Source organism: Coloeus monedula (genome assembly GCF_965178545.1).
Source record: "Coloeus monedula genome assembly, chromosome: 7".
In the NCBI taxonomy this organism is placed as follows: domain Eukaryota; kingdom Metazoa; phylum Chordata; class Aves; order Passeriformes; family Corvidae; genus Coloeus; species Coloeus monedula.
The window spans coordinates 12,698,440-12,770,186 of record NC_138787.1 but is presented as its reverse complement, the minus strand read 5'-3'; the positions used below and the strand labels follow the sequence as shown (position 1 = coordinate 12,770,186).

The 71,747-nt window shown below is 42.5% G+C and overlaps 2 protein-coding genes across 2 annotated transcripts; one reads left to right on the top strand and one right to left on the bottom strand.

Annotated features, from left to right (window-relative positions):
- Window positions 1–13,790: 13,790 nt before the first annotated feature.
- On the bottom strand, window positions 13,791–39,388 carry NOP58 (NOP58 ribonucleoprotein). The gene is made up of 15 exons (XM_082284936.1): window positions 38,717–39,388; window positions 35,389–35,465; window positions 33,634–33,686; window positions 31,696–31,820; window positions 30,555–30,691; window positions 29,309–29,373; window positions 27,871–28,005; window positions 26,842–26,987; window positions 25,755–25,881; window positions 24,955–25,118; window positions 24,102–24,236; window positions 22,822–22,883; window positions 20,154–20,287; window positions 14,826–14,935; window positions 13,791–14,117 (listed from the first exon to the last, which is right to left on the bottom strand). The coding sequence occupies exons 1-15, from the start codon at window positions 38,759–38,761 to the stop codon at window positions 14,061–14,063; spliced, it is 1,572 nt and encodes a 523-aa protein (XP_082141062.1). The 5' UTR covers window positions 38,762–39,388; the 3' UTR covers window positions 13,791–14,060.
- A 3,160-nt stretch (window positions 39,389–42,548) lies between these two features.
- SUMO1 (small ubiquitin like modifier 1) lies at window positions 42,549–53,128 on the top strand. The gene is made up of 5 exons (XM_082284908.1): window positions 42,549–42,742; window positions 47,807–47,881; window positions 49,103–49,180; window positions 51,025–51,096; window positions 51,921–53,128. Exons 1-5 carry the CDS (start codon window positions 42,731–42,733, stop codon window positions 51,987–51,989), a joined length of 306 nt encoding a protein of 101 aa, XP_082141034.1. The 5' UTR covers window positions 42,549–42,730; the 3' UTR covers window positions 51,990–53,128.
- Window positions 53,129–71,747: the final 18,619 nt, after the last annotated feature.

Genomic DNA, 71,747 nt, shown 5'->3' with positions numbered 1-71,747 from the left:
AGCCCAGTGGAGATGAGAAGCAAGTAGAGACACTGGCACACAGCTCTGCCTCTGGCTCTCAGCAACTGAAGGATGCAGAGGTGATCTCCTACAGAGCCTAGCTTGAGCAGAGGTCAGGGGGACATTTCTACAGAAAAGCAAAGAGGACTGGAAAACTAGAGAAGCAGCAGAGCGGCATTTCTGCTAGGCTAAAATGCACAGAGCTAACGGACCTTCCAGTAACCACGGGGGAGGGCTGGAAGGGGATGGGAGCATTGCCATGGCTGGCCCTGATAAGGCTCTATCTAGGAACAGGCGAGGGCTGTGCTCACTGCCCGGCCGAGAAATGGGTCTGGAGGAGTGCGAGAACAACAGGATAACATCAGGCACTTCTCACACAGCTGAAGGACCGCCACTGGTCATCAGGAGACAAATGCAGATGAGAGACTTTAAAGTGGTGCCAGAAAAAACAAGCTACAGCCAGGGTCGAGGAACATGGGATCCAACTCCTAGTTGTCAGCAGTTGTGGTGTATACATTGCTGAAAACAGATACAGTGCCAGGAAAATCCAACTCCCAGCATGAAAAGAATAACTTAGGAATGATAATGAGAGAAGCCAAAGCAACTGCAACTGTGAATTAGTGATTACATAGAAGTTTTTATCTTAAAGTTATGTTAGGCCAAATTCTGAAGTAATTTTTTTCAGCCAGAATGCTCCCTTGAGACCCTGTGATTTGGCCACAAATTGCTACATCTTAAAAAAAAAAAAAAGAAAAAAAAAAGCACAACAAAACAAAGATTTCCTTTTTATGCTGGCTGGAAATACATAGCAGCAATAGCCTTGACTGGCATCAAACACTTCACCAGCAGGTAGCTGAAGTTCTCTGCTTTATGCCACCATCCAGCATCATCATGAGGGACAGTCCAGTCTTCAGGATTTGCTCCGTTATGTGGCTGCTACCCAGGGAAGTGGGAACTGTGGCTGTTCGGTGTGAAGACAAGTACATGTCATTCAAGCTCCCTGAAACGAGCGAGGTACAATCCCCATCACAGTTCCTCCCACTTGGACCTATCAAAGCTAGTCCTGAAAAACTGAACGTACAGTAGCTTGGGTACTGCCATAAGGAAACATAGCAATCATCACTGCCCACCATGTGCTGAAGAGCAATAAAAATGTCTTTTCAAAATAGCTGATCTGGGTAAAAAACTACCAATATCTCAGCGGCAGGCTCACAAGAACAGCAAAAGGATCCTCTCTATCCCATTCCCTGGGCAGTACTGAGCTCAGCAGCAGCTCTGGGCTTCACACCTGGAGGTCTCTGTGTAGTTTCAAATGGAGCATCTGCAAATCCCAGACCCCAAGGAGATGCAGCCACAATGAGACACCTCTCTCTTCCCAGAGCCTCTCCCCATTCCAATTGGAGACTCATCACACACACCAAACTTCCTTGCTCATTCTTTGGACTTGGCTTACCAGGAGTAATATGGTGCCAATCTGCAATTGCTAAAGAGGTATCAAAAATAACATGAGAAAGTGAATATTTTGAGCAGAAGACACACCCTTCCCATGACAGATGACCTGCTGTAAAAGCCCTTACAAAAGTAAGGGAATGTGCTCAAATACCTGTCATAAAATCTGAAGCTCAAATGCTGTGCAACCAAAAATCCTGGAAATAGTTCTTTCAAGTCATGCAAACACTTTGGAGATTCTGAGAGAAAAAATAGCTGGAAATAGTTTTAGATAGAAGAACCTTTCATGCCAGCTGGCAAAAGGCAAACAGATGGATCAGATAGATGGATAGACGGGGCTTAAAGCCACTTTTGTCTCAGCAGTGGGCTGGGCTTGTGTATGCAACATCTGAAGGCAGCATATCTCATTATCTGACCCTTAAATGTTAGCTTTATGAAATCATATCAGATGAAGCTGCAGCCTTCAAAAGCGTCTCTCAGCCTGGCAGGACTCACCTTCCGCCCAGCAGCACCTTCAGCAGGCCTTGGGCTGGCTTGGTGCTCATGCAGACCCCTCAGGGTCTCCCCTGCTCAGGGCATCAGTCCAGTCTCTGTCAGAGCTCAAGTAGGTTTCTTTTCGTGCAGGGAGTTTCACAAATACTTGGTCATACCTCTTATGTTTCCATAGTGCAACAGCAGCAGGATGACCACAGAGGGCAAGAAATGAAGGATGCTGTGAAGGCTGCAGGGAAATCCCCCAAACTGAGTTTGATATGTTTAACAGAAACTCACTGAAATCAGGTTATGATGCACACAAAACAAACCAGGGTAAGCATTCCGTATTTTTGGTAGCCTGTGCACCTTGAGAAAGGTGATGTTTAGTTTTAGCTGTGCTTTTGATGCATGAATCTAAAGAGGCCAAACCGACCCACCTCAGAAGGGGAATTACACCTTGTTTGATGGGGATGGGCCTGAGCCACAGGTTTGCACGAACCCTTGCAGTTTGCTTAGAGCCAGACACCTGCTCCTCACCCCTTACGTGCTTTTCTCATAGGGTGACTACGATGGGGGGTTGGGCTGTCCCCAGTACTGGCAGCTCATTGGCTGTGATGCTTGTCACAAATTACAAGGACCACGGTCTGGTCCCCACGGGCTCCCTCTGGCATCTCGTCCCCTGGGACTTCAGTGGGTCACTGCCAGTGTGACATCCCAGTTCTGCTGGATCACCAGCCAAAGCAAACCAGGGTCTCTGCAGCATCTCAACTGGTGGGAAGAGATTACAGAAATCTGGAAAGACTAAAACAAGTACATGGACCAGCAACACTTTCACTTTCTTTTAGAAATGTGGTTTTTTGCTGTATTTGAACTACGTGTCCCTGAAGATTTCATGTCAAAATGGAATTGTGTAATGAATATGAAATATTTATCAAGAAATTCACAGTTGAAAGTGGTCTGCAATGACAGATCAAAAAAGAAAATCACCTCTGCACCATTTCTATTCTCATATTTTAATGGCAGCTGAATTCATCCAGAAGGACTTTAATACTCACCTTTATAGATATTTTTGCTTTTCACATCAGACATTAAACTGTGCCATCTTGTTCAAGAAGACTCTGAGTTAGCAAAGACAGGGCAGGATTACACCATCAAAGTTGCAACATCGAAGCCCTGGCATGACTAATCCCCAAGTACGTGAAAAAAGACCAAAGATGGGCAGTCTGTGCAGTGGGTAGGTGCAGAGCCAGTCTCCTCCAGCCCACAGGTGCATGGGAAGCATGTCCCATCCACACAGGAACAGCCTTGAGTCTCTGTCACCCTCTTCCTTGGGTGCCTTCATAGGGACAGTGGCACACATGGCCCCATGGGCACAGGGGGACTTGCCTCGTGGTGGTCCCCCTGACATCAGGACAGTGTGGCTTAGGGTAAGGGGGTTGCTCCCAGGAGGAATTCTGGACTCTTTGTTTGCTTTCATAAACATGTTCAAAGGAAAAATCCACCTTTGCATAAAGCATAGAACCACTTCTTAACTGCGCTCTTTGAAAGACAAGCAAAACCCTACATAAACGGCAGCTAAGAGAACACACAGACTTTGTGGTCCATCTTAGAGAAGTAGCTGCCAAAAGAAGACATCACCAAGCTGGCTTCTCTTTCCTGTAGGCATCATCTTGTGATGATTCACACAGCCCAGCTGAAGGGCATCAATGGGGTGTCTGTATGATGCAATGGCAGAGCTGTGTCAGATCCAACACCACAGCACTATTTGTCAGAGTAAGGACACTCATTTTTGCTTTGCAGAACCAGTCTAGCCAAAAACTTGTATGAAATTGGCCTGAACCCTTTCCTAGCACAGAGCACGGGTGGCTGATACGGGCTCCCACAAGGGTCAGTGTGGGCCCCTGTCTCTCTCCATCTGAATTCATTAATTAAGGAGAAGATGAGGGCAGGATTTGCTGTTTCAAGGGACTTGCCATCACAGGGCAGCACTTCCTGTGGATTCTGCTACTGAGCTGACAGCACAGGGACAGAAACAAGAGATGTGAATTAAAAATAGGAAAGAAGCAAGACCTGCATCTTTTGCAGGCATGAAACTCGACTGTGGGTAGGCAAAACAGTTCATTGCAGCAATTTCTGAAGGTCAGGGCATCATGGGGGGATGGCAATCAACAGCTGACAGCCAAAGGAAACCCAGATGTTTTAGTTGCACGTTGAGCAAATTTGATTGAGAAATCAGAGAAAGCACAGATTTTGTTATTCTACATTCAGAATTTTTTTTAGGTTAGAAATGCACTTGAAGCTCTTTTTTGCAGCTTTGACCTCAGCAAATGGCAGTTGCTCAACTGTCAGTGTCAGAGTTGTGAGCTCCAGTGATTTTTTCAAGTCTCATGCTAGCTGATATTTCCGACAGGTCGGAGACTCACGTAAATAAATCAGCATTTCAGCTATTATCAGCCTAAGTTTCTATGCATTCTGCTAAAACAAAGGAGAATAAACTGGTCCTACAAATGTGTATAGCAGGAGTCAGCCAAACCCCAGAGGCTGCTACCTGAAAAACCACTGTCCTTTTTTTTTTTAGCTGATGATACGGTGGGGACATAACAAGTTTTCTTTCTTAACACCTGGAGTTACTTTTAGATTACACCCTAGATTGTACCTTCAGATTGCACATGTACATTTGGACTGTGCTGTTACCTTGTCACAGGCTCTGGGCCCACAGTACCTGCACTCGTAACTCACCGCGACACCACGGGGCATTGGAGGATCATCCACCACCCCTGGCATCCAATCAAGCCTTGTGCAAAACCCTCACCAGGATTGGCAAGAGATGTGCCTGCTCTCACTGCCTGTTGCTGGAAATTGTCAGGAGTCTCCAGGAAATGCCAGTCAGGAAGGGCTGGAGGCAGCAAGAAAGTGAAAATAAATCCCAACCTAACATATTGGAAGATATTTAGTATGAAGGAATATTTACAAGTCCTGCTTTGTGCTTTAGGCACAGCATTTGATAAAAGTGGTCTTCTCAGCTTTTTTCATTGGCAAAACAATGCACATCAGTTGGACTCTAGAAACAAAATGTGAACAGTCTGATAAAACAGATGCCGGGTTCCTGAACAAAGCTCTGACCCTCACTACAGAGCAAGCTGTAAGACTGAGGCCATTTACCAGTGCCTTTCAAAGCCAACAGAAAGGTCACCACCGACCACAATAAGATTTGGATCCAGATGAAATGCTGGTACCAGCAACTCAATTTTCTACTGATTTTTCAAGAGATAATAAGTTTTTACAAACCTTTGGAGAATGGAGACTTTCACTTGCAGCTCCGCTGACTTCACCATCCTCCCCAACAACATAAACAAAGCAACTTACCTGAGACTTGCAGACTGCCCTGGCCAGGACAGCAGAATCTTCCTGTTTCTGCATAAGAGGAAGTATTTCCTGGTTTGCAAAGTGTGGTTGGGCAAAAGGAACAGCTCCTTTTCTTTAATTAATTTTGGTGCTATTTGTATCTGCACTTTCTTTTATAGTTTCAGGTGCATTAGTTATCAGGAATATCTGCTTCAAGGCATAAGCAGTGAAAGTTCTCAATCTGCCTTCCCCTGCCTCCTCTCCCAAAATAAGTGTGAGGCTCATTCCCATAGGTGCTCCAGAGCAGATCTATTTTGATCACCAAAATATTAAACCCACAAACTCAGGGGAAGAAAGAAAAATAAATAAAAAATAAAAGGCCTTTCAAATCAAGTGAATAAGCCAAGGGGGAAAAAATAGACTCAGTCATTTCTCCTACCCGTTTAATTAATAGCATTCCACTTCAGAAACGGCACACGCAGAGCAAACCTCTCTGAGTGCCTGTTTACAGCCGAGCTCCTGCAGCTGCCCCTCTCCTGCCCTCCCTGCTGGGCTCAGGCTCTGCCTGCCCTGCCAGAGGCCAGAGTTGGAGGTGCCCAAGGCAGGGCTGTGTGCGGGGCCTTGCTCCCCATCCTGGCCTTGCTCCAGCCAAGTGTTTGAGCAGGCACATACTCCAGTGAAAGGAGCAGGACTGGTTGTGCTTCAAGATAAGATTGTCTGCCAGGGCTTTGTTGGAGGCAGCCTTGCAGATGCAGGAAGGAAAACAAACTGTAAAGATGGCAAAAGGAGAAGAAAAAAAATGCCCCAAGGGAAGCAGCATTGGCAGGAGACAAAGAGCTCCTCGTCAGTGAAGGGTACCGTAAGACTGAGACAAACTTGCACAGCACAAGTCATGTCCTGCATTAAGAAACCCCGTAGCCCCACTCACTTGTGTGTTCTGCACTTCCCTGGGCATCCAGTGCTGGAGCAGGGTGCCAGGGACCTTGGCAGGAGGTGGGACAGTCCACCCACACCCCACGTTGCCTGCAAACTGTCCTGAGCAAGCAGCTGGAATGCTGGCTGTGAGGCCACCTGCGGCAGGGGCTGCTTTGCTCTTGGCGACACAACCTACCTAGGAAACAAGCTGGGGGGCTACTGACCTGGGAAGAATTTCACAGTGGCAGCAGGAGAAGCATTTGGTGGCACAATTTGGAGGAGGATGATCGAATGCTGCTCCTACAGGAGAGGTGGCAGGTAAAGGGCAGCAAGTACAGCAGAGCCAGCCCAGCAGCCCCTGCTGCTCACAAACCGAGCACAGCACTCACGCCATGTTTGCTTGTCTTGGTTGCTTGGTTGTTTTTCCAGATTTAGTCTCCTGTTGCATCCAAGGGTAAGGCCCTGTGTTCAGTCTGTCCCGTGGATGTAGAACAAGGACCTTCACAGAGGGTCCATGGAGGTCCACCAATTCTTATAGATAAAGGGTTTACTGCTTGAATATCTTGCTTCAAGCAAGGCAAGGATTCAAGGGGAAATCCTAGTTCCAGTTTAGCTCAAGCTAGTCCTGTGCAGCCCAGCCTTTTGCATCTGCCTGGCAAAGTTTCCTGGTTTGCACCTCTCCACTTGCTTATGGCCCTTCCTCCATTGCTCCAATCCACGACAATAGGAGGATGGCCGCTCCAGCTGGACAGTGAGGATAGGGTGAGGGCAGGGAGGCCAGGAGCAGCTGAGTTTTGCATGTTGAGGTAGAAAACAGCACTGTGCAGTGTGTGGTTTTGGTTCTCCATGGTCTGGAGGCTAAAACCAGCACCTGCAGCCCCACAAGAGCACTGCTGGGAACACAGGGAGGAGCTGTGGGGTTGGGATGGGCGCAGCCCTGTTGGAATTTAACTGACTGGTGATAAACTCAGTGAGCCAGACAAGACCCAAGACAAGATAATCCACAGAGATTCCTGCTGTGCTTTTTGGCCTGATGCATCTCCAAGTTAAACCAGCACCTTGTCCTCACAAGTGGCTGAGCTGTGGTTCCTGGCACACACTTGACCTCGAGCACAGGAGCACTAGGACGGGGCCAGGGGGTCCACAGCTGTGCCAGAGCACCCATGGGCAGTTGCACAGCTGCAGGGACCCGGGAATAGCAGGGTACTTACAGGGAAAGCCACGGCTGCTGCTTTGTGCCCTGAGGCTCAAGGTCTTTTCTTTTTCCAGAACAAGGAAAAGAGACTTGTGCTAAGTACCTCCATTTGTTTAATCCAAGTACAGAAACAAAAGCCTGAGAGGTTCAAAGCTCCAGTGTTTATTCTATCAGGCTTATTTCTGGGCTAAATAAACCATCAAAATCTAAGTCTCCGCTGAAAACATCTAAACACACTAGCTGAAGCTAATGAAGAGTTAGTGTTTGGCAAAGACAAAGCATGAATCCATAATTATTGTAAGATGAGTCACCTGAAGAAACCAGAGCAGTAGCCAACAAAAAAACCCCCTTTGAAAAACTCAGTGGGAATGAAGATGCCTAAAAACGTGCACATCAGCAACACCACATCCTCAGCTCTAGTGAGGCCAGAGGGAGGCAGCTCTGTAGAGGATGTTTCAGATCCCCATTGGTCACTGAGCAAGGACCCCATGCCAGTCTCGCCAGAAGCCCACCCCTGCATACAAGGGCAGTCTGACATCCACATTCCCTCCATGACTCATAGGATTGGACAAGTCAGGCGTTTGCAGACAACGAAAAAGATAAAAATCATATTGCTTGGGGGAGTGCCAAGCTATTATTTCACCCAATTAGAGTCTTGAACTGCTGAAAGTTAAAAGGATTTCCTCTGGAAAGAGAACATTCCCCAGCCAGAAAGCCTCCAGAAAGGTACAGGCGCAATAACTCCTGGCATTTGGTGTTAGGAAACAAGCGTCTAGACAAAGCCGCCTTCTTTTGATTTGTTTTTGATGACATTTTTAAAAGATGCTACAGTACAGATCCTAGATCTTGAATTTCTGTTTTTACACTCTGGATACCTGTGACAGCTTCACACATCCAGAACATGCTGGAAATTATTTCCACATCACTACAGTCTAGAAGCACTATACCCCCTGAGGTTCTAATGGATGGATATCACTATTTGCATGGATGCGCTGTCAGGCAGGAACAAGAGCTGGCTGCACCAATCCCTGCAGCTGGAACTGCCTCTTGGGGAGACCAAGTGTGGGTCTGGCCTCATGTCAGTCCTGCTTGAGAAGCCTTGGTTGATTTGAGGAGCACAAGGGGCTCTTGCACAAGGGTCTCACAGGAAAGTGCCCGACACACTGATGCCAAGGTTCAAACACCCCCTCATGCACTGCATGTGGCACACCTGGGTCTGGGAACAAGAGCCCTCTGTTGGCATTCCTCACCCTGCCTGGCATCTCCTTGCTGTGAGCAGAGGAAAGCCATGGAGAATTGTACTAAGGGGAAAGTTTTTACCTTGTTCTGCTGTTCCCAGCTGGGCGTGGGCAAGCTGGCCATGCAGAGGAAGCACCTTCTGCCACAGCACTGCCCATGATTGCTTCAGCATGTTGCAATACACTGATTGAGCAACTGTCAATTATATGGCATTTATGTCTATCTGCAGTGTTATGGTGTTATGCTCACAGCTGTCTGAACAGGAGCCCGTCTCCCATCCATGGTAGCGTCCATTTCACATGGCTTTGCTGATTCTGCAGCAGGGAGCAGCACTAAAGACTGAGCTCAGGTTTTGGTGCTGCCCCCCACCCAATCAACCAGTGCCCCACCACTTTTTAAAAAGTCATTTTAAAATGTGCTTCTACATTGCTACAAAAGCAACCTTCTTGCCATCCTGCAAAAGGAAATGTTTTGTGTTTTGGCACAGCGAGATTTAGTTCCTTTTCAAGAAGAAGGAATTTAGTGTGGGTGCCTTGAAACTGGCTGCAGCTTTATCACGAGAGATTTCATCACAGACTTAGACAACCTCGCTCGCAGCCATTGTGCTGTCAAACAGGTTTCCTTCCTCTTCTTCACAACACTCCTACATCACATCCTATTTAGAGCTCTTATAGTGCTTCATAAATAATGCGATAATGAGAGTCCTGTACACTTGTGGGATTTGGGAGGCATTATCTCAGTTTTTAAGAGGTGGAATATGAAGATCAGAGATTAAAGGTGGCAAGTCCAATGGGCTGTGATCCAAACAAGAGTTTTTCTAATTCATTCCCCTTACATTTGGAGCCCTTTCCTGGCTTACACAGTCAGCCCAACTTTCCCACTTCTTCATCCTAGCACTTCAGTCCTGCCCCATCCTTTCTGTCCAGGGTAGCTCACAAATTTTGCACAAGAACATCACAATCTGCCACTCACTGTATTTTGCTTGAGGTCCGTAGAGACAAAATTGCTGTTTCCATTGGCCAGTAACTGGGATGAGAAATTAAACATCAGAAAATCTGTTGCAGATTAATACTGGTGAAAACTTGGGAGTTATTGAACACAGAGATGCTGAATGCTGTAGGAGGAATTTTTGCTTAAGAAATACAACAGAGTGCAAAGGATATGAAACGAAAACGAATGCTCAGAGCTAGGGCTCACCCTTGGAGGACAGGCGCTCACTGCAGAAGCTCCTGGACTTTCAGCAGGGGCTAATTGAGCATAAGGAAGTGCAAGCATGGATGGAGCATTTGGCAGCACTCCATGCTAGCTAGAGGAGACAGCGTCCAGCTCAGGGCATCACCAGCTCTGTGGGGGCAAGGCTGACTGATGCCGAGGGCTGCACATCACACCCTGTGGCTGGAGAGGCACAGAGGCTGACCCTGACAACTCAGACAGCAAGATTTCTATTCAAAATTTGAAGCTACTCCAAAAGACAACATGCTGCTGTGCTTCTCCTGAGAAAGACAGGAAACTACTGCTGAGCTGTCTGTAGTTTATAATAAAATTATTATTTTTTCCAGCGAAAGTGACGCCTTGCTCAAGGGCCACACAGGCACCAGGATGTGGCACAGACAGCAGAAGTCGACTTGTGGGATTTTCCATGTGAAGAAATAGCTTGAGAGGGATGGGTGAGCTGAAGTTTTACCTGAAAAACAGCAGTGGTTCTGTCCCTCCACAGCAGGCAGGCTTCGTGATCCCTGAGCAGTTACCTCTGTGTCTTTACATCAGTCTCAGCAGGCACCTCTCATTGCAGGGACACACAAAATCCTAGGATAGCTCTGGAGAACTTCTCTGCTCCAGAGCAGAAGGACTAGTGCCTGGAGTGGTACATGGTGCCTGCCCATCTCATTCTGTGGCCAGGGAAAACAGGGTCCCTCTACTTGGCTTCTGATGCCCAACAAGAGCTGCTGCACGTAGGCACGGACACACGGAAGACATGATGAGGATGTGTGTCTGTGGGTGGGAGGAACAATTTCAGGATGGCTGGAGCAAGCAGGATGCCTGCAGGCAGCAGGAGACGCCTGAAAGGAAGTGCACATCCATGGCCTGTAGGCACTGGGGCAAGGGGCTGCTGCAGGGCAGGGTTGCAGCAGTGCCCCACAATGTTCCCATGAAAACAACTCCTCGTGCACAGGGAATGCTACCAGGCAAATTCCCAAGCAACAAACAAACAAACAAACCCCCAAACATCTGTTTTCCACAAGACTACAGTCTTAGCCTGAAGAAAACCCTAATTTTCCTGACAAGGGCTTTCATGGTAGCAACGCAAAAAGCTGGATGATGTCTCTGGTGAGAGGGTGCCCAGGCAGAAGCAGACAGTGAGCAGCCCCTGCACTCACTCATTCTGCAGAGCAGGGATGGGAGCACAATGCACAGCTGCTCAATTCCAAAGGAAAAGAAAAAAAAGCAGAAAGCTCCACTCAAAAAAACCCAACCCAAAAAAACCCCAAAACCAAAAAAGCCCCCACCAAAACCCAAACCACTAATTTTGCCAGGCGCTTTGCAGCTGACAGCCAGCATGGCTTTTTTGGTCAACATAATTTTCAAAAGCTGAGTGAGCATAGGCTGTGTTATATCCCTTTCAACCACCCTCATTTACCCTGTTCTAGGCTTAGCCCTAGTTCATCAACTATCTTCCACTGCCAGCTTTGGCATAGAGTAACCCCTATTGGTAAAATGCTTTAAGGATCATATTATCATTTTAGATCCTTCTGTTCCACAGGTCTTGCTGTTTTGCTTTAAATGCCATCATCAGCCTGGCTAACTCTTCTTTCTGCACTTAAAATACTCAGAGCCTCTATCCTTACTCTAACATTAGTTCTGGGATTTTGGTTTTGCTTTTTAGCAATAGACAAAAGTAAAAGATCCATTTTCGGATGAATCACTTCCCTTACAAAAACTAGTGACCCATGGTCCAAGCTCTACATATATGTCTTTGATGCACAATTACTCCTTACAGGAGAGGCTGTACAAGCCTCAAATCTACTGTAAAAAGATAAAAGGTTTGGGTCTCAATTAAAGGCCTGTCACACTTCTTGGGTAAGAATCACAACTTCTCTGTCCAAAGATGTTGTAGTATGTCCCAGCAGTAACTGTAGGCTTTATTATTTTAAGGTGCAAGACTGTACACAAATGCCCAGACCACTGTTAGTGGAAAACCATGCATGAGCAAACCAATCTTATCTGCTTGAACTGATAAGCAACTTGAAATGCAGTGACCTGGCTTACAGTGACTGCAGTCTATCACCACTGATAATTTTCACTGATCATATTTAGCACTTGAGCTGAATACACTTAGCAGTGTTTCAGCAGCAGCCCTTTGGGATACACGGCTCGTTGTTTTGAAGATGAGGAGTTTAACAGTTCAAACTAGAACCCAGAGTACTTAATTTACCTGCTTAAAAGAGGCGATGGCAGATGAGTGTATGGTCTACCCAACACTGAAAAGCTTCAAATTTGTTTCCTCTTCTCCACCCAGTATTTCTGGGTCACACACATTTTGAAAGAGAATAAAGTAGAAGCTCTAGTTAATTGGATATTAAAAATCAACATTCCCAGCACAGGAGCAGGAGAGGGAAAGACATGCTGCTTCATGACTGAGCTCAATGGACTGCCTTACGAGATGGAAGCTGGCCTGCACTGGACATTGGCTTGCAATGATAAACCACTAAAATATGCTACATAAGAAAAGAGGTGAATCTTGTTCCCTTGTTATCAAAGGAATAAGCAAAAGGAAGGAAAAAGTGGCCATGCAAAAATAACTTCTCTCCATTTTGATCCCACTGATTAGACTTACTAAGCAACTGATGTTCACATAAATTTGCTGATTAGAGTAAATTATACAGGACAGTTTCTGAACAGCACATACATAATTTATCTGATACTTTTGAAGAAGCAACTACATTAATAGTTCAGAGGAAATTGAACTTCATGTCTGGTACGGACTCCTGTTTGAAAATGCATTTACAATAAAAAAACCTAAAGGCACTAACAGTCAACTCTTCTATTTCATTATGAATGTTTTAATACCTTTGCTGCCCATTTAAACATTTCAGCTTAAATTCATCTTACTTGTCTAGCAAAAAGCAGATTAACTGGAATGGTCTCAGTATTCCCAGGCAGTCTCAATTAGAGCAGTTAAACTCACTGCAACCTTCCTGAGGGGAGAAAAAGGCAGTTCATGTTCTTGATACTGATAGAACAGTGCATTAGTAACTTGTTACCAATCTCGTCAGGGATGCACCTGCAGTAACAGGCCACAAGCCATGGGCAGTTCAGTACCAAAGAGCTGCTCAGTAAGCTCTATTCCAGAGAAAAACACCAGCTACACTGGCTGCAGTTACCAAATGTTATCCAGCTGAAGAAACTGATTTTTGTTTAGGTAATACACCACCACTACACTTAGAAAAAAACCAACAACTTCATGTTAATTAATAAACTGAGTGCTAAGCATAGTTTAAAAAAATGGTTTCCTTTTCCACCATAAGAGCTTTAGAGTCTTGATCACATGATGCTACTTCAGTGCATCTGTATTCCCTCAAGAATGGCAGAATTAGCAAATGGCTGATTTCTGCTACTAATAAAACACTTGTCTTTTCTGCTTCATTATCAGCTGAATAAGTAATTTTGCCTTGGGTTTGGTTGGTTGGGGGTTTTTTTTGTTGTGGTTTTGGGTTTTTTGGGGGGGCGGGGGGGGGGCCTGGTTGGTTGGGTTTTTTTGTTTTGTTTTTAAATCAAGTGAGGGAAGTTGCTACAATCGCCATGAACTGATTTGAAAGCTACCTCACGTTTGTTCAAAACACGCATCTGAATTTTGTTGGCCAGTGCAGCAAAACTAAAACACATTTGGAAGATGCTCAGAAAAGGCTTTATCGAGAGAACTACAGTGCAGACTCAGTAACACACCTCAGCTGTTCAAAGCATCTTTGATATTATGCATATATATTTGTATCCATTTTATGGAGAATTTAAGAATATTACAGCCTTTGAAATCTTTAGAGAATAAACTGCAACAGAACGTTTACACATTTAGAACTTTAGAACTGATCAGTCATTTAAAACAATACATCTTAGAAATAGTCCTGATAATGGCTAGAAACCCAGCAAACAAGTTAAAAAACAGAGGCATAAAATCTCCATTAAAATGTTTTTATTCCTTATCAGTGGAGACTGGTTGTAAAAAGAGGATCTATTGTGAGCTTTTAAACAAAAGAAACCAGTAATCCTCCTAATTAGCAGAGACACCAGGGTATCCTATTCCAGGGAGAAGACAGCTATCAAACCCATCTCCTTGCCCTCTTGCAACACAGGGAAGTTAGTTTTCAGCAAGAGGCTAAACAAATTATGTTGAGAAATGCTACTCCGAAGCAGCTGTCCAAGGGCCAGTGTTTTCCCCTGCTCCTCATCAGTCTTCACCCTCATTTTTCATTTTCTTTTTTTTCTTCTTCTTTTTCTCTGCATTCTGCAAACAAACAAATGTTGCCATGAACAAAGCATAATGGAAAAGCAAAGCAACACGTGTAGCTAGGCAACAGGGCTCACACCCAAAGCATCACTCCAGCTGCCATGCTCAGCAAAGCACGACCCAAGAGATGTCCTTCCTCAGTTGCTAAATGCACTGGGCTGTCCACAGGGGCAGGGAGGCTGTGCCACACTGCCACAGCTCAGCACTGCCCCCAGGCCCTGCAGCTAACATACACAAAGGACAGAAAATTAAACCCTGTGTTAAGAACAGGACTTCAAAACTGAGCAAAAAGTTGGCTTTGGTCCCATCTGCTCTACTGTTGCTAGAAGACATTAAATCAGCAGGTACAGCCTCTGCTCCCTAGAAGTCCCAAAGTTGAGAGAGATGCCTGTGGATTAGCACCAAGGGACACTCTCCCCACTAGAAAAGATGCAAAGAGAGAGAAGACTAGAGCTGGGGGTGGGCAGAAGACAGGATGGGAATGGAGGCATTGCAGTCACCAACTTCCCAGATCTTATTTTGTAATGCAAACCCTCTTGGATGTTACAGTGGTGGATAGCACAAAATAAAGTTACTAGAGCAAAACTATTTGCATACCACAGATTATATATATATGAATTTCTCCCCATCCCTCACTCTACATTCTATGTTTTAGAGAGAACACATTCCCAAAAAGGATCAGGTAGCTGTGCAATTCTGCCTCACCTCAATTACAGGGCTGGTGGGGAGTTCCTCCTCTTCTTCAGCTTGCTTTTCCTTATCCTTTTTCTTTTTCTTCTTTTTGACAGGTTCACCATCTTCTACAGCTGTCCCTTCTGTACCACAGAAAGGACAAAAATGAAAGGCAGGCTGTCAGTTATTAAGAGTGCAAAAGGAAAAACTATGAGATGGCAGAGGACACAATGACTCCTATTTACCCTCTGCCTTGCCCTTACCTGCATGACTACTCCCTGCTATAATCAAAATATACAACTACTTAAGACATGAGTGACAGTGTTCAGACAGCACTATTCACATCTCCTGGTGAATGCACATCACACTATTCCTGTATGCTGCTCCCAGAGTTTAAAACAAGCTTGCATGTTTTCATTTGTTTACCAAGTTACCTTCAAGTACTCCATCAGAAAAGAGACTGTCCACAGTTTGGCAAATATTTTTACCAGCAACACAGGAGCAGCAAAAGGACTCTAACTCCCACCTTAGAAATGCATTTAGCCAGCAATAGCTTGTTCACAGCTTGATTCTCTATCTTGATGTTGGAAATTTGTTAAGAAGCAGACCAGTTTTCTTTACTGTTTAGACTGGCAAACACAAAGATCTCAAGGCAACGTAAAGCATTTAATGCAGAAATGCTCTCCTGTCCAGGATGACAGGAATTATTTATAATATTATTTATACAAGCTGAGAGGAATGTCAACCCAGGGAAAGATTTACTAACAACCTTACAGTTACTTGTCAGAACTATTCATCAACAGCTGCCCTATTTAATTACAGTGGTAATGGAACTGTGATTTACCACTCACTTCCTAGAATACATCCCACAGTCTTAGGAATCTCTAGGTAAAGAAACCAAGCAGAAATCATTACCAGGCTGACAGCCTATGTGGCAGCCAGGCTGTTACTGGAGCATACCCAAATTAAATTTATTTGCACAGCTGAGTCAGTGTTGGATACCAAGTTTCACACAGTACTCATGACTAAGTTCATGATGTAGCAACCACTGTCCTTCAGTAGCTCTAAAACTGATGCTGAAACCAGTGGTGTTTGTGGTATGTACAGTTGCTACTGGAGGTATGACTCAAGACGACATTTTCTCACCATATATCCCCCAAGGAAAGAATCAATTTCATTTTCAAGAACACTCACTCACCACTTACAAAAAGAACAAGTTCAATTACAAAAAAAGACCCAAACCACATAACCTCCTAACATCTTGATTGTACTTGGTCACAATTTTAGTTCCTCAAGCCAGAAGAAGGATTACATGAGTCAAAAATACACTTCAAACTTTGCCTCTAACATTAGCTTCAGACAAAAAACGTTGGCTCCAGGGTAAAAAAATTCTAGACATGTCTACAGAAGAATACAGCCAGCTAACACATGCAGTCTTCTGACATTAAAAAACATACCAGAAGCAGAACAGCAAAAGATTCCAGATAAAAAACCCGGTAAATGTAACTTAAGAGTAGATTCTGCCATACACAAAAGTCACAGAGAATAGTGTATGAGCATAAGGCACTCAAAACAGGTATAAAAATAGGTGTCCTCACCTCCCTATGTATGACATGGGGAAAAAGTTGCTGAAAAATAAGCATAAACTACATTAAAGCCGTACAGTATAACAGGAGTGTACACATCATATTTTGCTATGCAGCATGTTTTTACTCAGCTGGATTGGTAAGATATGCATTTCCAAGAAAAATGTTGGGTGATAACCTTGAAAAAATAATTTCTTGTTAATACTCTACGTGTCATCAAGTCTGACGCACCAGGCAGTGGAACCTGTCACAATTTACAGTGCAGCTGATGCACTGGGTACTCACAGGCACTGTCACTTCTCACAGCAAGCAGCAGAGTCGTCCCTGAAGATTTCAGCTGCTGCCTTTCAGCAAAGCTCATCACAAGACTTCACGTATTTGTACCTACCCAGAATGAGGATAAAAGCTCCAGGGGTGCTGGCTTTTTCCCTCTAGGTGCAATACTTCTAAGTCAATCAAGGCCAGTGGGGTTTCTTTGCAATATACAGCAGCTGACAAGGAAACCAATAGCTCTGACTATCCAGGCACAGAGGCACAGAAAGCAGCACCCTGAAGAGCAGTTTGACTGACAGCCCTGGGAGTGCTGGGCATCACCAGCAGTAGATCCACTCATCCATTTTCCACCATTTTTGTCTAAGCTTTTACACACAAGCCCGATGTCCTGATGTATCCTCCCTCCTCCAGATGATGCTCCACATGTACAGAATGAAGTCACACTGCCTATCAATAAAGAATCCTGTCAAGCTGTTGCTATCATTTAAGGCTTTGTATCTTGCAGGGTTCACTCCATTAACTCCATTAATTTAAGATATTTCAGAGATACCTTCCCAAGTCACTAACTGCTACTATATCCTGATGCTAAATGAAAGCTGAAGGCTTCCCTGGGGGCACTGGCTAGCCCTGCTGGTGGTATGCATTCTGTCTGGCCACATCCAACTTCAGAGACGACAGCCACAAAACCACCTGCCCTATTTCCCTTCACCAACACGAAAACAGGTTTTAACAGACAGCTCCTTAAGTGGATTATAACTTGTTTCAGGCACTATCCTTCCACTTGGTTTCTTGACAGGTATAAAAGGTGAATGTGGTTTGAAGTCGTATCTTAACCCCCAACCCCCTGCCAGTTCCCACAAAGTACTGCCATTCATGCACCCCAGACAGGGAGAGAGAAAACACCACACATCTCATCTTGCAGTAACATTTACACTTTGGGCTAGCAAAATGCAAAGTACTGTCCCCTGTCGGGGTCCCTCCCCTGCCGTGTAGCCCTGGCAGAGGGGCCCTGAGGGCACAGACACGGGGTTTCCCTGCCCCTGCTCAGCCTCGTTCCCATGGGTTGGTTTGTGTTCCCTGCGCGGGCAGAAGGACCCTCGGGTCCCGTGATTGCCTCAGCTCCTCGGCAGATCCCGGCCATGCGGCTGGAGAAATAAACATCTCTGAAACAGCTATCAAGAATCTGTCCATATGTATTTCTTTTCCACTGCCTCACTGTCTGATACACGTGTTGCAGTATCCCCGCTGTAACAGTCCCCCTTTACAACAGATATTAAAAGCAATGGTTTGACCAACGCTTTTCAGTGGCAGCTTCCCAGCTCCCTCCTATCCTTTACCTTCGTCTTGTAATACAAACCAAATTAAAAATTTCTGGCTGAAGAATGCCTTTTTTTCTGGGACTACTTTTCCACCAGCCCCATTTATCATGCAGCTGCACAAACAGCATGAGGAAGGAGGGGGCAGAGACTTCTTTCACAACACACTGTCTGGATCTGTTATCTCTGACCAGGCAAAAGCTGAATAGAGCACCACAGCAAAAAACAATAGAGCCAAGAACGGCAGACATTAAAGGCTCACATGCACTTTCCATTCAAGTGACATGCAACATAAATCTTAATACTGGGACCTCCTATGCACTCTTCCGTGAATTATGGGACTCGCTGAACTACTCAACCTTCTAGGAGCACCAAGCCCCCTCTAGGACACTGTACAATCATAGAAATCATGTTGGAAAATAGCAAGGCTATGGTCTGTCTAGCAGGTGTCAGGGAAATCCATGTACCAATGCTGGGTGCTCGAATACAATCTGCAAACATGAGGCAGTGCTATTTTAAAGGGTACAAGAGGACAGGCTGAAGGGATTAGTTCTGCATAGAGGTGACACAAGATAAACTCTGAAAACATTTATTCTATAGTCTGAAGCAGTTGGCATAGTTAGCACTAATGGCCAGTAGTCAAAGAAAATGACCCAGTAGATACAAAGAACAGGGAAAAAGCAGGACCTATTAACCATACATGTGAAGAATGACCTATGTTTGCAGGAAGAAAAGCAACACATCTGAAGCCTGTACTTCAAGTTTGGGGAAATTTGAAAAACAACCAGCCAAACAGTACAGGTTTCAGAAGTCCACAAGTATTCTGGACACCATCTCCAGCTCAAGGATACCTGCTGTGCTCCACCCAAGTCAGTGCTCAATAAAGCAAATGAAGCAAACACAAGCAGGCTTGTGTACAAAAGCACTAACCATTGAATAATGTAACTATAAACAGAAATAACCTCCTCAAACTACAAAAGAGCGGGCTGGAAATCAACATAATATTTCACCTGCAACAAGCTCCTGCCTGTGAGATGTCAACACTTGCTTTGATAATTCAAGGGAAGCCCAAGGGAACAATTCTGGCTATAGCAAAGGAAGTTAGTTCAAAAGATAATCAAAAGCAGTAGCTGTGAGAACACCCACATTCTCCAAAAGCAAATGGGCAAAGTTCAAGCCTCCGAAGTACTCGTGTCCTTTTCTCATTATGGTAAGTATAAGACAACAAGCTGGGGCACAGATCTCAGCTTTACAGCACAAAGGGTTCTCCCTCCAGTGTAACTTTACTTCTCAGCTAAGTTTAGGTTCCTGCAAATTGCTCCCTCCATGTACAGAGACGCCATGAACTAAGTGGTGACTGGAACGAACACACCTCCACATCACCTGAGCACGAAGAGGTATTGAACCAGCAGATCTACACTCTGATCCCCTAGAACAGAGTAGCAGAGCAGGCAGAAAGGGAAGGCTCTGACAGCCCTCACCTGCTGCAGGCACGGGTAGTTGGCAAAACTTGTGAGTAGTTCATGCCCAGATCTGGCTCTGGATGTCACAGGAGTGACTTTAAATCATCTTCTTTCTCCCCCTCCCATGTTACACACTGGTGAGAACAGAATGTTTATTAAAATGAACCATAATGTTAAACTAGATTATTTTGCAGTCGCAGTTCAAAATCTTTCTTCACACAGTAACTTATCAGAGAAGGAAAGAACAACTGTGGCCATAGTTCAGTTTTAGTTCCCCAGAGAATAACAATTGTTCACATATTACGCAAATTCAGACGGAAATTTCCAACTGTCATTTCACATCAAATTCTGACCTTTTTATATGTTGAAACGTGCCAGAAAACGTTTCTAGACAGAATAAAATAGTATTCTTGAAAGAAAATAGGGCAAGTTCTGTTTTTACAGAGAGCAGCTTTTCTATCTTCAGGATACTAAATACAAACCTGCTGAGCAAGAAATTCTGCAAGAACATGAGCAGAGTTTTGTTTTTAAACTTTCTTATATGTTTCCAGCTGTTTGTGAATTGACTGCAGTCTGGTGTCAGTCCATAAGGGATCGTATCCTTTATTAAATACACTGTCATACCCAAGGAGAATACCCAGGCACTGTGACTGCCTGTAAAAGCTAAGCCCCACTGCACAATGCAAACAGTGACATGCCAGCAGCACAGGTACACCAACCAACCTTTCATCTCTGCTTTGAACTTCTTTGCTTTCACTGCAACCTCTGTGTCTGGTTCATCCACCTCCTGAATTTTGCGCTTCTTGGAAACAACAGGAAGTGTAGAGTCACCAGAGGGGTCAAATACTTTTACTTCGCTGTAATGAAGAAAAAAGTCAGTTTACGTATTAAGAGCAGCAAGCCTTCAGGTAAGATCCTGCAGCTGAACATAAACTTTCCAACACAACCTACCAAGAATATCTGAAAATCATCTTGCTCAGCTAACAAAGCATCTACAGGTAGTGAGGCCCTCCCTCCAAGACACAGTGGGTTTATCAGTAATAATGACTATAGAAGAGATACCCCACAAAGTGCAACTGTCTGATCTGAAAAGAAAATACCAGTTAACTAAGGGTTTGATCCTGGTTTATACCTGTTGAAGGCTCTACAGAGCACTTGAATTATGCATTGATTTCTCTGATGCTGAAAGCCTATCCAGCACAGCTATGTGGTCACAAGCACACAGCTCCCCACCATTTGGTGTATTACTGTATTCTATTTGGTATATCACCCTATAATTGTACCCTAGGGGTAATAATACATACACACAGAGCACTAGAAGTAGCTTTACCTCTGCTTTTTCTATACTGCCTCTCCACCATTACACTGAGAGGGCAAACTCACAAAGCAGGGTAATGTTATGGCTCATTGCTGTACCACCTGTTTCACTGACTTTATGGGACATTAAAATATCTAATCTGTGTCTGAAACTGCCTCTTCTCAGTTATTGCATGCTCGGTTGTTCGGTCCTAAACTCCTCTGTAGAGAACTGGCCACCCTGAAATCCAGTGCTCTTTAATTGGAACTTGTAAGGAGCAACTGAATCATCAAATAGCAACAAAGCAGTTTTTTTTGTCTTCCCAACAGAACTCCTACTGGAGAAAAAAGGCATTTTAAAAACACCTAAGTTGAAAATATTTCCTCCCCAGCCACATAATGAACATCTGAACTTTCCTAAAATAGAAATCTGAAGTAGCTACCTTGCACAGGCTATAAAAGCAACTCAGGCTGAGTGACTGGACTGGGAAGCATGTGGTAATGCCAGCAGTCAGTACCATCAACTCATCCTCTAAGCATGGGAAATTATTCTTATGGGTATTAACACCGCATATTTGTTTACAGAAATTCATTACACAGCCTTTTGCAAACAGTGGACTCTGCTTCAGTTAAACCCAAGTGAGAGCTCACTGGTTTCCTTGTCATTGCCATAATATTGCTGTTAATTAAAAACAAAAACCAAAACCACAAAACCATAAATAAGACAAATATAGCATCTTTTGCATCTTTTTTGGAAGGCATACAGAAATGTTTCACTTGAACCTCATCTCTAAAAACTACCTCACATTTAACTTCTGATACATTAATTTGATTTAGCTAATTAATACAAAATCCATGGTTCCATACAAGACTAACATTCTTGCCAATCTCCTTAAAACACTATTTTAGCCCTTCTAACATCCCCATAGAGCAGTACTGCCATTTTTGTACTACAAGGGCAATTTGACAAGTACTGAGTTAGTTTCCCTTTTAGGCAGCCAGACTATGCCAAACAGCCAGGAACTATCGTCAGATTCTCCCCAAGCCTAGACATGTTTGCAAAGCATGTCTAACAGCAGAAACATGTCCTGGCAGGAGTTCATGATTCCTCATTTCAAGAGGTCAAACCCCAGCATCTATGCTGTCTCTGTAACACCCTCCTCCCTCAGCTCCTGCCTCCTGACACGCCCTGATGCTTCATTTACTGACTGACACTGTCTGCAAAAGCTGCTCCAGAAATCACAGCCATCACTACACTTGGAAATGCCTGGCATATGGAAATGAAAGTTACAGCTAGGCTCCAGAAAGATGTTTGGGAGCTGCAGATGGGTGCAACAGTGCTATTTTTTTCCTCACAGAATGAGCACTGAGCCCTGGTTTTGCTGAGCTCTTCCCCTCTCTACACCACAGGCTCAGCAAAATAAGCAGGCCAAGCTAAGCAAGAAGTCTGCAACCAAATTAAGCGATAAACCCAGATGTCACAGCGCAGACTAATAATACCCTGTTCAAATCCTCGATGTTCAGCTGTCCCAGTTGCAATTTACAGCGTCACTCTGGGCACCAGAAACTGTTCTAATGGTGTCCAGAGTACATACAGACCTTATCTATTGCTTAAGACATGGTACTTATTACATATAAGACATATATACATACAAGACATTACACACAAGGTGATGAAGCTTTGCTCAAAACAAGTGGTGCCTGTTTCTTTCCTTTTTTGAAGAATGAGATGGCTAAATAGGCCTCTAGGACAGCTTCCATGTCAAAATGAATAATTTAAACTCTGATTTTCTCCAATTTATTTCATTCAGAATTGTAATAAATAAAGCTGCTATAATATTAACACCCAGCTTTTTGGGGTGCTGGTGGTAGCACCTAAAGTACTTGCTATCTGATGATGTCAGTAATTTACTATTAGAAAACCTGGGAAAAAGGAAATTCTAATTAGCACCAGAACTTATTATCAATGTTTAAAAAGCACAGAAACTGTTTTCTGGATCTTGAGTCAACTCAGCCCACAACCAAAAAGCTTTTCAGAAATAAAAACATGGAGAGTTATTTTTACTCAGCTAAGCTGAAAGGAAAAACTATTCACCTCTTGTTTTGATACTTGTCTGTCTTGGCCAAGGCTTTTCCAGTGCCACTTATTCTTCTTATCTACAAGAAAAATTTAGGTATGGAAAACAAATTACTCATAATGAAAAGAATTCACAGCACAAGTTCTACAGCTCTTGAAAGGAATTAAAAGTGGAAAGACAGACATATATTATGGGTCAGGCTCTTGTGTACCTGCACCAGTTTTACACCTGAGTGTAGAGTAGCGACAGGGAGTGTAGCTGAGGTGAGAAAGGCTGAGGTGAGAACAGCCTTCCTAATGCTGCTCTTCAAGAGTCCAATTCAAGTAAAGGGCACCTACTACTGGATCAAATATACCACAGACACATGACAATAACACTGTACCTCCAAATTCCCCAAAGCAGCTCAAATTTGTGCACATTTTTCTCTGGCAAGAATTACTGCATGTCAGGGCAGGTATCACCCTATAGCTGGCATAAAGCCAACCTTAAAACCACAACACAGGCCCCAAACTAAATTAAATGTGTACTTGCCAGGTGATTGGCTTGTCTTTTGATGTTAACATGTCTCCTTGCCTCTGTTCCAATGGGAAGTTTCACCTCCCATGAAGACAGTGGGCAGGTTTTTCTGGATTTTTCTCTTCTGTTCTAGTGATGCCAGTACTAGAGCACTGGCATCAGATCTAGCTTGGAAGGCTGAACCTAGTTGTCATTTACAAGACCACATGCAGCAGGCATGCCACCTAAAAGAGGAAAGGGACCCTACATTCTCCGAAGGGCAACATGGAACAGCAGGTGTGGAGAGCCCGGATATTCATCAGGTGGTGGGAGGGTAATGCAGCAATTTGCAGAATAACATCTTGCTTTAGCTACAGAGAAAGCTCCCTAAGACCAAGCACCACCGGTGTCCAGATTCTGGAGAACCAGGGTGGAAAATGCAAGGCAGGGAGAAAACACAAATACTCCTTCCTAAAGTAAAGAGAAAAACTATGAAGTAATAAGCCTATTTTTGCAATTCATAGAGATGTAGGGAATGTAAAGGTATGATCTTATTCATCTTGCTCACTACCAAGATTTTCCAGTATAATACAAATGAAGACAAACCTGTCAACAAGAATGGCTGACACACAAATGCCTGCAGCCAACTTACACACTTCCTTTGGCCACTCCAGCCAAAGCTGGGAGAAACTACAGGGTAAGAGTGACACACTACTGAGTGGGAAGAGTCAAAAAGCAGTGTATCAGAAAATCATATCCTGAACAAGAATGTCAGCTTCATGCAGCTCTCTGCAAGACTTACCCCTCTCTCTTCCAAAAGCCTCAGTCTTGTCTCTACTTTTAGTCTGTTCTCAGCTCCCATTTCAGCACTGGTATTCTCTCCAAGGGCATCATAACGAATAGTCAAGGCAGTCTTTGCTGCCAGCATTCGAGAAATCTGGAAAAGCCAAAAATAATATTAAATGCTAAGACTTAACATAAGGCAATGATTCACTCTGATCTGGAAACCATACCCACACATACAAAAGAACAGAGTAACCATCTACTAGTAGTGTTTAGTCCAAAAAATAATTAGCGTCTCATTCTTTCAACACAAATACTGTTAATGTAACATCTTATTTCCTTGATAAATAGAGGGAAATGTCTGAGACAGCAAGTCAGTAATACATATCCTATTCTATCCCAACCTTTAGATCAGGTTAGCTTAAGGTGTAATTTCCAGCTTTCTCCACAATTCAAACACACATTCATCCCCCTGCACTATGAAAGCTTTAAGAGCAAGCTATAAATTACTTTAGCACTAAGAGTCCAATTTTCAAGCCAGCCTAAAGCCTTTAACACCTTAATTTACTATCACATAGAAGAAAGTAGGGACACAACCCTTGAGAAAGCCAGTGGTACACCCTAACTCAGCAGGATACACACCCCTGTTATTGCTCAGATATGTCAAATGGGCAATCCCATTCAATTTTTTTTTGAGCAGCAGTGAACGATATTCAAAGGTTTGTGGGACAGTGGTATTTTCCATGGAATCACAAAGCAATACAGTAAAGCAAGCCATGGAAAGAGCCTCACTGTGAAGCTCAAGCCATCATGAAGCTCAAAATATTCATGCCCTGGAAAAAGCCAAGCTAGTAAAGAACTCTGCAACTTACCTTTCCTTTATTTTTGGTATTGCTTTGTCCCACCAGGGAGGCATGATAGATAAGACCAAACTTAGGTGTGTCCCTTTTAGTCTTCAGTGCTCTGAAGAGTGCCTTCTCAGCACCCAGTAACTGAACTGTTGAAGCTGGATGTTTTGCCAGATTCAGGAGGGAACCTAGAAAGAGGTGACACAGCAAGAGTAATTTGTCAGAGGAGCAGCTAGGCTAGATTCCTGCTTTTGAATAGTATAAGAAGCTCAGAGCAGTCTATTTTCATGAGACCTGTTTCCCATTTGTTTCCTGAAGGACAGGTAAACCATTTCAGTCTTTCATGCCTCAACTGTCTTGGTTTGATTTGAGCATCAGGAAAGAAGGCTGACTCATCAATAAAACATATTCCACTGGAATAATGCCTACTCCTGACAGTCTGACAGCAAGAACATTTCATCACAAAACTGCAGCAGAGGTAGGCTGCTATCTTGAGCCAGTGTGACTATAAATGCTCAGTGTTGGTTTTTAAACTTGGAAGTGACTGAACTATCAGCAGGAGGCTCAGTAAGTGTCTCAGAAGAGGTAGTGACTTAAGTTGCCCTCATATTCCAGAAAGAATTCAGGCCAACTGAGAACTTCATCATCACAGACTACTACCAAGCTCATGCTGGTATTCTCAAGATTCCTGAAGTGCTGCCTTTGCCCCATTTACCACGATATGTTCACCAGGCCTTACATAATGCTTTTAGTTGACCAGCTCCTCGGAGAAAACCTCTGATGACGTCACCTAAGATTTATTTACACTGATCACCGTAACCCACCTGCATGAGCAATGAGCCTTGCTCCCACCAGCTCTCCCACCATGATAGTGAGATTGGGAGCAATGGCCATCATTCTGTTCTTCAGGTAGTCATAGAGCTGTGTCCGATACTCAGAGATTTCAATCACCTGGCACAGAGAGAGTTTGGTTACAGGACTCAGTATTAGCCGAGCAAAAAATAGTAAGAGACAAATATACTGACATGAGGAATTGCTGAGAATTCCAATGTAGGAGACTAACAAATTGCAAAATGAAAACAGCCAAGAGCCAGAGTTACAGGAAACTTTATACAGGGCATATTCCCAGAGCAGATCCAATATACTCACAAAGTATATTGGATCTGTACTGCTTATTCCCTTATGCAACTTATTTTCTCAGCAAAACTCCTGATAAAGGAGCTGACAACATGCCAAAGACAGTGAAGCAGGACAAAAATACTCAGTAAGGACATTTTCTTTAGGACAAAACCCTGGAACATTCAGTTTTCACATAAATCTTTGCCACCATTCTCTTGAAATGAGATAAATGCTCTTTACTTGTTCTATATAAATACACACAATTAGAATGCACATAAAAAAGCAGCCTGGTCTAGACCAAGAACAGGAACTCCTAACCCTGCCACTCCCTGGTAAAGTCACAAAGGGATCCAACTGGCACAACTGAAGTCGTAGGGTGTTTGTTCACACACAGCCCAGACGAGAGCAGGGTAGGACTCCTAACTCTTCTGGGGCTTCAGTGCTCCATTTTTAACCCAAGGTTTATCACCCAGCTTCCACAGTAACAGATCAAAAAGAGGCTATATAATGCCATTATTTCAAATACTTAAAAGCATAATGATAGCAAAATTCCTCCCAAAAGTAAGACTGCTGCTTTCAGAAGGCCTTGTGCAGACATCAACAGCCTGAGATGGCTCAGATGAGGTAGTGACTGTGCACCCTCACGTCTGAACATCAGGAACGCAACAATCTAGGAATCATCACTGCCATCCCAAGAGTGTTAGGACTGCCCTGGGAAAAACTCTCCTTGGTAGAAGTGGCTCTGAAACAGCTAAAGTAGAGTCCTACTCCTGTCCATCTGTGTGTACATACCTGATCACAGAGATGGATTATGTTGTTTATGTCTTCTTCTGATACTTCTGTCCCCATGGAAATCTCAGCGGCAGCCTTCACATCCTCCTCAATCTCCTCTGGTAGGATGTCAGAAACATCAGAGGAAGCAAAATTGCTTCTGTCTCCTGTGGGGGACAGATGAAAGCATGTTTGTGCTGGGGGAGAGATGAACTAGTTTAAAAAGCACAAACAGATGAAGATAAAAGGCCAAAATAAAGAGTGAGTCAAGTCTGCCATCACACTATTCTGAATTCCTAAAATGTATGTCAGTGTTCTGACTATGTTTATACCAGCTAGGAATGGTTGGAAACATTAAATTTTAAACTAGAAAAAAACCCCAGAAAGTCCATGTTCTGTAACACTGCATACTTCACCTTTTTAGTAGCTGGTTGCTGCAAAATTTTCAGTCACAATATTACAAGAAAAGAATTCCAGGAAGCAGGCACTTACTACTAACCAAATCTATTTAATTGTCTCTACAGTTGGAGGAAAAAGAGTTCCCTTAAAACCACAACTCTCTCTCTGGACTGTAAACTTCATTATTACAAAAAAACAACCAACCAATAAAAAAATCAATACAAAGCACATGAGCCCAAGAGGTGAAACAAGTGTCCAAAATATAGCAGTCATTCTTTCTGCTCTTATGAGTAATTCTAGCAGCTGCTGTCTCCCAAGAACATCCAGAGACAGGCAACACTTCTCTTTACATAATTTTTTTAGTAACTTATTTCCAAACTGGTCTGCTGACTAATTGTGATTCTAAGAAGATGTGCTGGTGGTCCATGAAGGACTGGTTGGTGATGTGGCATTAGCTTTCACTTAATATTCCAAACGGCAAATTGCATCAACATGCAGATGCAAACATACCCTCCTTTTCTCCTGGCCCTACCCACTCTGCTGCTGAAGGCAGCATTGCTCAGGGTGATGAGCAGTGAGCAGATCTCAGACCAGTGCCACCCACGCCGTGCACACAGCCCTGCGCCAGGCTCGGCTGGCCTCAGCACTCACCGACTTTCCGCACGCATTTGCAGTATGTGAGGTTATCTGTGATGATTTTGCCCAGTTCAGGGAAGTGCCAACCGTACCATTCCCGACAGCGCATGATGTAGTTATTCAGTTCTTTGTCCAAGTCATCAAGAAGTGCTAAAAGAAAGAAGGATGGAGTTCTTTTTCTAAAAGGGTAACCTAAAAATATGGTACACTCAAACCAACAAATTTTAATAGTGTAAAGGGAGATTAACTAAGTATTTCACTCTATAAATACTGGAATAAACCAAACTGCAGTACACTAGAAGTCTTTACTTTTCAGAGAACTGCATAATACCAGGCACAATACTATAGAAATATTAGAATTCCCTGAGTGTGGCCTCGAAGTTTTATCACTGGGACTGGTCTTGGACAAACTCCTTAACAGCTGCAAAGCACATTCCCCTAGAAGGAGAGCAGCAGCCAGTTATCATCCCTCCTCTCAGTCAGCCAAAGTGCTACACATGAGGTTTATGTAAAATGCAGCCATCCAACTAACTTTAAGGAAAAAACATTTTAATGGTAACAAACCAATTTTATATTCCATTACTTGATTTAAAAGGTCAAGCCTTTTAGTTGCTGTTATAATATAAATATACCAGATATGAAGCCAACAGGCTCACCATTTACCAGATATGGCAAATAACCAGATTTATCATTTATTGGAGTAGAGAACCTACAGCATATATTGCTAGAGAGCCCTGAAGCTAAACTATTTCCTGCTAATGCAATACCAACATTCCCATCTGTTGTCTCAGTGGTAGTGACGAAGGAACTGAATTACATCATTAATTTCAGTTTAACTATGTTTCATCATTGACAACAGTCTAGGAATTAATATTCCAAACAGGATTCCTCACCACTGCTTCACAGCAAGCGTGCAGATTATGATGTGTATGTCTTCAAGGAAAAATGAGGAATGGGCTTTCCTAGCTGCTTTAACAATTTCAAACTGTTTTCCATTTAGAAAGCAAGGAGACAAAATGCAGCATTACACACTGCAGTGTGTTTTACATGCCTAACCTAAGAGTCTATTTCTACATTGCCCTCTATACAAGATACCACCCAAATGATGGGTCAGAAAATGCCGTCCCATGGGGCCCGTTTTCCCAGCACTACTTGGGAGCAAGACATGTTGGGAAGGAAAACCCTTAGAGGACTGAATTAACACTGCCTGTAGCTCAGCTGATTTCTATGCTAAGAAAAAGTGCACACCAGTTTATTGTATGGCCCTAAAAATGTTCCTGCTTGTGGAAAACCCTACTGAGAAAACACACTTTATGCCTAGCTAAACATCAACACCCAATTTTCTAAGACATCCTAGGAGGAAATTGACAGCAATACTTTTCTTTAGCCAATGGAAAGAAATCAGCTATCCTAAGACAAATCCATTAATAATTTAAGCTCTAAATATACTTACAAATTGCCTGGATAATCATGGTATCTACTTTGTCTGGGCTGAATTTCAACTTGTATCGGGAAAGGCTGAGGAGACAGAAATACAGTTTCATCAGCATCCTGACATGCTATTGCAGAATATGCCTCATCTGTTCCTTTTTAACACGAATATACTTGTCCACAGGTTCATTCAAACCAAGCTCAGTTCTGTGCCACTCACTGCTCTCAGCTGTGGCCAGGAGGCACACTGACACAAGCTTCACAACAGCCCCGACATGGGTCCAGTCCCCATACCCTGTGACCAGGGTGAAAGGGAAAGTTAAGGTTATTTGTACCACCTGCAGCAGACTGAACACAAGTGCTGTGGCAGGAAATTGGCTCTTGGGTTTTTCTGCATGGTTCCACACAAAAAGTATTTGTCAACAGCACTTGCAGTTGGGCAGCGTTTGGAAACAATCCACAAAACTGCACCTTCCCAGCAGCAAATACCAGCAATGCTAATGTGAAGCAACAAAAGAAACTTCCTGGAACAGATTCTCACTGTCTGAGAAAGCCCGTTACCATCTGGCTTTAATGCTATGTTAACGTTATGTTATGTTCTCTGTATGCTACAGGGAAAGACACTTGGTATCAATGAGGATTTGCATCTTAAAAGTCCTTTTTCAATATTAATGCCCATTTTCTAAGCAAACACATTTTTAAGGAATTGGCTATAGCAAAGCATTTCTTAACCTTGCCAATGGCTTGTGACAGGGACAAGCTCATGTCAGAATATGGATTAAAAAGTTACTCACTAATATATACCTGATCCCATGGTGATCCAACAACTTTGAAATTAACTACTACTCCACTAAAAAGCAGCAAGAACAAGGTGGGAAGAACAACCCTGCTTTTAATATTTGCATTATCTATTATATGGGTATTTATTCTGGTGCAAATCATGGTCTCCACCCTGTCTCTTCATGGCAATCAAGCTTTAAATGACTCCCTTGACTGCTCCAGAGACATTTCAGACGAAATCCTGAGATATATAACATGAAAAGGAAAGCTACCAATTTCAACTTTGGGTGAAGACTCTTTCCCTAAAGAGTGGGTGCAAACTGGAAAACCCTTCTTTTCTAAAACAACATTTCAGATACAAAAGTATCTCAACTTACAGAGTATGAGACCATGCCACATACTCAGAGATACTTCAAGCAGCACAGCACAGCCAGGGACACAAGAGTGAGGCAGACATGGGATGAAACAGAGCTGTTGTAGGAACTCACCTGTGTGCCAGACCCAGGCACATAGCTGCCATCTCTCGAGAAGGGAGGCCTGTTATGAGCCCTTCAATCTGTGAGCGAATTCCTCTCATCAGCTCTGTAACCATTGGGCTGTGTATACAACTCAAATTCAGCTTCTCCTGCAGGGTGGAAATCAATGGTCCGTAGTCAGGCACAACACAGCATTCCTCTGAAGTCCTTCTTCCAGCAGCCTTACATCATTGTAACTGGTTTTCCCACTGCAATCCCGTGATCACGTAAGTTTCATCCATTTTTGATGCTCAAGGTAGTGACACCTCCAGTTCCCCACACAGTTAATATTCCACTTTGAAGACCAGATTTATAATTAATGCTCTATCTGCTATGTAGAACATTCAACTTAAGATTCAGTATTTTTAAGTTTACTAGAAACAGTTTGGCCATAGAAAGAAAATTCAGAGGTAGGGAGTTGGGAACTTTGCGTCTTTTTCAGAGAACAAGACTGAATAATTAGTTCAAAGTCTTCACTATTATTCACTTTAACATCAAACCGTCATTTTGCAGCCTACAGACTCTCCTAAAGCAGCATGAGGAGGCTGTCAGAATAAAGTTCAGTGGAACAGTGAGCAATCAGACATGAGATGGGAAACTGGTATTTGACACCTAGGAGACACTGGAAAAGGCAGTCCCCCTCCACTGAACCTCCTCCTTCCTCTGGCATGCAAGGACCAAGGGGGTGCCTGCAGACTTAGGAAGGCACAACAATGTCCACTCCCAACAATACAATAAGTCAGCACCCTACTACTGCTGCATCTCTTAGTGAGGAATACGTGTCTGCCTGGCTCGGGTTTTTTGTTTGGTTGCTCCCCCCACTTTTTCTGGATTGCATCATTAGGAAAATTAATTTTTTAACTTGCTGGGTTTCTAACCAATATTTAAGAGAAACCAAGCAACCTGAACACCTCAGTGCATTCTTACCATGTCCCTCACCTGCATACTCAAGACAACATCTTCCCTGTACACATACTAGGATTAACTATCCTCTATGCTGCAAACACAGCACTGGCAGCATAATCCATTGCCAGTAACTGCAAAACCTCTGGAATCTGACTGTAGCATTTCTGTAGCATGAAACAAAAGGAAAAACAGCAAAATCAGTTATCACCTTTATAACACCTCCAAGTTTGGCATCTGCCACAGCCAACTGCTCATGGGCATCTTTTGCCACTATCTTCTTGAGAATCTTCTTCAAGTTCTTGCTGAGCTTGCCTTCTACAAGAGCTGTAGATGCTGTATAAAACAAGAAGACCAAAGATGCAGTTTCTGTCCCCTCCTAAAACCTGTAAAAATATTACTCCTAAATTCCATGTATTTATTTTAACTGCCCACAGTAGCTCTAGTCTGATCTGCAATACTACTTCACCATGCAAGAGCTAAAAATCAAAACAGAAGAAAATTATATACTTCCTCCTCTGAAGGCCTAAATCAAAAACCCTTCTCCCAGTTGTCTCTCCTTTCTGCATATGTTTTTCAGTTCTATTTTTGCCAATTTTGTTTAAGAATCTCTACAAACAGTATGCCATATGCTTTAGATACATATTTAACATTTCCAACGGCAAGGTTATATGGGAGTATTTTGTGTATCATTTAATTAACCAACCATTTGCCAGGTCCCTTAGTGATATCCTAAATTGAGTAATGGCTTATTTGCATCCTCTGGTGATGATAATGTACTGTCTAAAGCCCCAGGAATGCTGCCAAACTGGACAGTCAGACAGACCCTTTTAATACAGCATGCAGACAGAAGAATCTTTAAAGGGTGGTCTTCATTCTCAAATATTAATAGAGCTGTAAAAGCTTTACAATCCCACACAATACATTTTAAGCAGGTACTTATACAACCCTCTTTGAGGGTCAGCTCTGTGCTCCACTGAACTTCTGATTGATACATCTTCATCACAGTAACAGAGCAGCAGACAGTGATTTTTGGTTTCCAGAACCTAATGACATGTAAGAGTAAAATCGAAGTGCTGTGCTGAGTTTCCTCTCACCCCTTCTACAATGCAGATAATTTTCCACTCTGCAATCTGGCCAAGAGCATCTTACCCACTTAGAACAGTCACACACAGTCTTCCCTTCAAAATAAATGGCACATAAGCAGTCTAAACCTCTCTACTTCACAGATAAGTTGACTTGAAGCAAAGTAGTAGAAGGTTTTAGATTTTTTTGTTACTTTTTTTTTTTTAAATCAGCTTAACGATAAATGAACTGAATCCAAACCTATGCAAAAGCAACACAATCCAAAAAACATGCCATGGAGAGGAACGTAAGAAAGCTTCAATTTCAGTTCTTTTACTTGCATTTCATGTTTGATGGGATTGTCTCCATTCTTGCTTCTTTGCTTCCTTTATAAGCTACCCCTACCACATCAGAAAATGAAGAACTGCTCTTTAGTTATAAATGTGACCTGAAACATTCACCTACTGATGTCATACAAGACATTCAGCAGTAATTGTTGCACCATTTCTGAATTAGTACCAAGAATTCCTACCATTTCTGTTCAAACCAGGCCACAGCATCAAGCATTTAAGTGTAGAATTAATAAAAATTACTGAATGTAAGGCTTTCCACTTTGCTTAAACTCCTGAATTTAAGGAGAATACAGACCTTTTTTAGGCTGAAAACTACAGGCATAATGTGTCCACAAAACCCAGGTGGTTGTAATAATGAATGTTCTCTAATACCTGTCTGTTGTCTCAGTGGTAGTGACGAAATGTTGACTCAAATCAGTGACAGTCAGCTTCAACAAGAATCCATCATTGACAACAGACAGGCTACATGTATCAGTCACCACTTGCATGGTGCTCATTTGTAAGCTGCTTGGGAAATAGGCACTAAAGGAAAAAACCAGACTTTATTATATCCTTACTGTACTATAGACTGGATAGGTGACCTCATAACCATCAAAACCAGCTCAGTTAAAAAAACCTGCAATTTAAAAGCTAAGAAAAGAAAAAGAGCATGGACACAGGTAAGTAATGAGTGTGAACTAGTACATGTCAGAGATTTGATTTTTCTGTAACAATAGTGTTAACTCACTTACCAGCAAGTGCTTCTGTTGTGTCCTGAAATTTTTCAAAGTGTTTCAGCTTTACTCTACAGAAATAAAATGAAAGTGTGTAAACAAATGTACATAAACCACAAGCTAGAACCATTTTATCTTTTTTCTGCCCCTGCTATTACAGTTCCTCTCTTTTCCCTAAGGCTTCAAGAGAGCAGAGATCAATATCCAGACCCTCAAAAAGGACTGAGAGCACTAAACTGGCCAATTGAGCCTGATGTGACTTTTCAGCTGGATCCCACAATAATTACATAAAGGAAAAAGAAAAAAGAAATTTTGATTTGGTATTTCTTGGACCAACATCACCAGAAAACCTAACCTCCCTTTTTGCTTTGTAGTTCATATTTAAAGACAGACATCATCCATTTAAATTTCAACACTGCACCCTGATTGACTGATGATAGCATCTCCCCACTCATCTTCAAAAGGAAGTGTTCTGCCTCTGTGGAATGCAGAGCCTGCACAGCTCAGATTTAACATGCTTTTCAACCAAATGCATCTTCAAAGACTTTAAATCTGAACTGATTCATTGCCCACGAATCCTCAAGTCCTCCCCTGTAATTAGATGGTAGAATTCAAGTTCTGAGCTGAGCTTAAGACAAACAACAAAAATTTCTTTCATGCCCTAAGTGCCGACCAGAGCCAAGAATCATATGAACAGCATTTAACCACACACTGTGTAAGATCCTTAGGCACAGCCTTCCTCTTCCCCTCACACAGTCTGTGGTGTTGATATATAGTTACAGTTAAGAAGCCATCTCAATCCAGTAAATTCCTTGTCAGGGACAGGCATTTGACTAATCCGGTTCTGATTAACCACTGCTCTTTGTGAGTCAAGTATCTGCAAAGGAAGCAAGGTCACAGACAAAGCCAAATGCTTGAGTTAAGCATTTGCAGATCCCAACAGAAGCTTCAGGCTTACATGATGCCTTTCTGAAAAGGCAGAAGAGGAATTATCTTTATCACAGTAGAGATCCCCTTAAGAGCCACATCCTGTGTAACAAGTGGCCAAGATGATGTTTCCAGGACAAGATTAACCATGCTACAAACAGGCAGATGTGGGATATTCTGGTCTCTCCTCCAAGTACTGCTACAGAGCAGGATAAATATGAATCACAAGGCATAGCTTGTTCAGATGCATTCATTACAATCAAAGCTGGTTAGAAATCTTCCAATAAAAACACTCTAGGCAGACTTGGAAGGAATGCACCACTGTCCCCAGCTTCAGGGCAATTCGCTAGAAAGGCCAGTTTGATCAGTGGACACTGCAATCCCTGTGCAACTCGGCAGTGGTGCTAGCTCTCATTGATGGCATGGGCAACAACACTAGGCTCAATTCACAGTGATTTGCGTAGTTTCATCTGGATTAAGCTTTATTTTCCCAAAATAATTTCCTGTGAGCACAAAAACCTGTCATTTCACTGACACTTCCAGCATTACAAGCTTGGATGTTCTTGTCAAAGCACTCACATCACCTTAAAATATTGTTCAATTTTTTGCTTTGGTGACACATGGTAATGACTTCTGCTCCTTAATTATACTGTAAGGTATTTCTTTCACTTTGATATTCCATTGTAAGCAACTCAGAGTATCTAACTTCACATTATCATTGCTTACAGCTTTTACAATACTGAAACTCAAAAATCAATACTTCATTCTGAACCTCAGCTGTGCTTAACTCCAGGCAGCCATGTCCTTCCACAAGCCACACTGCTATCCCGGCATAAAGCTGCTTACATTTTGTTTGCTTTTTCGGGAGTTTCAAACTCTTTCCACAGACTGTCAACTTCTTGGAGCTTTCTCTCATTCAGAACCTGCAGGAAAATAACACAATGCACAACTATATTTAGTTCACTTTTGAACAATCTTCAATCCCGGAGACCTGAAACAGTGTATCCAACCACTCTGCAGTAGTTAACACTGATTGAGTCAACAAACTCGACTTCAGTGATCTCCGGTTTCACCACTCTCTCAGCAGCTTTACCCTATTAATAGACACTCAATAGCACAGCGTTTTTACTTCCACCTGAATTACAGAAGTTCTTCAATAATGGCTGGGTCCTCCTGGACCTGGCACATTAAAGCAAAACTCTTCTTCTTTATCAAAACTGGGCTTGCTCCACCTCCTCTACAGGACTTTCACAACCCCAGTGACCCAAACCCAAATTTGCCACTGCTTTGGAAAAATAATACATCTGGGAAGCCTGACAGAAAGGAGTGATCCCCTAAGTTATTTTCATTAATCAGAGCTAACCCAAACCAGAAAGAGACCATCCCTGTAAAGAAGAGTCGTCACCACAGTTTGGTCATCAACTGAGCCAAGAATTACCTAAGAGGCAGCAATGGCTTAATCCCATCTCTGTACACAGGGGAACCCCCTTAGCTTTTGAACAGCACAAGATTAACTTACACTCTTGGAACCTATATATATACATTTCACAAAATGCAGAGTGCACTGCAAATCCCCAGAAAACTGCTCAGGGGAATAGTCAAGATCTTTACAACACTGTTCTTTACATCTCACTCAAAAATCTTGTGGTTTTGTCTCCACAATGCAAATGCAACACAATTGCAATTTAACTCAGTGCAGAAATCATTCCTGGTATTATGAATTTTGCTCCCTGGCAGATTTTTAAACCCTGGTTCAAGGAGGTTGTCTTTTTTAAAACTCAATTAATAGCTGAACAAATAAACATAATTAATTTCCCACCTGACTGAGAGGCACAGAAAAACCTTGGGGCAACTCTTCCTTTCCTCATCCTGACGATTCTTTCCCCCAGTTCATCTTTCCTACATGAAGACCTACAGAATTATCAGCCTCTATAAACAGACATGGGCATATAGAGAAAAGTAAAGACAGGGAAACTGCTAAAATCAAGACCGTTAGCATAAAAAAATTACACGCCTATGGATAATTTGTCCTTCAAGACAGTAAGATTCATTAGAAATTATTCCAAGATCTAGGACATGGCTGTATCCCATCTGCCCTTACTATTTGCTCCTCTGATGGAAGCAACAACTGCAAGGGAACACATGAGAGCTACACAGCTTCCAGAAGACAGTTCTTGGTCACCAAGGCCTAAAGACAGAACACAGTTATGCTGGCAACAAACATTTGTGGTCACTGCTGGAAAGGGAAGTGGGTGACCATAACTGCCCCCAAAATTCAGAAATACAAAATCTGTCCAACCCTCAAGTAACTAAAAAGCAAAGAAAGAACACCCCAAACCCCTAGTGCTGTCAAACTTCAGAGACTGCTTTAAAAAGGGGAAAAAAAAAAAAAAGTAGCTAAACTCTGCAGAGAACGTTTCAATACAGAATGAACATACAAGTGTAACAGTGACACAAGGCTGCAGCTGAACAGCTGCCCTGTCCAGGGAGGGAATGCTGGGTGATTGAGAGCATTTCCTTGTAGAAAGGGACTGTGGCTGAAGCTCTGGCATTTCCAGCCTTGGCAGATGCCAACAGAATCACCACGGAAAACCACAGCTTGTCTCAAAATACATACTTTAATAAAATACTACTTCTGTTCATTGCCAGCGGCCGGCTTTCATCTCTCCCTCAGCCACACTGCACATCCCTCTCAGCCAGCCCCAGCTGCTGACACCTGCAGCAGAACACTGCAGCACCTCTGCAGAGACCTCCTTGCAGTTCCCTCTGTATGTCCCTCCTCCTACCTTTGCTTTATGCCTACTCTGCTTTCAGAAATTAAAATATTCGTTATTTTCAGCCCCTCCTGGCTGCTGTGACAGTTTGAAAAGGTGGCTCACTGCACCAGAGGTTTCAGCCTACTCAAAAGATTTTTTTTATTATTATTAGTAACTTTGAAGGCGCAGGATGCTATTCTGTGTTAACATCCAGTGAACAAAACCTCCAGGGAGACTGCTGTCTGTGCATCAGTTCCCCAGGTGTAAGTGTTGAGAGGGGGGCACAGAACAGAAGTTATCTGCCTTTAGAAGTATTTCTGGCTTCTTCCCAAGACGTACGTCTTGAAATCCTCCTTGCCTGAACTGCACGGCTTCACTCCAATGAGGAGGAAAGTTTTCAGGGCAGAGGAAGAAAATATAGTGCTCCACAGAGCAGTAAGGGTGCAGTTCTGCTGCAGGCAAAGGCAGAAGAAACCAGAGCCTTGTTCTCTTTGCACCTACACTCATGTTCACACAAGCTAAACCCTAAGACTAAGCCGGAAGAGAAAAAAATAAGTATGTTACTCAATCTATGACCAAGCTGGTAAAACTGTACAGGGATCAACACTCGAGCAAGAGAAAAGCCAGAAAGGAGCACGGCACTGTAGCAGCTCTAGTTTAGGCTTGTTCAAAGCCCCACGAAGCTGCAGCTCTGAGCTACCCGGTCAGGAGGCTGGCAAACCCCTGGGAAGGGGTCTGCTTCTCCCGCTGGGAGAGCGAGGTCGGGACGCGGGAGTCCTGCGCTTCCCTGCGCCCGGCCCGCCGCGAATCCCGCTTCTGGGAACGCCCCGGGCCGGGGCACCGCACACCGGCCCGGGAAGGCGCTGCCCGTCTCCCACGCGCCCCCTCACGCACCCACAGGGTTCTGCTGGAACACCGGCCACGGGGGCACAGCCAGGAAGAGAAAGCGGTCAACACTCCCAAACCCGGGTGCCCCCAGACACGCCGAAAGGGGCGCGGTCACGAGCGCACAACATCCTACCAAGCCCACCGCAGCAGAGGAGAGGAAATGAGGGCCACAGGAGATGTGTGCCATGTTTGGCAGGCACCGAGGAGTCCCCACTTCCGCCCGCCGAGCACCTTCAGCCTCCTCCGGCAGCCCCTTCTCCGAGGCCTCACTCACAACGCGGCCCCGCTGCTCCCATCCCCAGCTCTGCTCGCCTCCCGAGGCGCCGCACGGGATGCGGGGCCCTCACTCCCCTCTTTCACTCTCACCCCCGCCCGTGTTTCCCCGAAATTCCCACCGAAGGCTCGACGCGCTCCCCTTCGCCCTCCCTCAGCTCCGCCGCAGGTCAGCGGCCGCTCCCCGCGCCCCGACGGAGGGCGCAGCGCGGGGGGCGAAGGCACCGCGCCCCCGAGCCCCCAGCCCCGCGCCTCACCTTGAAGATGGCGTAGCCGGCGGCGGTCTCGAACAGCACCAGCATCGCTGCGGCGGCCGGGGGGCGCCACGTGCGCCGCCGGACGGGACCCCGCTCAAGCACGCGCGCGCCGCGCAGCGGAAGCGGAAGCGGCGGAAGTAAGCGCGCGGAGAGCGGAAGCGGCGGGGCCGCCTTCCGCCCGCGAGCCACGTGGCGGGGCCGCGCCCGCGCCTCCGCCCGGTCCCCTCCTCCGCCGCAGGTTCGAGCCTCCCGACGCACAAACACGCACACAAACCCGCGGGAGCTCGGGAGGCTCCGGTGTGTTCCTGTGGCACCTCACCCGAGCTGCCTCCGCTTCCCAGGGAGCGGGTCTATTCCCCGGCACGCGGGTGGCCGTACTGGAGGCTTTTGTTCGCGGAGCAGATTCCGGAGCAGGTGTGAGCGAGTGGCCACCTCGGCAGCCCTCGAGCCGGACCGCCTGCGGTGTCGGGGCTCAGCCGGCGCTCCTGGCCCTCCGCACCCGGCGGGGTGCGTTCTCTCCCCGCTCCGCTCTCGCTTCCACGGCCCGACCCGCAGTTCCTCGCACAGAAAACAGTTCCTTTACGTAAAAAAATTTTGACAGCGTGCACTTTTGTGTGTTTAAAAGGTTGGCTTCTCCAACAGACAAGCACCAAGTTATATTCATACCCAACACGCGTTTTAAACGCTGCTTGCTTCCCCGCGCTGCTGCGGCGTGCCCGGGGCGCGGGCAGCTCTGCCCCAGGGAAGGCAGCGCCGGGCGGCTCCAGCCGCCATTTGCGCCGCCTCCTGCCCGGTGCCGCTGCCCTGCGGAGCAGCCCAGCAGCTGCGTGCCGCGGGGAGGCAGGCGGAAAGCGCCGCTCCTTGCCCTTAGGAATTCCCGCTTCATTCACAGCGAGGGTTATCTGTACAGAAAACAGGTAGAGATTTTCCTGCCCGCAGGAAGAGAGACTCCAAGCAATGCCTGGGTTTGATTTATATCAGGCATTCATTGCTGCATTTTATGCAATCATCTGTATGAGTCAGCACGCCTTTGTTTCCTCTATGCAAGGAGTGTGCTGGAAGGCCAATAGTCAGAGAAATCTGTAGACTTGCATAATTCTGAAGATTTTTTTTTTTTTCAAAGAAAAGACTTTGGTGCTTTACATAACTTAACCAATTTTTTTTTTTTTTTTTTTTTTTAAGTCCCAGTAATATTGCCAAAGAAATTAGGTTCAAGGAGGCAGAGAATTTCCAGGTTCCATCAAGTTTTAAAGTACTGGTTCTGGCCCTGCTGGCTGGGGCAGTACTATTATTATGTAAGAGCTACTGTTACTTAGCTGGTTGCCCTAGAACGCTGCACTCATCCTGTTTGCTAGCACTAACTCCTCTCAGGCAAGCAAATTGGCATTATGAGATTACAGACTGGTTTTAGGTTAAAGTCTGCTTTTTTAAGAAATCTGGTTTTGATGGACTGAAGAAGCTTTGCACAGACTATACATGTGAGCCAATAGCTTTGAGAAAACCTCTAACAGCTATTGGCTCCTAAACTATACAGCAGCTTTGGAGAAATTAGTTAGAATCAAATTGAAGGAACAGAGGTGAACTTTATTGACTTCAGGTGACTGAGATTAAGCACAGATAGGGAAATAAGAGACATTATAAAACACCTGAGAATTGAGTGAGGTTATCAGGGCAAGTAGTCTTGATAGTGTATGTAAATGCAAGGCTGACTTTGGGTTTTATGGGAAGAAGCTTGTGTAAGTATATCTGGTATTTTTAAAACAGCTTTTGTTGTTTTCTCTTTAAGTGCATTCTATGTTGAATTTGAGCTGTCAAAAAATAAATGTGGGAGCTTTGCTGCTGTATATCACCAGTTTTCACAGGCTCAGCAGCGATTAACTTTGCAGATCCTGTACAAATCTAGCTTCTGTCTTGAAGAGCTAATGTATCCCCAACTGAAGGAGCAAAAGAAGCGAGTTAAGAAAGGGAGTGTTGCTGTTAGTTAGTGTGCATGGTGATGAGCACATTCTAACATTATAGCTTTATGGCTATGTATGTCGATAAGTAACTGCATTCTGACTCATGTAAGTGTTAGCTTTTATTATGGAATTACATGGAAAATTGGGTTTGTGCCATAGTCTGAGACTTTGGCCTTATCACTATAAGGCTCTGTTTTGAAAAAACGCTTTAATTTATAAAAAGCAGTAATGTTCAGGATAGAGTATTTGTCATTTTCTATTCTGTTAGTATTGTGTGTTGCTGTGGAGCTTTTGCATGGCTTATTTTGGTGCTTTGTGTGTGTTATTAAGCTCATAATGAGCTCTTACTGTGAGCTTGGCACAGCATGAACATATTTGGCTTTTCTTCCTGCTAGGCCTTGCCTAAGAAAGATCATCTTCGTTCTATAGCTCTGTGTAGCATTTGTTTTGGTTCTCTTTATTTATTTTTTTCCTCCCTTGTCCATTCTGGATTGTTTTAACAGTTGTGATTAAAACTAATTCCCATGAGACTAGATACTGATTGTTCCACTGGCTAGTCAAAGTGCACGTCTTGGTGTAACTGTGTTTGTAACTCGCCATTCCGTGAAATGCAGCAATGCAGGCACGGAGTGCAGCCGCTTTGGTGTTTGGTGTTATTACAAGGGAACATGGCCCAAAGAGCATTGAGCTGCTTGTGTTAATTAATGCCCTCTGCCCAGAGCTAATGGATGTGCTCTGCCCTTTCCCAAAGGTAGCTGGTAAAGTTAAAGCTCTGTCTAGTAGTATGAGGAAAATAATCTTCTATTTCAATGGAGCTAATTTCTGTTGATTCATTGTTTTTACATTCATGTTGGTTTATGGTTCTCGTGTGGGGTTTTTTTCCTACTTGCTGGCCACTTAGAGCTAGGCATACACTTATGCCAGCGGTGATGCCATGCAGGAGTTGCCTGAGTTGTTGTAGAGGGGATGTTAGTGCTCCATGCTATAGTCCAAACAGCTTGCAGCCTAAATGTAATCTGTTTAGGTAGGTGTTGCTTCCTGTGCAGACCTCTGAATAGCCATGCTGTGCCAATGTAAAGCAGGGCACCTGTTCTGTGCTAACATGATGCATAACTGCAAATTTGTTCCCATGCAACTGCCTGGGTGCAGATTTGCTTAATATATGTGGATCCCATTGCTTGCATGGTTGTGATGACTTAAAAAAAAAGCAAACTGTGCCTAAATAGAAAAGTGAATTTTGTTGTGAAATATTATCTTAGTAAAAACCTTAGCAAGAGATTAGGAAGGCAAAATGACAGTGACTTTTGCTCTAATATCTGCTGTTGTGGGAAGGGTTATGCAACTTCACGGAATTGTTATGGTCGGAAGGGACCTCTGGAGACCATGGAGGCCAACCCCCTGCCACATCAGAGTCACCTGGAGCAGGTGACACAGGAATGCGTCCAGGCGGGGTTTGAATGTCTCTGGAGGGAGACTCCATGACCCCCTGGGCAGCCTGTTCCAGTGCTCTGCCACCCTCAACGTAAAGCAGTTCTTAATCATGCTGAGGTGGAACTTATTGTGTTGTAGTTTGTGGCCATTACTCTTCATCCTGTCACTGAGCACCACTGAGAAATGTCTGGCACCATCCTCTTGGCAGCCGCCTTTGAGATATTTATATGCATTGCTGAGATCCCCTCTCAGTCTTCTCCAGACTGAACAGGCCCAGCTCCCGCAGTCTCTCCTCATTAAGAGAGACGCTCCAGGTCCTTAATCGTCTTTGTGGCCTCCGCTGGACTCGCCCCAGCTGCTGCGGTCGCCACGGTGCTGTTAACGTTCGGCGCTTCTTTCAACGGCGACTCCTCCTCTCTGCCGCGGCCCTCTTGGGACCCGGTACCTCGGCAGCCCCGTGCAGAAGACCGGGAGCGGCCGCGGGCGGAGCCCCGGCGGGAAGTGAGCTCAGGCGCACAGGAAATCCCGCCCGTGCCGCGGCCCTGTGTTTGCGCTGCGGGCAGAGAAAGGAGCGGAGCGCCTGCAGCGGCCCAGCCGAGCCTGCCGCACGACACGGGGCCGAGCCATGTCTGACCAGGTACGGGCAGCTGGTCCTGGCCGCGGGGGGACGGGACGGCGGGCGCGGTGGCCCCGGGGGCGCGGGGGGAGCTGCCTGCGCCTCCCCGCCCGCACTCTCCGCGGTCGCGGGGCAGCCCCGGCCCGGGGCGAAAGGAGTCGCGGCCACCCGGAGGGCGCCGGGGGGAATGTTCCCCTAGGGTTGTGTGTGTGTGTGGATGCCGATCTCTGATCCCGGCCGAATTCGGGCCCCTCTCCCCCTGCATTTTAATTCGCCTTTCCTCTTCCCTCGGGGTGTTTCGCGAGGAGCGCGGGCGGGCTCCAGGCAGGGATAGTCGGGGGCCGGGGCGGCGTCTGGACAGAGCGGGATCGCCGCCGGGGCAGCCCCAGCCCTGGAAACCCGGGAGTGCAGCGAGGGGTGAGCCGTGTTGTACAACAGTTGTTTCCTTTCGTTTTCCATTTTCCGGGTGCGTGGTAGGATGCTCTTTCTCCGGAGCGGGCTTTGTGCGGGTTAGGCTAGGCTTGCCAGGTCCTCTGTTCGCCCTAGGAATGCGAAAGCTTGGTTTTCTCCTCCTCTTTTTCTCAGCTGAGTGTTGCTTGCCTGTATTAAACACCCCGTCCTTTATCTGTCCTGCCTTCGCTCCTTGTAATATTCTCCTTATGCCCCTGTCATTTCTGTCTTCTGAGCCGGGGACTTAAATAGTTTTCTTGTACCGCAAGTTCCTGGGTTGCTCGGCCTGGCATGTATACAGTGCTTTGCTTACAACTATTGCTTTAGGCTATGTGACCTGCTGGTGGAAAGTTAAAACAGCGTTCCGGTTTTAATTTGTATTCTGTTTTGCTTTATTTTTTATATTGTCGTCATAGGGCACTGTTTCCTAACTTGGGTTTTTCCACAGTGTAACTAACCATCATGATAATGTCAGTACCTACAAATGTTTCTCGTAGTGCTGTGAAGTCAAGAACAGTACTATTGCCAGCCAGGAAATTAAAAGTCCCCAGAGACAAGGCTAAGCTTAGTGCATACCGTGTGTGCTTTGGGGAGTAGCCTTGGTGCAGTGTGAGCGGTGAAAAGAAGCCAGTGCTGTGTGCGCTGGTGGTCTTCCTCCCCGCCCCCGACTTTTCCAGCACAATGCAGCTGACGATGGTGCTGCTGCCTGTCTGTGCCTGTGCCTGGGAGAGGGGCAGCTGGGAGCACAGCGATTGCTGGCTCCCAGTAGGACACATTGCCCCTGTAGTAAAATACGTTAAAGTGACTGCGTTTAAAAAAATCCACCAACAAATTCTGAGCTAGATTTTATAGACAGATGTTCACGTGACCTGCTCTGTAGTTGTCTGCATATGTGATCCAAGGCATGTTTTAACAAATAGCAGCTTTCATTAGGTAAATCCTTCTCCAGGCAAGTTCTGCTAAAACACATACATATTTTGTCTTTGGGACTGCTTGAAGTTTGTAAAATTCCATGTATGCGATAACCTGTTGTGGCTATATATCTTAAAGGTCTGCGAATAAGGACCCTGCTGTTTATTTTATTAGATAAGCAAAATATTGTTAGATATTGTGTCATTCTCTTCTGGGGAGACTGTGCAACAAGAGCTAAACAGATGTTTAAGTAAAAGGATAATGTAGCATTTTGCAGGACTATAAATCTCATTCCTCTGTTTATCAATCCTACAGGAATAACTGGTTTATCTAAAATTGTGAATTGCTTACAGTTCTTTTTGGCTCTGGAATTAAGTTAAGAGGGGGTCATTTGTCACCAGTTATGATTATTTTGACTTGACTTTACAGTAAAAGAAGTGTACTGGGCTCTGTTACTTTATTTTCAGTGGGAAATTGACTTTTATGATAAGTAAAAATGCTTGAAAGAAGGGCAGGCTTCAAAAAAACACATGGCTGCCTAGTGGATCTAAGCAAAACCAAAACAAAACACAAATTGTTTTCCCCTCCCCTCAAGTGCGTTGTGCTGGTTTTGCTTTATTTGAATCTAAATGTTATCTGTTCATGTACTGCTAATAAAGAATGCTATAGTTTGTATGCATTTTTCCACTCCTATAAAAAAATTTAAGCATTTATTTGCTTTGTTAGGGAGTATATTGTACTTCTGTTTCTCTACTAATTTTGGTTTTATTGATTTTTCTTTAAAATGCTGAGTATAGGGTTTGTTTTTTTAAGGTTGGACATTGAAGTTTGAGCACTTCTGAAAATTGGAGGAGGAAACTTGCGATATGTTGCCTCACAATGTTTGGTTTGTGTGTGTTTTGTTTTTGCTAGTTGCAATAGCAATACCAGTGTGTTTCATCCAAGAAACTTTGTGTGCTTTTTAGGGTCGTTATATAAGTGTGAGACAGAGCTAGGAGCCTTATTTTGTGCTCTTTAGGAAAACTGCAGTGAAGCCTTTAAAACCCTAGGCATCTAATGAAAGTTAGAAATTGGAATGTTGTGGTATTTCTGGTCTCTTTGTATGGTGGTTTTTTTCATGTCCTGTTTCATGAGATGCCCTAAGCACCCGTTCTTTTCACAGGGCAAGAAGTCTGGAGGCTTGCTTGGAAATTGCTGATCGAGGATTTTGTTAATGAATGCTTGTAGTTTTACAATCTTGCAATCTCCTTCCTTTCTTTATTCTTAAATGGTTTTGTGATGCCTTTACCATTTGGCATTGAATGGCAGTATAGTTCACTGACAAACTGCAGAGAGCATTTTCAGACTTGCTGGGTCTTGTATCCTGATGTAAAATATTTTGCTCCTATTTTAAGCTTTGGTTATTGGCACTGTCAACATTTGATTTGATATTTCTTTTTTCCTGAATCTACAGCTTTCTTTCCTTTTATTTTGTGGGTGAGAGGTTGCAGGGCTTTAAATGAGCATCTTTATGATTTGAAGACTTCAATTGCCTCTGCTTATTCTACTGTTTGCTGCTTTCCCTATTTGTTTTTAATACTAGAGCCCTCTTTCTTTGAGGGTAGGAATCAAACATGAATCATAGTTTTATCACTCATATTGGCCAGAGGCACTGTCATAGTAGCAATGATAATTAGTAATAGCTTGTATGGGATGATTAGGTTTGGAAACCTGAGTAGGCAGATCTGTTACAATGCACAGAACTATAACTACCACAAATACCTCTACTGCTGGGATAATAAGCTGTCATGCAATTTGTAAAGTAAATTTAGACAGTGGCTGACCTGAAATGTCATGTAAAGGGACAGTGTTCTTAAAAATTCTTTCAGTAGTAGTGAAACAGGAGCTACTTTTAAAGTTACAGACTTCAGATCAGTAGAGATCTGAATCTTGTTCTCATTTCTAGAGGTCAGTAGTCATGCATAAAGACATGAAAAGTGCTGTTTGAGCAAGTTATCAGAACAAGTTGCAGGTTCTTGTTTTTCTTTCTTTCTAGTCAGGAGTGAATACCAGTGTATTTCTATTCCTCCAAGTAGTCCCAGGAGCTTAGAGCCCAAATATGTTAGGGAAAACTTTGGTGCACAACACAGGTGATCTGACTGTCTTACCTGTGAAGACTCCTTTCATGCTTCTAAAGTGACTTGCTTGAAGGCCTGTGTGTGAGTGTCAGGCTTCTTGAAAGCTTGGGTTCAGTTCCTGGATTTGAGCTTGAAGGGTGATGAATCAGTCCCAGCAGTTTAGGTTGTGCCCGGATGGGTATTTAAAAAAAAAGGTATTCAAACCAGGTGGAGTCTCTGGCTCATACTTCTTTCCATTGTAGAAACTGCACTGATCTGGGTTGAGGCAGTGAGTCAAACTGATAGAAAGAACACTTCCTCTCTTTCTTTACTCCAGATTGAGACTGGTACAGATGGCAAAGGTGTTTGCAGACTTGCTCTGTGCCCTTCCCTGAACTTTTAATGTTCAAAGAAGTTGTGTGTGTTTGACCTCTTTAAGGAGGAGAGAAAAATCTTCAAAAGGTTTTAATCTGGAGATAGATACCTATATGGATGGACTTAGTAGAGAAGGCTAGTATGCGTTTTTGGCACTTGATCCTAAATTTCAAGTCCAGCCATACAAAGGATATTTCTGTACACTCAGCAAAAAGTCCCTTTAGGGGTGGGAGAAAGCCTATGGTAGGCACCTGTACATATTTTGTTTATTTTGTCTACAACATTAAGCAGTAAAATATAAAAGGAGGATTTGAAACACGATCAGCAGGGTATCTGTGTTTACGACTACTTGGGAACAATTCTTCATTGAGCATGATCTAGACCTGATGTCTGTGTAAAATCCCTTTGTGCTTCAATAGAACATAACTAAAGGCCTGATCCAGGATCTGTAGTGACAGGCAAGGAACGGGGTTAATAGTACCTGATTTCTCACTTGTTTCATCTATCAACCAGTAACATGAAAACTCTGATGTCCTTAATTAATGTCTTAGAGTGTATAACACTTAAACCCTTTTGATGAGCTTTAGTGCTCAAGTTGTTGAATCAAACTTGTCTGTACAGTTAATTCTTATCCTGGAAAGATATCAAAACACCATAGTGCTTGGAACTGCACCTTTTTAAAACTTTAAAGTATTGTGGTCTTAAAACAAATGTGTTAGAAGGAAGCTTTTTGTTGTCATAGAAAAGGAGGTAGCTGACCAGCCTTTTGAAAATAAGGACTGCCTTTGATGCAATGGGTTGAAAAATGTTTGCATGGTTCACTCTCCCTAAGTTTATAGGGTGTCACAAGTGCTTTCTGTTTACTCTCCTCACAATTCTTTTTTCTGTCAAGTATCTGAGCCTCTTAGTACACTTCTTGTGGGTTTTTTTTGCAGTTTGTTTGTTGTCTAGGAGTTAGAGGTATAAAATCATGCATCTTATATTTGTATGTCATCTATTTCCAAATGATTCTTCTCTCATCTCTTATGTTCTTTATGGTGTTTCTTCTCATTAGTTAAACTTCTGACAAGTAGACAGACAACCTTTCATAATACTATGTTGCTGTTATTTTTGTGCAAACATGGAGAAAGAAAGAAATAAGACAACCTGAGTAGTCTGATTTCATGCAATAAAGAGGATGACAGCTGCCACGTTGTCCAGTGAAAATAATGAAGTGTTGAACTGATCAGGTTGTTTTACATTTTTCTTGCAGGAAGCAAAACCTTCAGCTGAGGACTTAGGAGATAAGAAAGAAGGGGAGTACATTAAACTCAAAGTCATTGGGCAGGTGAGTTTTTTACATAACTGCTTGTTGACATTTGATGGAAGTGTGACTTTTTGTATGGTAGAAATGACCAAATGAAAATTGATACTTTCAGTTCTTCAGTGTGGATCTTCCCCTGCCATAAACTACTTCCAGTTGCCAGTAACGTGTGTTAGTATACTCTGGTGTGCTTTTTTTAAAGCATTGAGGGATTAATTTATCCAAGGGTTTGAATTAAGTAAGTGGCAAACTTGATAAGTTCAGGTCTTCAAAGTTTGTAGAGTACCCTAGGCATGAGGTCAGCTTTCTTTTCAGGGATAGGAAAAGGATTCTGTTGGCTGCCTTGTTGGTAGATGTAGCAACCACATGAATGGTGGATTAGAAGTCTGTATTCTGGCTGTGTTGGAATGTGAATGTTGAGAATGTTGGAATCTTCTGTGCAAAGAACCCCTAGCTCAGATGACTTAACTAGGATTGTTTGTTGGAGTAGTATTGTTTGCTGCAGTTGGGTGGAGACAGATGACCTTAAAGTAGGACTAACAGAAACTACCTTACCTCTTGCTGGCCTCATCAGCAATTGTGAGAACACATTGAAAAGCTGAAAAGTGGCCCACATGGCTTTTGCACAGAACCCCTTGCAATCTGTTTATCTACAGCCATTTTGACAGTTGCAGCTACTTGTATCTTATGGTTGATGGAAAGAACTATGGAATAACGAGGCCTGAGATTTCTCCTTACATTAGTCTTGCATTGCCAAGTCTGCCTGTATGCTAACTTCTAGATAATTACTCTAATTGAATAAGGTTTCATATATATTCTGAAGTACAAGCTTTAACTTGTCTCTTTAGGAGTCTCAGAGCAGAAATCCCTGCATATGTATGTTTGTATTTCATAAGTATATCATCTGGTTAAAAATGGAAGCACAGACTGAACCATGTATGGGTTTTAGTAATTTTAAATCCAAAACCTCCATGTTGAGCCTAAGGCTATACTATGCCATCTGTTTTTTTAAAAAGAGCTTCCTGTGGAAGTACATAGTGAATTTAGTGACTGACAAATCATCGTGGAGGTTCATGTTATGATGCACCAAGGTGTGCATGGTGATAGTTCAATCACATTCATGTTTCATGTAAGTTCATGTAACATTCAGTTCTACCTAAGTTTTTTCTTAACGAAACACTTAAAAATAACATAAAGTTAGCAGTTACTACAAGGAGAGTAAATTTTTTTCTTTTCTGTCCTTAGGACAGCAGTGAAATTCACTTCAAGGTGAAAATGACTACACACCTCAAGAAACTCAAAGAATCGTACTGTCAAAGACAGGTTTGTGAAACAATGACATTCATTAAAAAAAACCAAAACAAACCACTTTTCTCACTGTTCCTTTCAAATACAGACTTTTGAGGTATCTGATGGTACAAATATAATGGATCCCCTCATTTTTTTTTGACAAGTAAAAGTGATTCCTATGTAAGACAATTGTGAAGTTTGTAGTAAGTTAAAATTACTGTTTGAAAATATGTAGTGGCTGCTCAGAAAACACAGAATTTGTTTTAATATGCCCAGGTGTGCACTTATAGTTACTTTAAAATCCTTTGTTTCCAAGCAAAATTGGCTGGAAGCTGTAGAATACTGCACCTTAGGATGAGGGTGGCCTCAGGCATTGCTACAGCCATTAATATGGTAATCAAGTAACTCTGGCTATTATACCCTAAGTTAAAGAAATCTGCAATATTAATTGTGGATGTAGGTAAATAGTAACAGCAGTTACAGAACAAAAATATATCTTCACTTCCAGATTCTGTGGCAGATATTGTGGATTCACAGCTGCTATTTCCAGAAGCCCTGGCCTAGTTTGCCCTCAGCTTTGGGGATAGAGGTCTTGTGTGGCCTTGTCTTGGATAAGTGTGTTGGAGTTCACTTCAGGAGATATAATCATAAGTAATAAAACTTTGGGGGCTTTTTTCCTCATATTTTGAGAAGTTGGACTTGTCATTGAAGTGTTCTTTTATGAAATGTGTTCTTTTTTGCTATCTTTCTGGAGTAGGAGGAAAGAATAGATCAAACACCAGATACATTTGTAGCTAAATCCAAATGATTAAATTTATGATTCCTTTTAAAAACCTAAAATTTAAAAAAAAGTCTTGAAAATAATTCATGCAGGCAGTCTTACTGACTAATGAAAATGTGTGTGGAATTCTTTCTTTAATAAATAAATAATTCGAATGAACACACCTTTATCTCCTGGGGTGAGTTCTGGAGGGTCTATGATTTCCTTCAGCAGCAGTCAATGCAGTTTTTGGTGTCAAGTAGCCTTTCTTTGGTAAAGGGACCATGAGCATTTCTTCCACATTGGCCAGAGGGATTGTTGAAACTGTGAAGATCTGTCCTTACCTGAGAATTTTCTGCCTAGTTATTTGCAAGCAGTATTTGAGAGCTAATTCATGTACAAACTGTGTGATATTTCACATGAGTTTGTTTTGCTCGTAACTTGAAAGAAAGGAAAAGGTGAGGTGTTTGCCTTATCTATTGATGTGAAGTATGACATTCTGCCAGAACATGGGCACATTGTGCAACAGACATACTTTAACTCTATTTACCTTTGGGATGTTTGTTTCTCCTTGTTTGAATGCTGTTCCTTTTTCTTCCCCTCATCTCTGCTTTTGTTCCCAGTGCTGAGCATTTGCAGAATTGATAATGGTAAAGGTTGCAATTCCGTTCTATAGCCATAGAAGATTGGGAAAATAAGGGTAGGAGTTTATGAAGTAAGCATCATGCTCTTGTTGTCTTAGGATCCTTAAATAAGGCTGATAATGCAGTTCAGAAAAATACATGTGTAATGATATCTTGAGAGAGAGGGTATAGTCAGTACTTAATTTATAAGTAAAGACAAGTTTAAAAAGTTAAGGAAACTTCCAAGTTGTTGAGCTAGAACTCCAGTGGGACTCTGGAATAAACATGCATTTTGGAACTGTCATACTTTTTGAGTCACTTCTTTGTAGTCTTCATGAATACAGCAGGATAGCTGAGCTCCCTGTGTAACAGGAACTAACACTGTTTTATGACTTTCATGTGTTGTTTTTATTTAAGATGCTTTTTCTTGTAAACCCATGCAAGATTCAGTAAGTTGTTGGTTTTTTTCCTTACACATCTGTGTGTTTTTTTAGGGTGTTCCAATGAATTCACTCAGGTTTCTCTTCGAGGGTCAGAGAATTACTGATAATCATACCCCCAAGGAGGTGAGTTTCTTTCTAGAAATATAGTTTGGTTTCTCTAACTAGGATCTTTTAGTTAGGCAAATAGGCAGTTTGGAAAGAGACTGATTGGACCTCCATGTGTAATGCCTCAGAAAGGAGGGTGTAGTCACTGCTTACTAGAGGGGGGGAAAAACATGAAGGGAACTTTCCAGTTATTGAGCTTGAACTTCACTATGACTTTGGAATAAATATGTATTTAGTTCACATTTAGTAGATCAAAGTGTAAACAAACAGAAAGCAGTTACTTCTGTCCAGTGACTTCCACCAATTGTTATGAAAAAGCAGGAAGAAATACTCATAATAATGACCTTCTGAAAAATCAAACTTGTTGACTGTGAAATTGAACAAATTGCTCTCTTTGAGAGAATAGTTGTAAACAGGCTTTGAGTTGCCAGCTGTAGGTGTTAAGCTGTATTGTGAGCTAGTAGTGCACTATAGTATATATAATTCACGTGGCTCTGCAGCTGGTGCATTCACTATGATGTTGCTGATGTTCTTGTTCCCCCTAAACAAGGGGTTTTGAGAAAGGTAAAACCAACAATTTCCAGGCTAATGTGTACTGCTCCACAAGTAGGTTTTTGCTATAAGGCTTTTGCTTTGACTCAAATACCTAAGTCTGAGGAAAAAGGACTAAAAAGTCACAAATATTGTTCTAGTGAGATGGTGACTGAAACTTTTTTCACCCCTTTGATGAATTATGATGGGATAGAGGAACAAAGCATTTTGTATAATTTGTCTAGGACCTGCTCTGATTTCATCACACCAGATTTATAACAATTATTTGCTGTTTTTCTCTGTTCTCACAGCTGGGGATGGAGGAGGAAGATGTGATTGAAGTTTATCAGGAACAGACGGGGGGTCACTCGACAGTTTAGATCCTTCTGTTTTACTTCCCCCTTAATCCTTTTTTATTTTTAAATAATAGTTCTTTTGTAATGTGGTGTTCAACACTGAAACTGGCACCCCATCTCTGGGAGTTTACTTTCAAGCGTCTGGTATTTTGAATTCTCGTGCTCATTATACACTATTGTTTCTGTTTTCATTGTGCTGAACTTCTGTGATCCAGCTGCAACCTTGCTCCCCTCTTCCCTTCTGCCCTCCCCTTTAGGAATACATGTACTCACATGCATTTGTATGTTCACTGGGTTCGTGCATTTCAGGCACGAAGGCTGTAAGATCTGCCAGGTGGGCGAGTGTTCTTAATGACTTCCATATCTGCCCTGAAGTTTTGATGTGTGACTGTCTCACTCCTGGACTATAACTTTCAGTGCGAGATGAAGTTTTTCAGAGAACTAAACTGTGGAGAAGTTGTGTATCCATAACTCAGAGCTATTTTGCTTAAATTGTGCTGATGGCCCAACGAGGAAGATTGCCGAGTTGGAAATGGAAAAGCTAGAACTGTTGTCATCTGTTCCTTGCTCCAGAGATGGCTTTGCTGAAGACGTGAAATTGAAAACCCTAATGATTTTTAAATCTTACCAGAAGAGCCCAGAAGCATTTTAACCTCATATAGCAATTAGTATGTGCAGGTATCCATGCAAGAATGTTCACAGCAGCCAACTGGTGTTACTTTGACACTCTTGTTTGTACCTTTTGGCCTGGGACGTGGGTTTTGAATGGACATTGTCTGTACCAGCTTCATTTAAAATAAACAAAAAAACCAATTTTATAAACAACTTGCATTTTCTTTTCAAATGTTTGGAAATGAGTAAAACCATAAGAAGTCATAATTAGGGCATGCTTTTCCAGTGACTGTAAGCTGAAGCCAGAAAAAAATTGTGCTCTGTAAATATACCTCATAATTTTTTTTTTTCTACTTGCCCTAGTAAAATACTTGATCTGCTTGTTTTGCAGGTGACTATTAGAGACTACTAGCTGTTTCTTTTCTTAGTAGAGAATATTCACATACAGTTACATAAATCTTCATGCACATAATTTAAGCTGAAAATGCAACTTGGAAGTAAATAAAGATGGCTTTTAATGTCTACATTTCACATGCAATGGTACCATTAAATAATCTATGATGGATGATATGGAAGTGTCATGACAGTTCACTGGGCATCAGTATCAGGGTCTACATGTTCCAGCTACTTACAGGTTACAGATGGTCAGTTTGAGAGCTTGTTACTGGATATGAAAGCTGAGGTGGGAGATTATGGGCAGAGTAGTGTGAAGAGAAGATCTTGGTACTCTCCCTGCTTCAGCTTTTTTGCAGATAAATAGGACTAGTTTGGTAGATCAAGTTCCATATAAATGCCAGCTTCAGTTAAAGACACGTTTTAGTGCTGGCATACCTGGAAAAAATAGCAGGTTTTTAGTACTTTTTTAATGGCATTTGCTGTGAAGCTAGACATGCATTTTCTTTCATGCTTGTGGTTATCCTGTTCCTGATTTAGTAATACTTTTGTATGCATAATTGCACTAAGCAGTTTTTTAAAGATTAAAATTTTTGTTTACAAAATGTCAGAATATGGGGTTTTCTTAAACTGTTCTATGTAATGCAGTTCTTAAGGAAAGAGGGATTGCTATGATGACGTAGAATGACATGGCTTCTCTGCACATAGCTCCAGTTGCTTTTTTAAAATACTCTAAATACATTTGCTTCAGAAAACCAGAAGTAAAACAGCTTTGTTATTATCAGATCATCTTTTAAATTAAAATTTCTACAATGCTCTTTTTTGTAGGAAGGGTTCCCATTATCTCTGTTCTGCAAACTAAGGAACTGGGGTGCAGCTTACTGGGGCCACTGTGGAAGCTGAAAGTGGAGCTGAGAACTGAATCCAGATCCCTGGGGTTTGATGCTTGTACTCTAGTTGCTGCCCTGACTATCTTTGCTTCTAGCTGTTCACTTTCCTCTTCCAAATCTGTTTTTATATGCTCATTTATATCAGCTTTTGAGCTGAAGCACTGCATTTGGTTCTCTTGAGACTGTGGAGGAGGGTTTTCTGCAAAATGCAGCTTTAGTAGGATGAAGCTCAAGGCAAAGATTGCTTTCTGTTCTGTAACCTTGTCCTAAAATACATCTCTTTATAGAGTGGCTGTGGAACCAGTGAAAAACTGATTTGACCTCTTTCTCAGACTTCTTGTGAAGCCTCAAAGATCCTCAACAGAGCTGCTGGTCTAAAGTCATGTCTTTGCTGATAGAACTTGATAGAGCAGTAATAATGGACAAACTGTCCTCTGCCTCAAAGATTAGTATTTAGAGCTCTGTGCAAAATGAGAAGACACATGTGCTACACAGATGCACTAGTACCCTTTTTAAAGAAGTTAATTCTTGGGAATTACAGGTTGAAATAAAACCTGAATTTTGAAGTCAAAGAGCTAGAAAGATGGTCTGGAGTGAAAGTTTTAAAGCACTTGCAGTTTTGAAGGATATGACTGGAAATAAGGTTGGATTTCATATGTTTGAGAAAAACAAAATATTTTTTCCTCTTGCAATTTTTCTGTCTTTGCTTACTTGTATATTAGAAAAAAGTTGGTTTTAAGTGCTTTAAAAAAAGTGTTGGGAGAATAAAACCATCTTCACTGAGTCAGTTATGGAATAGAAGGTGGAAGCTAATACTTTATTTTGAATTGTGACAATATTTAATAATCACTATGGTTATGTATAAAAGCTTTATTGAAAGGCACTTTACAAAACTATCAGTTTTGAAAGATTTTCTCAAAACTGCTGTGCCTAAAGAATTTGTGTATTCTCTTAAGTATAAACATGTCTGCATGATCAGCAGGTTGATAAAATTAGGGTTTTTTGACGTTAAATGCATAAATGTTGGCAGGATTTGGACTTCAATTAATATGTTAGATAATGCTAAAATGTGAATTCTGCCATGAATTTTGACTAGCTATCTATTGTTTTAAAAGTGCTACAATTGTTTACTAGTTTTTAGCTTTTCCTAATTGAAAAAGAAATTATTTAAGAATACAGTGTTAAAATATTTGTGTTGACCTGTGCTGTGCATCTTTTGTGTGCACACTTGAATTATTGCTGTTCAGGGTAAATTTTCTTAAATGAGAAAATGAACCTCTGAAGCACTTTACGGAGACCAGTAGGAATTGTGCTGGATGTTTAAACTGGTTTTGGTTTGCTTTTAGAACCAGTACTTAATGCATACCTAATAAAGTTCGGCTTCAATTTAGAGACTGCAAAAAGTGATTTCTCCATAGGAGACTCAACTGCAATATGAATTGAATCTACAAGTGTTACACTTTACTAGAAAATACTAGAGAAGCAAAAAAAAATGAGAATAACCTGGTTTATAGGGAAGATAAGAACTTGCCTTGCTACAGTTTCTCTGTAGTCTTTTCATTGCTGAATCTGAAATCTAGCCTCTTCTTACAGTAGCATGTTTATTGCAATTTATTGTTTTGGAGGATTCCTCCAGAAGTCAGCACGGAGGTCTTCATACATTTTTGTAACCTGGTGATTTCATTGTTTTATCTCTGGAATGGACCAAAGAATCTGTATTCTGGTACCTCAGGAGGTCTGTCTGGATTCATTTCTACTGGCTGATCAAACATGAATGCTTTTACTTCCTCTTGTTAATAGTCTACACAGACTAATGCTGCAGCCTAGGAAGATAAAGTTGTGAAGGAGAGCACATGTGCCAAAAGGTCTCTCGAGCCGGATTGGATCCTTGAATTTGAGTGCAGCTGAAAGAGCTCACTGCAGTAACCCATTCCTAGCACCAGGCATTTACTTACTCTTTTATACTCTTTTCAGGCCTAGCTTTTCAAATGGGTGAACATGAGAAAACACCTGTGGATGAGGAACATGTTGAGTGTGTTCCAGTCTGGTAGCTTCCCTTAGTCATGCTCCTTGGACTGCTGAGGTGGTTCCAGATTTGTTCTTTGCCTCCAAACAGTGTTAATGAAGTGGATGCAGAACAGAATTCCTTCTGGAGTTAGAAAGCCAGTGCATTGACTTGACACATACACACTTGGTGAGTTCATTACTGGTGCACTAGCATTTCTTTGATTTTGCCACAGCGCATAATGGTGCCTTCTGTAGCACTGAGGCTGGGCAGGAGCCTGGGCTGCCCCTAGGAGTTGTCTTTGAGCAAGGTTTGCAATAGACTGGAAGAACATGTTGGCTTGTGATGATACTTTCTTGTGGGCTAGCATGTTCTCCTGTCACAACAGTAAGAATAGAGCAAGTAGTAGGTGCTAATTGCTGCTCAGCTGTAGTTATTACTCAGCCTCTTATCCCTGGCAGTGTTTTGTGGCTCACAAATTGACCTAGGCTTCCCTTAAGAAGGACTGTTACGCAATTTGCAATGTTTTAATATGTACTGTGCAGCCTCCCAGTTCCTGTGTTCTGAGGTGCTGCAGGAAGTTGTGGAAGTATGCTGTGGAGACTGCTCTGGTGTAAAGGTAACCATAATTTCAGGTGTTGGGCTTCTTTCTGTAGTAGGTTATAAACACTAAAATAATTAGAGAATATAGCTGTATGTGAATTGCTGGTGCAATTTGGGGAAATACTGAAAAACTGGTTAAATAGTAAAAGAAGAGCATTGTGTCTTGGGGCTGGAATTGAAGGCAGTTTTAACTCCTGAGGTACCAGTGGTGCTCTCCAGTGTTAACTACACTGATGGAACTCCTACTACAGGGGCATTAACTTCACTCTTTGACTAATAGCTACATACCTGATTAAATTTAAAAGCTGTGCTTGTGTTCTGGCTTTGTCTAGAGGTAGTCTAGCATCTTCTTTCTTCGTTTGCTCCTCAGCCTTATATGTTGCCTTTTCTCAGTTTTTTCCTTCATATTTCAGGTGCTCTACTGCCATGTCAACCAGCTGCTGGCATTCTTCCTCTAATCACATTGCTCCTTCTTTTTGTCTGCATTTTTGTGCCTCTTCGAAACATCACCAACAACTATTAGTTGTTTATGTACTTTCTATTTAGGAAAGAACTTTTTTAATCAGTTACAGATAAAAAGAAAATTCTAATACTGGTGTTACAATATTTAGTATTGTCTCAAATGAATTTTTCTTAAATTGTAATCGTATTTTTGTTCAAGCCTTTCTCTGCAACTATTTTTTAGAATCTCTTTTTTTTTAGCTGTAGGTACTGGGAGTCAGGCTTTCAGAGAAGATACGTAATGAAAACAAACGATCAGATGTAGCATGAGTGATGTTATTGCCAGCATCTTGCACATTGCATCGTAGCTAGGCTGTGGAATTTCTCTCTTTTCAGGCTGCAGGGACTGTGGCAGAGAGGACTATTGTTATCATATCTGTTTAACAGAGAAGCAGCTTTAGGTACTGCAAGTTTGGGATGTACTGTCACAGGAATTTCAAGGCAGACACACAGGCTATGTCTTTACCAGAAATCATCCATTCTGATGAGCTATCTGCTGCTAAAGTAAGCATTAGTCTTTCTATAGACCATCTGCTGCTCCATGTTCCTCTAGCTGTTGCTTCTTCTGGAACTGCAGAAGCTTCCTGTGGTAATCCTGCTGCTGCTGCCAAATCTGTTCTTGTGCTGTTTTCTCTAATTGTGACTTCTTTGCTTCCACCTCCTCCTCATGGCACCTCCACTCCTCTAGTTTCTGTTTCTGTAAACTAAAATATAAATGATTATTAATTGCTATAGCAACCCTGGGTTTGCTGAACATTTTTGCCAGAAGAGCAGATCCTAGCCCAAGGAGCTCAGCAGATTGCCAAAGCGAAGGGGGAAGAACTGAGAATAAAGGGAGAATGGGTGCTGATTAGTGATATGTAGCGTATGTCTGGTTGGTTCTGCAAATGAATATTTTAAAAAATTACTGTCTACTTTCCTTCACACTATTTGTAAGGGGGCAAAAACCTGCATTCCATTTTTCATGTGCTTTTGAGAAGGACATGAGAGATATGGGTATGGGGCTTACATGGAACAAAGATTTGGAGACAAGGGATGGAAGAGTACATAGGAACAGTTAGAAAAGTTCAGTAAGTAAGAGCTGGAAGAAAAAATTGGAATGCATCCTTGTGTAACAAGGACACAAACCCAGAACAAGAACCCGGGCTATGCAAAAAATGAGGCAATGGAAAGCCTTGGCTGACATTTAAATGTAAACAAAATGACATTAAAATGGGCTATTTTTGCAGGAGGATTCACACTGAGAGCAGGGAGGATCAAAGAAAGCCAAGGAGGTTCATGAAGGAAAGGAATATTCTCCTTATTTGGGGAATGGGAAGTTAAGGAAAATAAAACTAAAGGTCTTCTGCCTCACTTAGTGAGGTTCCATGTATTTTCCAATCATCTTGGTGTTCTCAGTCCAGCAGTTTGACTCGAATGCCTATTTTCTTTTCCAGAAATAAAGTTAAGCAGGGCATAGCACTAATTAAAAAAAAGAAATATAAATATTTCTTTTCAGACATGTGATTGAAACATGCTACTTCTACTACTCGCGTTCTTGGGCATGCCTGTTTTCCCGGGAATGCTCTGCAGTGCGTTCAGGCGTTTCTAGATAGGCTGCAGCTCCTCGAGACCACCCGAGGAGGTCGCTGTTCTCCCCGGGAAATGCCGTTCCGATGAAAAATTACCAGAGGGACGCGAAGCAACGAGATGGTGTCAAATGTACTGTTTTGTGTAAGCAGAACATTTCAAAGGGTGAATAGAAATATTATAATTATATTGCACCAGAGCTTGTTTCTGATACTGATCGGTTTCCCAGAGTTTTGCCTCAAGTATTTGGTGGGGTTTTTTTTGTGGGATTTGTTGTGTTTGGCTTTCATTTTTTCCTAAGCTGTGTCAGCAGACCTAAAGAGCAAAAGTGCTCTTAATGATTTTTTTTGTTTCTTTGTTTGTTTTGCTAATATAAAATGCTTATATCATTGAGGAATAACCTACATTGCTATGAGATCTTTATAACCATTTAGTTATAACAATGCTGAGGTTTTTGTCAGGGAAAATGCTCAGTAGTGGATTTAATGTTGTTTGGAAAGTGTGGAATATAATCGTCATGAACTCACTGTAAGCTAGGTACAGTAAGTTGAAGACCTAAATTTGTTTAATGACTTTGATTCACTGATACTGATTATTTTCATTATCAGCAAAGACTTTGAAAAGTCAGAATTCAGAATAATGATGAATGGATGAAAGTATTAGAAAAATGAAGTTAATTTAGTAGACACACATGCAATACTAAACTTAGGAAAAATCTAATATGCTGCTAAAAGATGGAACTTTATCTATGCACATATTTGAGATTAAAAGGCTTGTGTTGTTATACTCTAGTTTGGAATTTGCCCGGGAGTGCTGGAGCAGTTTGCTGGCTTCTTCACATGCTGTGTTGTTAGTCTTATGTTAGAAGATGCTTTGTTGTTATCTATGTTTTTTCATGCTGAAACATCGATAGGTGTGGATGCATGTGCCTGGCTTGCAAAAGAAAAGCAAAGACAACAATAGTTCTGTCATGTTGTTCCATTCAAATGTTCCCTTCTCAAATGAGAACATTATCCCCACTAACCACATCCTCTGTGCTCCTCTGTTGTTCCTTTTCCAGATCTGCCTTTACTTTTTCCATTTGTTCCTACTGCTCTTTCCCCATTTCTGTTCTTGCTCCTTCCTCCTCTTCACTTCTTATGTTGCCTTTCTGCCTTTTTTGTTCTCTTTACTGTGCAGATATCTCTTCTTGCCATTTTTCAGGAGGAATCTGAACAAGAATGTCAACTTTAAGTGCATTATTAATTATATTCTGTAAATGATTATTTATCTACTATTAACTGAGATTTGAAATTTCTGAAAGATATATGCTCTAAGTACTTATTAAAGTTGTTCTGACTTCTGTGGGAGTTTTCCAGTCACTGCGGCCAACAGCGCCTCTTTTCTCTATATGGTAAATGTTTTATGTCTATATTTATATTTTTTTTTCTTCCAGTAGATACTTGCCTTTGTGATATCTGATGACTCTTATGCTAATTTGCTAGTATTTAGTGTCTCAAAATGTTGCTACTTAAGCTGTATTCTTGAACCTCTGTCAACTTTATATTTCTCCCTGTATTTTTTCTAAATGTTTCTGTAGTTGTAGCAAGGGACAGGTACAGGGGTTTCCTCCAGCCTCAGAAAAGAGGACACTGAGGAAACAGGTACGGTCTAAAAAAGCATAAAACTCTGTCAGCTGAATGGTCAGCTAGAGGATCACTGTGATGAAATGGGAAAGCTACAGACAGCCTGTATTTCTGGAGTTCTAAACGAGGACTGAGGAAAACTTTTCCAGGGGATGTAGAGATTTAAGATGCATACCTGAACGGCCTCCTTACTTTGCTGTGTGGTGTCTCTTTTAAGGAAGGCATTGGGGAGTGCTTCTGGGCTCCAGGTTTTCTGTGAGACGGGTCTCAGATATTTACAGTCCTGGAACAGTAGGTTTTGGGGCCCTTGCCTCAGTGGGCAGCGGGATGCGTGGGCTGAGGGCTCTGCATGCCCCTGGGCTCCCTGCCACACCTCTTCCCAGTACTGCTGCCTTGGCCAACTGGCAGGAGAGCATCAAATTGGGGCTGGTGAGCAAACAGCCGTGGATATCTGGTGTGAGGGAACTGCCTGTGTGTGATGCTGAAGTACACAAAAACCCAACACAAATCCTGTTGCTAGTGAGGGTGAAGGAGAGGGGGAGTTACCTGAACTTGGCTATACCTGTGGGGTGAAAAATGATCGGGGGCAGCTCGAGAGCTCTTTTTGGCCTGGGGCAGCCCCAGGGGCAGGTCTTGTGTGGAGCAATGGCGCCTGTGAGGCTGTGGGATCAGCCGAGAGGGAGCTGGGGATAGGGGCCCTCCGTGCCCTGCCCCGGGACAGAGCCCCTCTGCTGCCCCTCTGAGGGGGAGCCTCGCGACAGGGTGGGGACGTGCTGAGGGAGCTGGGAGAGCTCCTGTGAGCAGAGGGAGCCTGGCTGTCCCTCCATGCTGGGCACAGGTGCCCTGAGGAGACAGCAGCCATGTTGTGGTGGTGGATGCTGGCGGCAGAGCTGCCTGGCTGCAGTAGCCACAAGGCTACTGGACACACTGGGTAAGTCTTTGTTCTCTTGTTTTATCCTCATTTCATGGGAGTTTCTCCAGCACATGTCCCTGCCAGCACCTGCAAGCACCATTTCTCATCTCCACAGTCCCTCTGCTCCCGCCTGCTGGTCTGTGGGAGCTGCTGGCTGGGGTGGCTCTTGGAGGCAAGATGGCCTGAGCCAGGGGAAAACTGGAATGCTGTGGATACTGTGGCAATTTGTTCCTTCAGAGAGCAAATATTTCAGTCTAGAGGTAAATCTGGTCTTTCTGTCAATGTTTTTATATTTATGTAATTTTTTTTTTGTGGTGCAGGAAAGTGTCAGAACAAATCATAAATAGGACCCAAGTGTTGTGGTTTCATCTAAATCTCATAAGAGAATTTTTCCTATGATGTAACTTGGTGACTCTTCAAACCCATATTCTTGGTCTTTCTGCCCCTCTTCTGTTTCTTGCTCCACCTAAGTTAATCAAATACACCAAAAATCTTATTTTGAATTTTCATTTGTTATAGTCAAAAAAGGTGCATCAAATGCATCATCAGGACTGTAGTGGACTGTAGACAGAAAAACTGGGGAGAAAATATGAAGACCTTGATGCAGACAACTATTAACCTGGAACAGACGATCTTGTCCTAGTCATCACTACTGATGCCTTGACTGCTCTCCTAAGGGCTTGACTGCTCTTGGCTGTCTGTCTACATTAAATGTTCCCAATTAACTTACCCTCTGCTGGGGACAAATGGTAGAAGGCCATGCTATCTGTAGAGAGAAGCTGCAGTATGAAACAGGCGAGTTGTGAGCTTTGTGCTGCCTCTGACCTGCTGGTTAACTTGGTGCAAGCTTTCTCCATCTCTCACAGTCTGCTGCCTACAGTGCAAGGCCCAATAAAATCCAACTTTCTGCTTCCAGGTATGACCCTAATGTACACAGGCATGCCTAAATAACCTCAAACCACATTTACTGTAAGTGCATGCTCTAGTGCACATACTTAGGGGTATTCCAGTTTAGAGGTGAGGTCTGGAGAGAAAAAAAGTCTAGCTATGGTCTGCTTGTTAATACAATATATAATTCTTGACTTTTGATACAAAATAAAAAGGAAAAAAAACCCACCACTTCTGCTACTGTAAGTGTAGTTGAAATAATTTTGACTGTGATGCTTGGTGTATCATGTTTGAGGCTTAATAATAAATTAGTTTTAATAACAGTTGATTATTACCACTTTCAAAAAATACAAAATAATCTCTGAATACAAAAATTTTCCCTGGTCTTTTTTCTTAGGAGGAACTATGAAACAAAAGCATGGAAATAAAATTTGGCTTAAAATTGGGAAATAATGAGGGCTGGACCATCTCCTTCAATCTGTGTTGAAGAAATTGACTGTAACATATTAAGCCTTTATATGCCCTTGCTGTATCTCCCACTGAGATAACTAAAATGTACATGCAGTAATCTTCAACAAGATGGAGAGAGATCGGTTTCTTGTTAGTTAACCTTACCCTGAGTGCTTATGATATATGGTGATAAGGGGTATCAATTTATCTCCTTGCTAACAGTAAAAGCTGAAGTGGTTGTGCCAATTTGTTAGATACATTATAAGTTACTGATAAGAGAATATTCATCTCTTCAGGATTTGCACACTAGGACTTGACCACAACTGCTGCAGTCCGCTGTTGTACACTCACTGTGCTAATGGGTCTGAAATTTCTTAATCTGTGACATGAAGAGAACTTCAAGGGTTTTTTTGTATTCCCAATGATGTAGAATTGCTAAGGAAAAGATAAAGAAAACATTTTTTCTCTATAAATTACAATTAAGGATTTATGCTGAGAGCTAAACCAATGACCACTGATTTGTGCAAAGAATTGCTGTTTGCCCTTTGAGAGTTGGTCTTTGTTTTGGCTGTTACCTGCTCTCAGTGTAACTGCTTCTGCAGTTCCTCCTGGTACCAGGGAGGCTGTGTGCTGTGCACTGAGACCTCCTGGTTCACTTTAGCCCTAAGACCACTTGTTAGACCAACAACTGGGGGAAAACTGACGGCATCTCAGAGTACGCTTTGAGACAGAGCTTGTCCTCTGGTACTCCAGCTGTGTTTTTTCAGTGCTGCACGTCCTAGGGAGGGGTTATAAGGAACAGTGCTGTTCCACCATTAATCAGTAGTGTCTGTACTTGTACGTACACATACCTCACTTAACAGTTGACTGTATACAATTTCTGCAAGTGAGTGATTGTTTTGCCACCTTAACTTTATCCTGATGGTACAAAACAGAAAGAATCTGTACCACAAGCCAGACAGCACTTAGTGTTTTGCCATTGGTGTCTGAACCATGATTGAAGCCAGTAACAGAAATAGATAGTCAAAGACATTACAGGGGAAGAGGCAGGAAGTTTTGCTGCCATAGGACTTACAAGATCAAAGCTGTTGTCAACTGAGTATTTTCTTTCCTGCTCTTCATTCAGTGGTAAGTCTCCTCTTGTATACTGCTTTTCAGAGTTACTTGTTTTTATTCCAAATGTCTCCTATGTTTCCTGATGGCTGGGAGATCTCAACTGTTGTTCCAGATTCAAGCTCTATATCCTGTATTTAAAAAACCAGAAGATTAGACAGAGTAACAGTAAGATTAACAATCAAAATTTAGACTTCATTCCACTTAAGAAAAAGCTTAGGAAGGTGCAGAAACATCCTGAGGTTTTGTTTTACTCCTGCCTTAACCTCTCAACATGTTTTGCACATCTGTAAGCCCTGAAACTCTTCAGAATACTTTGTCAGTACCATCTAATGAACAACTTGTGTAATTGTAATGGCCTAGCAGGTAGCTGCTACTCTCTTTGGAGATCACTTGTCTCCTCCATTACTGAGGTGAGTTTCATTCTCTTTTGCTGCAATGAAGATGGAAAGACTCATTTGCAGGTGCTTTGCATATTAAGTAACAGTGACGATTTTAATAATTACAGTAATGGTGAATATTTTAATAATTACAGTTTCATTTCTGTAATAGTTATCATCCAAATATCTTGAAGTATTTTAGAAATTCGTGGTCTGGTTTTTATTTTTAGTTTAAGAGAGAAGTGAAGCCATAGCTTTAAGTGACTTTAACACCAGCAATTGTTCTGCTTCTCTGAAGAGCAAGCTACAAATATTGATGTTTCACACTTTAATTAATAAGTTCTGTATGAATGTTCTGTGAAGTCCTGTTTGGTGTGTATTTCCTGAATATAGCTCTAAGATGTATTTTTAAATCAATAGCATCGTTAAAAGAAAAATGAAAGGCTTTATTTTGCTTCTCCAGAGATGGCTCTGGGGAGACCTTAAAGCAGCCTTCCAGTACCTTAAGGGGCCTACAAGAGAGATGAAAAGGGACTTTTTACAGGGCGTGTAGTGATAGGATAAGGGTGAACAGCTTCAAACTGAAAGAGGGGTAGGTTTAGATTTGATATTGGGAAGAAATTCTCTGTTGTGAGGGTGGTGAGACACTGAAACAGGTTGCCCAGAAAAGTTGTGGATGCCCCATCCATAGAACTGTTCAACGTCAGGCTGGATAGTGCTCTGAGTAATCTGATCCCATGGAAAGTGTCCCTGTCCATGGCAGGGGGGTTGAAACTGCCTGATCTTTAAGGTTCCTTCCAATCCAAGCCATTCCATTCCATGATTCTTGTCTTAAGGTGAATTGGTTTAGAGCAGGCAGTTAATTCTGAGAGGTGTGGACCTGAATGTAAGAATTTTTTATAAAGAGTTAGCACTCTTAGGGCATGTAGTGTGGCTCCTAGAGACATGGTTTACTGGTGGATTTGCTGTGTTAGGTTGATGACTGCTCTTTTTTTTTTCCTCAGTCCTAATTTTAAGAGGTCTCAAAATGCCCTGTAAAGCAATTAGATGCTGTCACAGTCAAGTGTTTTAATCTGAGGACTCCTGACAGGGGATCTGTGTCTGACTGTAGAAATAGGAGGCAATGCCTGTCCCTTCTCACTGTGAATATGACCCTCAGAGGCATCTGTTGGTGGGGTACCATTGCTGAGAATTTCCATTCAGATACTTCACTGAATTAAGGCACTGTGATAAACAATAACTAAGCTAAGATGCCTGACTAGAAAAGGAACAAATGTAGTAGAAACCTGTGTCTTGTTTGCAGAAATGAAAGTGACGTATAACAACTTTCTGTCTCTGTGTAAACTTTTATCTTTTTAGTAAAGTGTGTTGTATGGTCCAAGCAGGCTTCCAGTTATGCAGTACTGCATTCAGTTTTTTCCATCCACTTGCTTGTCTGAATCTGTAAAAGTGAAGATCAACTCTTGAGCAGGTTAGGCCAGACTCAGATCTGTGCAGAATAATTTTCTTTGCTGATCATCTGTGCTGCAGCTGTGGTTCAGTGTCATTGGCCTCAGTAAATAAGTAGCCAAACCATAGGATGAGAGAATAAGTCTAGCTCTAAATTTGATGCTGGGGGTGGGGGGGGAAAAGGTGATTATGTTTAACTTTCTCACCCCAAAAGAAAGTTGGAACTTGATGTTGCAGTCTCTTCGGCTTCAGTTATGGATTTTTGATAGACCTATCAAATTTAATTTTCCTTAATGTATAGGATGGTTAAAAGAATTAGTTAATATATCTTAACAAGGATTAAATAAGGTTTAAGGTTAAAGACTTACTAGAGGCAAAAGTGACAATAGTATGGCCATGGGAGTGATAGGATTTCCCTCCTTTTTGGTACTTTTGGGTAATATTTTAGAATTGAAGATTTGAGGTTCAGGTGTACTTCCAAATCTTTGAACCAGTATTGAGCCTTTAAATGGTATGATAATTAAAAAGCATCCTGAAGCCTTATATGAGACAGCAGTAGCAAAGAGATTGGATTTCTTATTGAAAATCCAAGTTTGCTGGTGTTCTATGAGCCATACTGAAGTTGCTGGATCAACACTGGTGATTTCAATTATCAGACATCAACTATAGGGTAAATTAATAATAAAAAGGCAAAGGGATCTATAAACAGAAATCTATGTCCCTTCCTGACAGAGCCCCAGTTTTCTCACTAGGTTTAGCTGAAAGTACGAGAGAGTAAAATGTTGAGGTAAGCAATTCTTTAGCAGTAGAAGATTGTCTTCTCAATATATATATTTCAAGGGCAGTACTTGGGAAACCCATAGTAAAAGAATGAACTTCGGTCCTGGAGAGGAAAGAGCAGGATTTCCCTTGAAAAAAGTAAGCTATTCTGCTTGGGGGTATTCAGCGTTTTTCCCTGCAGAGCTGGCCTGTGTTACCGGATGTTAAGGCACCAGCAGAGAGAGCCATTGTTTCAAGGATGTGTAGAAAGCTGCACAGATGGTACAACTTTCTGGCAGGGCACAGCGCTGAAGTGTTACTGTAAAAGCTTATGTAGATTTTTAAGGAGATAAAAGAATTCTTGTAGAGATGGATCTTCACTTTCTAAAGACCCCCTCCCCACAACATCTGGACAAATTTGCACAAGGTTCACCTAACTTAAAGGCCTAGATCCAGGCCTCTGCTGTTTTTATATTTCCTGCAATGTATATAGGCTTCAATAACTTACCTATGGTATGTGCAGAGCTTGTCTCAAATGAACTTATTCTGTGGGGGCAATCTCATATACCATGGGATGTTGGTCAGGAAAGGGCAGAGAAAGAAATACATTAATTCCAAATATGTAGCTATGAGTCTTGGAACTGATGTTGAATGTGGTAGGGTTCAAGTTCAATATAATAACATGAACTGTTCTTCGTTACATTGTCAGTTGCTGTTGAGACTTACGACAATGATAGATAGCACTGTTGCAAGTGTCACATCCTTAGGTGCAGCAGTTGATATCATCCTGCTCTGAGCTTGAGGACTGTGACCAGTCCTTTTTGGCATAAGACTATTGCAAGTCCAAGAAGGAAGACAGCATTCCCAGCTGTTCTGCTACCCATGACTCTTTGCAAAGCTGAAATGGGTCTATTTACTTTTGTTCGGGTATGTGTAGTTACTCAACAGCTTCTTGGTCCATAAGCAAAACCCTGTAAGAATGCAGAGTTTGAACAAATCTCAACAGAAAGCTTGACTGAAGCTGAAACTTCTCACCTTGCTGCATGCTGGAAGCTTTCTGAATTCTTGATGTTATGTGTTCTTAATTGGCAGAGGATCTCTTACTTCACCAAACCTTTCTACTCTGGGGGTAATGAAATCTGAAACCAGGCAAGTTTAGCGTGGTTCTGAATTTCATCACAAATCACATCTCACACTTCTCATTTTTGCCTGAGGGAGAAAAACTCCAGTATCTTTGTCTCCTGAAAGGAGGCAACGCCTGCATAGTTCCTCCATGCTGGCCGATTTTATTGACTCAGTGATAATTGAGGAAGGAGTCAGGTATCAGCTTCAGCTTGTGTGTGATACTGGCACGTACACAACCTGTACAACCTAAGGCCAGCCGTGATGAGACAGCAAGAAAGAAGCAGTGATGGCAGCATGAAAAACAGCATTTTGCTGACATATCTTACAGTTGTCACTAGAGGTTAAAGTGCAGATAGAAGAGCAAGGAGACTACATATTGCTAAACAGAGTTCCCTCTTTACATATAGAGTACTGACTTCAGGAGAACAACTTCAGGTATCCAGAATCAACAATATATACTAAGAAAAGCCAAACCTGTATTATGCAGGCTGTGTAATAAAAATACCAAAATGGAGAGAAGACTTTAAAGAGGAGAATTTTTTTTCCAGTGACAACCACAACTCAGAAAGGAAACTTCCTGAGACTGTGTTCTCTTTGTTTTTGCATTTGTTTGATACTTCAGAAACTCTTAAGCCTTGCATGAATTCTCACTAATATTTTTACATTTCTCACTAATATTTTACATTTTATTTCTTATTATTTCATATTGTAGTAAATATATAAATGACTTTTTAACAGACCTGGCCAGCTTCAGAAAGTATCAGAAATAATAAAAGCATGTGTGCTTGCTGCTCTGGATGTTTAGTTCTTGTTAGTCTTAGGGGCTATGTTACTTCTGCTGCCTTGCTGCCCCCACGTTCCCCACTAGAAAAAATGCAGTTCAAGTCTTTTTTTAGTGGTTACTGTCAGTTCTACCAGCCATGCTGCCGCTTCTGTGGTCTCATGCTGTCACCACTGTGCCTTGACATGGTGCGGAGTAGATTGTGATAATGCTAGGTATGATTCCAACACTAGCCCTAAATCTGCTTTAAGGTAGTGGGGGGTATGTACTATAGATTTAACTAACATCTTCCTTTTTCTTCTTCCTGGAAGCTGCACTACCTTCAAGAGTATTAATAGTGAGAAAATTACCAGTGCTCATCTGGCAAATGTGTAGTTGGGAGGGAAAAATCTGTAGTTGTTTTGCACTGTATGTGCAACAGTGAATAACAGGAAACACTCACGGAATTACAACGGGAGATTTCTCTCAAGTTATCTTAGAACAGTGGGTTTCTAAAGCATCCCACAAAACCAGTATGGCCTATAATAAAAACAGTTTGTTTACATTACTGGGATCCTGCAATATTTTTGGTGTGTTGGGATGCACCTAATCTTTCTCACCTCTTTTTCAGTGTTTTCAATGCTTTTCACCTTTGTATGACCTTAATGATTTGAGATTTCAAATCTTCAGCAACTTCAGGTCCTTACCATAGTATCTGCACTGCAGGAAATAGTACTTTGCCGTGAAAGATCTGGGAACTTCCTGGAAGGTTGTTGTAAGGAGAAGAAAAGGATAAGAAACTAACATAGAAATGAGTTCTGTGGAAACAGCCCTGGAGGGAGTTTTCAGAGCTGGGATGTACAGTCGTTACAGGCTTACTAACAAGAAATCCCGTATGTGTGGAGTGCAGAAAAGAGAAATCAACTATGAGATGAAACCCATGCTGTGTGAAAAGGTGTGCTTTAGGAACTTCCCTGGTGTGAGCAATGGGTAGCCAGGAGAGTTAAGAGCTGTAGCTAACAAATGCTGGAGAATAACAGATAAGAGAATGAAACTCCCTCGCTAATGCACTGGACTGTTTTCTTTGGTGTTCAAAACAGCAGGAGAGAACTCGCTCAGTTCTGGCCTGATACACGCATGAAAGTTTTGTACATGTAAAGTACAAAAGGGAACACGTGACTCTCTTCCATCAGTTTCCTTTGATGAACTTCTCTCTAATCTGTTCCTTCCCTCTTCTCTTGGACTACCATATGCCTGAAGCTAGGCTGAAGTTACTGAATGCTGCATTGGTACCAGCATGGCTTTCTGTGCCCGATCTGAGGTGATGGTAGGGAGAGATGGAGCCTGCAGTGACCAAGCATCAGCAACTGGACAGCAAGTATGTTATGTTTCACCCCACATCTTCACTTAACTGAGCTGTATGACAAGGCTGAACTTTGGTGTCACGTGAAGATCATTGTTGCATAATTTTAAGCATTTGAGCAGTGTTTCCTTGTCATATGGGTGATGCTGAGCTTCCAGTAAGTCAGTTCCTTGGAATAGTTACAGCAGTAAAAGCTCCTTAAGAGAAAATGGATCTGGCAACAAAACAGGTAACTGATCCTCTGCAGAAGGTAACAACAAAGGCATGTGAACTCAGTTAAGATTCTAGTCAGAGCAGCAAAATTAAGTGGGGTGTAGGAGAGTAGTTAAGGAGTTAATAAAGCTCTAATAAAGGTTCTTAACAAGAAGTGGCTTTCTGATTTCATTGTTAACATTGCATGACAAACCCTTCTTGCCCAGTTATAGGTGATATCTGTTCTTTAATCCTATTTAAGCAATGGAGAATTTAATTTCTGTTTGACACTTAAACACAACAACTAAGTTATTTTAAGACTCTAGTCTTAAAATGAAAACGGGCATGGGATGATAATATGGTGACTATCTTTATAGACTCTTTAATGGGAACAAGAGGACAAAATTTGTTTTCTGACTGTTCTTCTGTTCAGAAAAGTCAAGGTACATCTAGCTCTTTAAAAGAAGATTAATTTCAGCTTTTGAGCTGCATTTGTAAAAGAAAATAATGTGTTTTTTCTCAGAAATTGCTGAACAGATAAAGTCAAGGAAAAAAAAGAGGGGTAAACTTTCTTTGATTCAAGTCTTGAAGAATTAAATTGAGCATTAAAATAGATTTGTACCATCAGTCTCCTTAGACATGAACACTGCTAGGCTTAATGAGAAAGTACTGAAGCAGAATGACAGTTTCTTATTAACTCAACAAGACTGGTCTAGCTATTTCCACACTGCTTTTGCTTGCTCATTAATGGCCTTCTGCACTATAAAAAGAACAGCCCAAACACTCTAAGCCCCTGGGAAGACCTTTTTATATGGTCTATCAGATGTTAAACAGCCTGCTAGCAGTGAAGAAACAGCCCCGTGAAATGCTGACCAGCGTTTTTGTCTTGTTCTGGTGCCTAGACAAAAAACTATAATTGATTAAATTGTCTACTGCAAGATAACAAATGCAGGTGACATGCTAAGCCTGAGTCACTGATGTCTGCACTTCATTCCAACCAAATCCAAGTTGACTTCAAAGTAATGGAGTCACAGCTGTAAGTAGCTGAGAAAAGATAAAGCTGTCAAACTTACCATGAACACCACTATAAATGAGTGAAACGCCTAGAAGGAAAATGTTTGTCATTGACCCATCATTCTAAAAAAGCAGGAAGTTAAAATACCATGGATGTGATTGTTTCCTTTGTGTGCTGGCTGGGTACCTCAAGGAGTTCTTGGGTCAGAATCTGAGCAGCTTCTTGCAGCTAGAGCTAACAAGCAAATGCTGGACAGGTTTGCTTTGGTATCCTAAGCTTCACCTCTGCTGTCACTTCCCTGCAGCTGCACAGAATTGCAGATAATTCCTTGTAGTGCCTGGCTATGGGTAGCCAGGCTTCCTAAAACAGGACTGCTCACTGTGATTGGGAAATTGATAAATCAGATTGTGAACTCTTGGCAGTGAGTTAACTTCTTGTCTAGCGGTGTTTCACTGAGTTCAGCGGGCTCTACTCAAGCTTGTCTGTCAGTGTGGGAGATTGCTGTGGTTGGGGGGAGCAGCTCACACAACTGAGCCTCAGGTTACTTTGAACTCAGTGCAGTGGAGCCTTCAAACACACACCATTTTCTGCTCTGACTGTTCACTGTGTTCTTACAGCTTGGGAAAGTAGAACCGAAAGCTGTGTTAATGATTTTCAAACACAGTCCTTGACTTTGCCCAAAACAAATCTGAGTCTGGAACAGTTTTTAAAAGTAGATTAGCTTTGAAAAATTTTTGTTTGTTTTGCTTTGATTTTGCTCTGAGTTTATCTGAGTTCGAAATTGGTGGATATGCAGGGAGTTACTTCAGTAGGCATCAGCGCAAGTCTGTTGAATCAAGCAGCATCAAGGTACCTATATAAAATCAAATACCTGCACAATTCCCTTTGGACAGAGATTAGTGATCTGACTTGATATGAAATCCCTATCCTCTAACCTGGAAAGCTTGCAGCTGTGAAAGGAATAGTATTTAATAATAGACCAAGACCTGATTTCAATGGAAGCATTGTCTGAGCAGGGACATCAGAGCTTGGTTCCAGAGCACTAGTAAAAAAATAAAATAAAATAAAATAGCCTTTTTATTTATTGGGCACTCAGACTTGAAGGCTCCCAGGTGCCTATTAGTCTAAGGGCTTGTCTGTACAGGAAAGTTAGTGTGCAATATGTTGGAATATGAAT

Bases quoted from the DNA above. Each gene is read 5' to 3' on its own strand.
- NOP58 (XM_082284936.1), bottom strand. From the start codon at position 38,761: ATGCTGGTGCTGTTCGAGACCGCCGCCGGCTACGCCATCTTCAAG. The intron at 35,466-38,716 runs GTGAGGCGCGGG...ATTTTCCTGCAG, and splicing joins CCGGCTACGCCATCTTCAAG to GTTCTGAATGAGAGAAAGCT. The intron at 33,687-35,388 runs GTAAGCAGCTTT...TTATTTCTGTAG, and splicing joins CCCGAAAAAGCAAACAAAAT to AGTAAAGCTGAAACACTTTG.
- SUMO1 (XM_082284908.1), top strand. The intron at 49,181-51,024 runs GTTTGTGAAACA...GTGTTTTTTTAG, and splicing joins AATCGTACTGTCAAAGACAG to GGTGTTCCAATGAATTCACT. The intron at 51,097-51,920 runs GTGAGTTTCTTT...CTGTTCTCACAG, and splicing joins ATAATCATACCCCCAAGGAG to CTGGGGATGGAGGAGGAAGA.